Here is a 65,626-nt window from a genome sequence, read left to right as displayed (position 1 = left end):
ATTCCTAAAATAACCATAAAAATTCAAAACTTCTTGTCCAAAGTAATTCTGTTGAGCTCCTTTGAGTCAAACACTTTGCTAAAATTTTCTGTTGTCCTTGCAGTGTTTTTAGTGTTACAGTAGCTGTCTGCTGGACAATCAAACAGTCGCAATCCCAGTCAGCACCACCTATGTTTGCACAGGTTGAGTCACAAGACACAACGCACAGTGTACACAAACACACGCACACACAAATTTATATTGTTAAGAAAGAGGAGCTGCTTCGGTATTTTATGTTGTCTGACTATACTGTAAGATTAGGAAACATTTATGCAGTTATCACACAGAGTCTCCAACCTGCCTGAACCGTGACATGGACTGGAAAATAAGGAAATGAATCTGTGAACAGGAAAGGATTTAATACTTGATCTCCTGTGGCTGTAGTCCTTCCCTACATCTGGCAGGTTTCATTGGAGGAACAAGGTCTGAACCTCGACTGCTGAGCGCCTTGGATCTGTCAAGTCGAAGGGATCCATCTGCAGCGGAGACGAGTTTGTCAGTAACGTCACTGTGCAGTTGACGTATACAGTTCAATCAAACCTTATTACTTTTCATTTTCGGCAGACGCCAAAGTGGAATTCCTTCCATGCCTCATTGTTGACCCCAGGGCACTGATTGAGTCACAGTCCATCCCGATGATGAAAACACTAAAATGTGGTATTTTCCAAGTGGAAGATGTGATTCTAATCCAATAGGGTTTTTATCAGATTTGATGAATGTCTCCTCTCAGGGTCCACTCTGTTCTGTGTGTACTGAAGAAATCCAGTGTTTGTTCACAGATTTGATTCTGTAAACGGGAAACAAAGTGGCACCAAAGAACACGCCTCGCTGAACGTTCATGTTTGTGCACAGAACAGGGGGGAAAGTTGAGCATGCAGGGCGGTAAATCTGGCACATGCTAACTAAAAGTCAGGTCAGTCAGCTTGACCAGCCATATTGGTCAGTAAGACTGACTGCTACCAGTAACCAGTAACCAGTAACCAGTAACCCGGTACTACCTGTTCATGTTTGGGCAGCTGGCAACTAAACCGGCTCAACCTACCTGTTTGTTTCCAAACAGTGTAGGTGGGTGGGTAGACACCCTGTAGAACCAAGAATAATATCTGCAGAAGGCGGACGAACTCCTAATGAGTCAACGGCCATCTACCAAACTGCAACTCTCCAGTGCCTCCGTTGTCCTGACTTATGTCTTACCACAGAATCAAGGTTCTGGAGCAGCCAAGTGGCCTTGAATCGTGCGCTCGAGTCCGTAACCCTTTAGCACACACTGTCCCGTGAATAAAGTTTGGTCATATGCCTTCGGATAACCGGTAGGTAACCAACACGCCACTGAAAAGTACAAGCCAGATGAAAGGCTGCTGAGGCCCTCAATCTAGGACAGCTTCCTGGGTAGATGCCTGAACAGCACTTACACGGACCACCATGCTCATGTCAAGCGGGAGTGTTGATGCTAACTAAAAACTCCATCTTTAAAAGTCCACAAACATTTTACAAAGCTAAGCAAACGGAGGATCATTAAAGTACCTCTAAAGACAACCTGCTACTAGATCAGAAGTAAAAGAGGAAATATCAAAGCACTGGGGTCAAAAATGAGGCTGGATTCTTTGTTTGATCACAAAGTCTGCATTAAATTAAACCCAGCAGCACAGTAAACAACAAACGCACCTAAACCAACCGCCTTCCCTTGTTTCATGGAGGCCAGGATGATCTCCGAGCCGTGGATCTTGTCCTGGTGTCTGAGGGACTTGGCCTCGTAAAACCACTCCCCCGTCATGTACTTGAGGTTGGTGTCCGTCTGCGGGTCGCTGTGAAGTATTTTCTCCAGCTTCCTGTCGGGACAAACACAAAAGAGACATGTGCGAACGATCAAGTCAAGAGGTTTTTCCTTGTACAGTCATTTATAGCTCTTTTGTTCACCACGTTAATCCAAGCTGAGTGGCACGTCTCGGTGAATGGCTGCAGACACACAAAAAGAACAAAAGCAAGACAATGCTCGCTTTAGGGTGAATGGAGAATCTGACACCGTTTTAATTCAGTTTAAGCAGCGCTAATCTCCAAATATGAGATGAAACACAAAGCCAGGGGCAGACAAAGGAAAGATAAACCACCTGAAGGAAATGGAGGTAGTTTTGTTTAAGGTTTAGGTTATTTCTACTTGTTGCACAACATTTTTGTTGCTACAAGTTTTGCATTTACTTGCACCACAAACGCACTGCTTCCACATCAGCTGCACGCGATTGATCTGAGCGAAGGAATTCGGAAAAAACATTCTCATCAAGTCGAAATTAAATCAAAGAGGAGAACAAAATAATTCCACTCCAGCTCATCTTCCCTTTGGACGGAGAAACACGGCGGTCATGTGAAGAAAGGGTAGCACATTATTACAGGCTGTTGGCTTAATCCTTTTACACTGGGCTGCTGGAGACACAGCGAGCATTCAGCCTCCCGCTGATGAAAAAGTCAGCCGGCCAGTTCCATTAAACTCACAATGAAAGGTCATTGTTTCACGGCCTTTTTTGACTTTTGAAAGTCATTTTTACAAACATGACATATTTAGGTTATTTGTCGGTTTTCACACGTTGCTGCGAGGTTGTCCTTTTACTCCAGGACATGGGAGAGGTCAGAGCTTCTTGTTTGTCTTCACAATCCCTGAACATACACAGTGAGGAATGTCTGACCCTCCCAGAGGTGCAACAACGAGCCGGGACAGAACAGATATTTAATTTAAGTTGCAAGATTTAACATTTTTCTTTAATTCCAGACTGAAAGGAGTCGTACCAGGAGTCACTGCCAAATTAAAATATTTGTCCATCAGGCTCGTCACAGCTGACGTGTCTCTCATCACTGAGGCCTTTGAGGGGTTTCTATTCTCGTCCATCAGACCAGCATGATCCTCTCCCATGTGTGGACTTCAACTCGGCTGTAATCTAATTGCTCATCTCACATTGAGGTTTCTCAGCGGCGGAGGCAGCGTCTGTATCTGGCAAAGCTGTTATTGCGTTATTCTATTATGGGCAGACGAGTATTATTTGGACCGTCCCACAAAGAACTCCTCTCAGAAGGAACTTGGGAGCGCTTATTGAATCGATAAAATGACATTAGCGACATGACATTAACTTAAATGTTTCAGCTCATGTAAAATAACTCGAGTAGGAAAGAGCAGAAGAGGACAGAAAACAATCGCTTAAGGTTGTCTGAATGTGATTTAAAAAAAAAAAAAAAACATTATATATATGATCAAAACTTGAGTTTTTCTACCTTATTCTCTCCTCCTCGGCCTTCTTCAGCTCAGCGTCCCTCCTCAGCACCGTCATTATCTTCCCCTGTTCCTCCTCCGTCAGGTGGCTCAGGTCGATCATGGTTCCTCCTCCTGCTTCTTCTCTCAGGTGTAGAAACGCTCAACGAACGATGGGGCTGCTCGCTGTCGGACAAATCACACAAAGTAAAAGTTTTCCGTCAGAGTTCCTCCATGTTACAGCTGCACAACAAAGAGAAGCAAAATAACCTTTTTAGGAAAATTTGGAAACTCCATCTCCAAAGACAGGACAATCAGCCACTAACGTACTGTGTGAGTTGACATAAATGACCAGCATGCAACTCTTCAAACAGTGCACTCTACTTACTTCCATTAAGGTTTGTGGTAAAGAGCAACGAATGCACCTCTTAGATCAATTTAAACCAGAAACATCTGTAGTACTTGACCCCATTAAAAATAATTCTAGCAAGTAAGTTAATTGCAAAGTGAGAATTATTGTTTCTGTATTTATTCTGCACACTGATGGAAAGTACTTTGCTGAAGCACTGGGCTACATTTCGCCGCATTACTTGACGATTTTAGTTACTTTGCAGAAGATTTACATCACAAAACAAGTGATAAAATGTATAAAATCCACTTTATTATCGATCAAACCTGTGGTTTTCTGCTGTTTTATGGTTTGAGACGCCTCACACTCCCCCAAAAAGTGTCCTTAATCCCACAGTTCATAACAGCTACATTTCTCCTGATAGTTCATACACAATAGTTAAGACTGGAGAAAATGTTAAATTGAAAAGAATACCCTTTTGTGTCATTTTTTTCTTCTTTGCAACTTTATCAGTTGTCTCCCAATTCAACAGCAACAGACCTTTCATGTGATCCCAAGGAGGGGCCCTGCCCTCATGTTGGAAACCACTGGCCACCCTGAACCAACTGCAACAGTAAAACGATACTGACACAACGATCTACAAAGTCACATCTGATAAAAAATCAGTCACAGGAGGCATGTTCCTGTTGTTAGTCATGCTTCTGCACTTCAAATAGGCTTTTAAATGACAGACTTTTAGTTGTAAAAAGTATTTTCAGATGGGTATTTCTGCTTTAATGAAGGACCTGAGTACCTTCACCACCACTGATTCAGCACTTTGAAGCATTTAAATACATCTTGTATTCCTTTTCTGCAAGTTTATTTCGGGAAGAAGCTGTTCACACCACAAGTAAACTACAAAAAAAAAGTTGCTTTTGCCTGACAGTAAACTGACACAAGATCTGATACTGTGTTCTGTGCAGCTGCTGATTGTTCAGAGATAAAAGTGTGAAAGCTTCAGGGTGCAACAGTTGTTTTTTTTCTTCTGTTTAGCAAACTACATTTAATTTAACTGAAGATTGTAGAGTTGGCTTTAAACGAGGCAAATCTTCCTTTCAATCATAAGATCAGGAGTGACAGAAGTTTACCTGCTCTTAGGAGTCCTTCCTTCCTTCTCACCTCAAACCCAACAACAATAACACAACTTGCCTTTACCTACTTCTAGTATTTGCCTACCTTACTGTGCGCCTGCAGGCCTGTCACAAACCGCTCCTGCAACTCCCATCTCGCCGTGGTGGTGAAAAACCCCTCAAAAAACACAGAGAGTGTGTGGCTCCTCCGCAGGTCTGCTGGATGCGCTGGAGTGCCCGGACAGGAGCGCTGCAGAGGGGGCGGATCGGTGCGTAAAGATGGGGAGGATCTGATGCGGAGAGAGGCAGGATGAAGAGGCAACACTTCAGGTTGTTGTTCTTTTATCGGTCTGCTGTTCCCATCGTTTCATTTCAGATGTTTAATGAGGAATTCGAGGTTTCACTTTTTACCTCACTGATGAAAATTTCAGGGAAGGGCGTTGATCCATTTGTGCTGTAATGGCAGGAAGCGCCCAGCAGGTGTCCCCAGTTCACACAGGTTGATGTGATGTTTGACAAAAGGGTGTGAGCTTCCCCACAGGAAGGTATTTCATTTTATTTCCATCTGTTCTGCACTTTTACATTTTTTTTTAAATGTACAGGCAATACACATCCCCTCTGTGACCTTGATGCGACTCTGCTTCCATTTCACATCCATGGTTTCCACACCTGATTCCCTCCTGATTTCATGCTCAGAAAGAGAAGAAATAAAAACCAAAAAAAAAAGGTGGAAAACAGAAGCTGCAAAACATCCTTCCTGGGATGTTCTGCTGACCTACTTGTAAAGTCCAGGTGGAATACTTCCCGCTTTCTGAATTCTTGTTTTGGGGATACGTGAATAATCCATGAATTATGCTGATGATTTTGTAGCTTGTGACTGATACGAACGAGGCCTATGTGAGAACATCAGAGGAAAAGTAAACCGAATCGTGTCTAGTTTGCAGGCTGGAATGCCAATAAATGGAACAAAGTGGGCAGCTGTCCTGCAGCCCTGTTCCTCACAGGCCCTCAAAAACCTTTAACAAAATGGTTTGTGGGAATTTAATTATAACTTTCTTTGGGAAAGGCTGACGCTGTTGCACTGGGTCCCTGATCTTAAAGAGTCTTCCTTGAAAACATTCCAAGTGTCAGACATTTTAAGACTCACTGTGCTTCATCTGTTTGGTTTACAAGGTGCAAAAGTGCCCCAGCAAACCAGGATCCATGTATATTTCTGGATAAGCGGCAGGGGGAAACTGGAGATGAATTTGGGGTCTAGATACATAAAATGTCAACAAATATCTCTTATGTTGATAGCATTTAATAGAATTTAGTAATTATCTGTTATGTCAAGAGCTGCTATATGTTGTTAGGCTTTGAAAAATCTTAACTAGCACTAATCTAAACCGTACTAAAAACAACTAAAATGACTGAATTTAGATGTTCCTGTACTCGTGTAAATGGACTCTAGTGTGCTCAGTTAAACTTACATTGAAGTCCCACTCTGGTCATTGATAAAAGTCATCTGTGTATCAAAGGCTGTATTTAGGGGGTTTTCTCAATAAAAATAGTCCCTTTATGCCTTAAATATAACTCTACACCATTCTCTTATTCTTGAATGTGCAGCTCTCACTCCATTTGCTGCAGTTCAAGCACACCAGCTCACCCAGAAGTGGTGCAATACGACTCTGAACAACACAATAGCAAGCTGTAGTATGGAAGAAACTCAGCTGTACATGTAGAACCAACCAGACACTGAAAGACCTCACCCTATAAAGGAGTTGGAAGAAAGGAATTGGTTCCTTTGGTTTGTTACATACTAACCTGACTCACCAGATGTTGACTACAGGTATAAACCCATCAGTGGTGTTGAAACAAACAAGTTTTCTGAAAGATATGGATCGTGCAACCAGGTGTGAATTAGCCATTTTGATAACAGTGCTCACCTTCCTGTGTGCAGAAGTACAACAAAAACAATTTCCCCCGTAACTATTTTGAGGGGGCACCATCACTGCATCCTGGGTTTAGCTCCACCCAAGATGACTATCACTTTAAACCAATCACAAACAAGCCAGTGTTTGTTTTTCACCTGCAGCAAAATGAGAAGTGCAGTCAGGTCTCATTATCTGAAACTTGTTGCGTATGAAACACCACCTGTCTAAATCTATGTTTTGGAGCCATCTGTAGCCGACTGTTGATTCTGCATCTGCCTGCATATAAAAAGACAAAAACAAAACACTATGCTGACAAAGTAAAAACTTGATTTTCACCAGATGGGCTCTTTAACGTTCACCTTGACAAAACATAAACAAACAGTAGTTTTGTGGAAGCTGCTCTTTATTTGTAAAAGAAAGAAAAGACTTCAGTCATTGTCTGCTACACGTTCTAATTACATAAAGAAAATATCTGCGGAGACAAACGCAGAGAATATCCTGAATCAAACTTAGGTAGAGTCAAATTTGATTGAATTGCTTTCATATTTCATACATCTTTCACTTTTGCACTCAAAGAACAGTCAGTTTTTATATACACAGAGCACCGATCAACAGTGCTCCTCCGCTCCACCCTGGTCCTCGGGATCTTTTATACAATTAATTTACATCAAATCAGTGACCCTTCGCCGCCCCTACCCCCCCAAACAACATCGGCAACCAGCAAGCAGACCACCCACCCCCCCCACTCCCTCTCGCTGAGGAACTGTAGTGTGGAAAGATGTGTGCAACATGAAGACAACTCTTTCACATTCAGAGTAAAGGCAGCCTTGATTACAGTCAGTGAGTCAATGGCATGCCAAGCTTAAAGCAAATGGAGCCCACCACCCAGTGCGACGCTTCAGATTCGTGGATGAAGTGTTTTTCAACTAGTCAGGAAACTGATCCATTGCAAAATAAAACCCTAGGCACAGAATCGACTATATACTGTTAACTGACTCGTACTCTAACCCCCTGCACTTTAAGCGCAATGGAGATCGTGAAATCTTTCATCTAGTAAAAAATTTTCTTAACACAAAACTCGGAGAATATTTAGTGCTCTATCATTCCGCTTAATAGGTGTAATTTATATAATAGCTATTTTTTTTCTTGTTTTTTTTTTTTACTCTACCTCTTAATGATAGTCTGAGATCCTTGTTTAATGCTGAAGCACTCCCACAGGTGTTCAAAGTACTGTAGATTTTACATTATTTTTTTTTTTCCCCCAATCTTAAACCAATAATCATAAATAAATACAAACAACACACAAGGAATGTCTACTGTAAACACGGTAAAAAAGACAAAAACTAAACAGGTGTAAACGTCATTAGCATCACTACTTAGTGACAGTTAAATAACTGCAGGGAATGGATGACTGACGATCGGATCAAGAAAGGGAAGGACCGCTCTCCTTCTTCCTCCGCCCCCTCCCCGCTGAACATCAAGCCTTTTACATCCAACCACAGTATCTCCAAATACATAACATTAAAGTTTCTCAGCACCCAAACTATCTTTACAGATTACACTGTAAAACGGATAAGGAATCCTCTTAAGGGGGGGTTAGACAGCAGCATCACTCGACGTCTCGGACAAGTTACAGAATAATGGGTGTGAGCTATCGCCAAACGTCATTTGGACATGGTTACCATGGTTTCGGACAGTCGTTGCACCGCTGTGTTCTTGACATGTCTGTATTTGGGGGATGTGTGAATGTTTCTCTGAAGAGCTGGACTGCAACGAGGACAAAGTTTTGCTGCTAAGTGCTTCATCTTCCGAGAGACACTTCCTTCAAATTACATGAACTGCATCTGCAAGAAAGGCGACGGACAACGTCAGAGAACAGCTGTAACGTGCATGGAAATACTGGAAATCAATCAAGTTTAGTGGCGGTTCGCTAAACTTTCCCCCGATGCAGCGTAATGTCCAATGGCAGCAGCCACAACTAGGCACAGCTTTTGACTTTGTTTTGAAGTGCTGTTATCTTCTTAGGGTTTTAAACACCAAAACAGAAGTGCACAAGTAAGGGAGTGGGTAAAGCAGTGTGTTAGATAGTTAAATTGTTAATTGGTGGGGTTACAGGTTAAACAAAATGAATAATAAAAAAAGCCTCATTTAACCCTCTGTACCACAAACCCAAGTAACAAGTATGCTGTCTTTACAAAATCACCCAAATTACACCATTTATCAGCACCAAAAACTGTAGAGTTGTAACATTTTTAGTGGCCAAATTGAGCATCTGTGACATGATGTACAGTCACAACATGTAACCAAATCTAAGCTTTATATTTCTTCACAAGTAATAATTTGCTCTAACCAGATTCTGTAACGGAACAAAAAAAATAGAAGATTTGCGACTCAGTGAGACTTATGGGCTGAACTACAGGCTGTGTGGAAACAAATGTAAATAGTAAAACATCTATGGTATGTAGAGTTACCGTTATCCTCAGTATTGGTAACACCTGTCGGCACTTTATGTGTTTTTAGTTTGTGCAAAATAAGTAATCAAAGAAATCCAACTTTGGTGTTTTTGTTTTAGTGATTTATGGCATCATATGTATGTTATACTGCAAAAAATACACTTTGAGTTCATTCTACTTCTAGCCATAGACATGCTGTTTTCAGATGCAGGACTTTATGTTGCATTAAAAAATCAGCAAAAAATGCCCAGAAAGTGCTTACAGTCCAGAGGGTTAAGACAAATGTAGGCTAACATCAATGGATAAATCCTGTTTTATCGGATCTTAGAAACCCCAGCAGGTCGTTGGTTAGTTCTCACCCCAAGTGTCTCTGACCTTGTAGCGTCAAATTAAAAATATATATTTGAAAAGGTCAACAAGCATGTGAGCTTAGTAGTGAGAATGAAACGACAGTCTAACAAGCTCAGCACTGCAAAACAAGAGCAATGCGGCTTCTTATTTTTTGTCTTCTCCATAGATCATCATGGGATGAAGATCTTTTTTTCTTTTTTTTCCCTGAAAACATTATTCAGGTTTTTTCCAACTCTTGGATCTAACGCTGGCTTAATTAGGTAGCTAAAGGCAGTTACAAATGAGCAGTTTACAAAGTAAAATTGAAGCATTGAATTTTTAAAATGAACTTGCCGGCAATTGTGCCTGCAAACTGCATTTAATAAAAACTTGGGGGGAGAGTTTAGCGAAGAGGCAGTTCGATTAACAAATGGCAACAAAATTCAGAGAAAGCAGGTTTGAGCAATATGTGATGGCAGCAGAGGAACAAAGGGTCAGAATGATTCTGGCTAAATCTGCCACAACAAGCAAGAAATCCAAGCAACAAAGGTCATTCAAAGCAAAGTAAGTGACATTAACACATGTAGCATCTAATTAGATGGCGAAGACATCAAGTATGCAAAGGTAAAAACAAAAAGAAGAAACAAACGGGCATTAGCACTGGACATGCAATGCATGCAGGTGCATCCGCAAGCAAAGAGCATGATGTACCTAAAGAGATGCTCTACAAGAAATCCTTGAGAGAGAGGTGTGCAAACGGGTCCTGTCCAGGGGCTCGGAGAGGACTCTGGCTGGAAGGACTAGAGGCTGCAGAGGGCTATTTCAGGAAGAAATACAGGAAGTAGGAGGACCAGAGGAGAAGTCAGAGTCAGTACAGAGACTGAAGGAGGGATGAGATTAGTTTGGAGAAGCTGTGATGTATGAAAGACGGGTTAATAGAAAGGAGTTGTTCGGAACAGGGAGTCAGAACAAGGGAGATGATTCACAGTTTTGTCCCTTTCAGCTCCGGAGAGTGAAGGGCTCATTGTTGAAACTGTCATCATCTTCGGCAGTATTCACACCGACAACAAAGCTTACACAGTGACTAACTATGGTACACGTCACAGCACAATGGATACACCTATTTACTCAACCTGATAACTGTGCAAATAGATACCGACTTCATTGTGCATCACCTCGGTGCAGTAGTCAGGACTGATGTGCACCCACCTGAGCACTAGACACAGAGCCAAAGGGGTTGGGTGGCCTCATGACAGGCTGGGAGTACATCATGGTGGGTGGATTCATCATCCCCATAGAGCCCATCTGTGGAGGCTGCAGCACAGAGATCAGACAAGTTGCTTTATTTGCTTTACAGATGTAAGAACACTGTTGACAAAACGAGTTCCAATTTGAGAATTTGTTAAATCTATCCGCAGCTGATATTACATTCATTTAATATATCGATTCTATAACTTCAAATGCTGTTTCTGATGTCAAAGAATTAATTGTGAAGCTTAGAAGACACCATTTATGTCAGAAAAAGCAATCTTTTTCAACTACATTTCAGCAGCACATGATTATAAAGTTAATTTGACATGAGGGTATGACCAGATACATAATTAAACATGAAATCTGCTTCTCTTTTGTCATTTCAATAAAACAGACAAAATTAAATGTCTTTTTTGAATCTGAAAAAAAAAAAGAAGAATAAAAACAACCTTGTGCCTGCCGGTAAAATATTAATATTTATGAGCCGAATGCGCTTTAAATATAAACTATTGAGAATTCTCCAGCCTTTATTTTATTTATAAAACTTGAGAGAATATTCATACTGGCAAAAACATTGACTCACTTGACCCAGTTAAAGCGCATTTAATTAGTTCTCTAAACGATGCGAAGCAGGTAAAAAAAACACAAAAGCATTTATCTAACATGAACATCCAGGGTGTGAAATCACAATTCATTTTCTTGACTTCAAAGGCAGATGAGCAGCGAGCGGAAGCTGCACAGACGCAACACGTTACACAGCAGCATCCTCACTTACCATGCCGTATCCCATCATGCCTGTGGGTGTGGTGGCGGGGAAGGCCATGATTGACGGTGGCTGAAGAGACAAGAGCGCTGTCAGTAAGGATTAGCAACACGGTAACGAAGCAGCGTAACATTACGTAACGGCTACACGCGTAGCGAGCCGAGATCAGGGCGTCACGTCCGGTCTAGCCTCCTTTTTTTAAAAACATTTTTGCATCTCCTATAGCTGACTGCAAGCTCTCACTCTGGCTCCTGTAGTTTACTTTGCATGTTATAATTACACACTGAGACCTTTGTAATTTTCGTTATTCTTCCATATTTTCTGCCTGAAATTAGAGCTCTAGGAGTGCATTCAAGAAATGCTGAATCCATAATATGATATCCCTATCTAAAAGGTACAACCCATGTGGCATACTGTTGAAAAAGCCTCTGTTTCAAGGCTGTATCTTCAGTTATGAGCTGTATTATATATGTCAGAGAGGCATTTTAAATGAGGTTCAATGATTTCTGGAACCCAACTCGGTAGTTGTGGTTCCATGTCAGCGCTCTAGTGAAATAAAGAAGAGGATGCAGCAGAGGCACATATCACGAGCACTACAGTGACTACAGTGAAAGGCCTGTGTGTGTCACCATGGAAACGGGGTTCCAGGTCGTGGTCGGCGCCGCCTTGGGCTGCCAGTTGGTGCCGCCGGTCATCCTCTTCTCCCCCGGCTGGCTCCAGTGGATGTCACTGTGGATTAAGACAGTCGATGTTAGCGCCGGCTCCTGACTGCCCCCAGAAAGCACAGAGCTGCGACGAGCCGCCACTTACTTTTTCATGGTGCCGTTTCCGATGCCGAGGTCTGTAACAAGGGAAATTTCGAGGAGCAGCTGTTAGTCCGCTAATGTTTGGTCATTTTGTGCCCTAATGAACATGTGCTTTAATTAGCGAGGCAGAAAGCAAAGCATCACACTCACTGCCGACAAGGTTGGCCAGGGAGGAGTCAAGGTCATCTGACACCAGCTTCTCTGGCTGCTGATTGGATGGCTGGTTGGAGCCGGCAAGAGTTGGTTTCAGGATGCCTCCAGTGATATCTGACAAGACAAACAAGATCAACCTTTTATAAGTCACGGAGGACTATATGTTTTGCCAATAAACCAAACGCATGACTGTGCTTTCTGTTATTATAATTTATATTTTTCCTACTCTTCCTCCACTAACCTACTCTTCTAATGTCACTATGCTGATGCTTTATTTCCATTATTAGAAAAGAGACGACAGGAAATGAGGGCAGGGACACATGGAGGAGTGACATGTAATAAAGGGCCACCGCCAGATGCCATCTGGGGGACGTTGCAGTTCACGGTCGGCACCTCGTAATAACTGTAAATGCACATCAGTGCTCAGTCTTCTGTTGCAATCTCTCATAATGAAATACACTGCAGTTACACCACACAAAAAATAAAAAAAACATCAGACCTCACATGTCTACTGGTCTCACATTCATCTTTTGAGACTTATTTTTCATAAAATGAGAAATGGAAAGTGTCAAGTGGGGTGACATCATTAAACTGCTTAACAGGTTCTCTATTTTGAGAGTTCCTTTCACAAAGTATTGACTGCTACCAAAACAAGAATTGAAATCAGCTTTCTTGATATTTTTATTATCTTGCCACTTCTATCCAAAGTGCATTCAGACTAAAGAAGAATAAGAGCTGGAGGTCATCAGTGGAGGAACAACTGAATGCATGTTCAGAGAGCGACTGCACAAATGAAAAATGTCATCTTTTAACTTAATGTGACAAACCTGTTAGCAAACACTTGTTTTACATAGAATTCTAGCATCACCACAGCAATGTCATCATGAATTTGTAGCTGTGGTCTCCGGGCAAATATTCACTCTCGTTTAACTCTGCTTTGGTCAACTCCTGTAAAAAATTAACTGGTTCTAAATGCAAAAGGTTAATAGTTGTGTTTACCATCTAGTAATTAATCTAGTGTCATTGCTGTTCGGGGCATTTTAGGCGGCTTGTGTTGGCATTTGGAGGATTTTTATGTAAAGCTGCTGCCTGTTTTGAGAGAAATTACACTATGAGGGAAGTGACAATGAATTAAAACAACGTTAAGACTTTGAGTAAAGCTTCAGATTGAAGTGTTGAGTCATTTCATGCATTTTTATTATATAAAATGATTATTGTAGCTGCGTCAAAGAAATTGCTAGTACAAGGTTATATGGCAGATGTTTTTGTTTTCAATACTACAAGTCCATTAATGTTTTTCTTTTATATAGCTATGATTTGAGGTCCATTGTCTATCAGCTTTGTCTTCCTCTGTCTTGCGCTCAAAGCGTCACCGTGAGGTAATGGTTTAATAACTGCTGAGCATCAATACTAACGTGCAGACTATATTTTTCCACGATGACTCACATCATATATTTCTGTCCAGCACCTGGAACTCATCACATAGATGCGTATGCTTTTTGTATGTTTTTTGCTGCTTGCAGATACTGAGTGATAAAAATAGCCCAGAAAAGACAACAGTGTGTTCTTGCAGTGGCAACCTGTGAAACAGGGCCAAGTGCTGCAGATGTTTCAGCTGCATCTGACATCAGGAACAGACACAGCTCTCTGAAACAGACTACATGATTTGATGTCCGTCTAACATCATGATTTTTTCTGTTATTTCTTGAATCGACTGAAGCTGGTGTTGAACTGTTGTAGATTTTGTCAAGAATCACAACATAATGGAAAAACGATATCAGCGGACCATACCTGCAATGTCTTTCAACATACTATGAATATCTTACTTCTGTGTAAGCTTCTGTGTACACAGAGCTTGCAATGCAGCCAAAAAGTCCCTCAGCTTTTATCATATGACCGTTGGCTGCAGCTGAATCCAATTGCTTCATGGCTGCACCAAGGAGTGCAGGATTTTTTAAAATGTATTTATTTAAAAGAATCTGAACAGAGGAAACTGTTCATTTTTTTTTTTTTTTTTTTTTTAAGAGGTCCATAGAGCTCTCCTCTCTCTGGACATAACTAAATCAGGAGGCCCATATTGTTTAGAACCTTTTTTTTTTTTTTTTTTTAAATTTAGCTGTTATTTTTATAAAATGCCATGATATTAAAGCTTAGATTTGACTAATTTCCCCAAACAAATAGCATTTCACAGATGAGCAGGACTGTCAGAAATCTCAAAGTCTGACAAGTCTCTCCATTTTTAAAGTTTCTGGTTCTGATAAATGGTATAATTTTGGCAATTTTGTAAGACAACATGCCTCTAAAACCCATCAACGGCTTTTGGGGTTCAGAGGTTTAAAAGAAGGGCTTTGAGCAAGGCTGAGCTTCGATTCATTATCTGCAAATGACAATTGAGCATGTCTACCTCACTCAAATACAGAAACTTTTTAAGACAGGTATTGCATTAGAAAGTACAAGTCTCACCATCAGAATTGAGGCTGCTGCTGCCTGAGGCTTTGGCTCCGAAAACTGACTCAAAGTCCACCTGGAGTCCACCTCCTGACTGTTGTGGAGGGGCCTGTGGCGTTGAGTATCCTTCAGAAAGAGACGTAAAAGAAGACAGCTGCAGTCACAGAGCTACATGAGGTGAGATTACTCTGAAAGCTGTTCACTGCTTGGACTAAAGGTTTCTGCGCTGGCCCGTGTAACTACAGTGTCTATGTTTAATTACAAGACACTTGTTGCAGAGAGCAGACTTCCTCCACAGAGCAGGAAACTAGCAGGAATCCACAGCTGAATGTGCTGGAGAGAGCCTTCAGTACTCTACCTCTGAATAGACCTGCTACAGTAGAGGGCTCAGTGGGGAAGGGAGCCTGATGTGGGAGGTGCTGGGCAATGGACACTGGACCACAGAAGGAGTCTGACACGCCACAGGAAGCAGGACGAAGAAGAAGAAGAAGAAAAAGAAGAAGAAGAAGAAGAAGAGAGAGAAAGAGGAAGAAAGAAAGCAAAAAGGAAAAGGCATTTCAAGGCCAGGCCGAAGAGACAGGTGGAAAAATGACAGAAATACAGGCAGGAAGAAGACAGCTAACATGTGCAACAATTTTAAAGTTGTTACAATTTTGTTGTTTTCTTTATATATATATATATAGTTTAAGTAAAATGTAGGAGAATAAAACACTGCAAAACAGTATCGTAGCAACCCAGAGAGAGGGATTAAAGGAAGAGTTTGACACTTTAGGAAATAATAGCTCTTTTTTTTTTGGCTGAAAGTTAGATCAGATCCATGACAGTCTCAGGTCGGTACGGTAAACACGAGGCTTCAGCAAACAGATGGTTAGCGCAGCGTAGCATAAAGACCCACTAGGTCTCTATTATTTTAGTCAACAAACTCCGACTGTAAGCGTTTTTATGACAGAGAAGCAACATTACTGCTTTATTTGGCTACAAGATATTGACCGCTAACAGGACGTCCCTCTAATAAATATCAGTCTTGTGTCATTCCACTTCAAGTAATCAACAACATTTCTGCTTGACCACATCTGATTTGAATTGTATTTTCAAAGCATATAATAAAAACATTTCTAAAGACACTTGTGAAATTTTAGCTCGATATTTCAAATACATTTTTTTTTTTAAATTAAAAATTGACCATTTTCAGGAGGTTTTACTTGCACATTCATATTTGAGGCTATGTTTCAATGACCATATCTTAGGAACTATTTAAAAAACACGCTTGAAATTTGTTCTGTTAGTTGTCATCATGCAATTGATTGAGACAATACAATATTGGACAAATAGATCAAATAGTGTCTGATAATGGGTGAGTTGGACTTTGCAATAAAACTGAAGCCGTTCCTAAGAAATATTATTTTCTTAGTTATATTTGTGACCGGGGCTGCAAGGTGGAGCTGTTGGTTAGCACTGCTGCCTCGCAGCAAGAAGGTCGCCGGTTCACGTCCTGGTGAGGACACCTGGGATCTTTCTGCATGGAGTTTGCATGTTCTCCCCGTGCAGTGTGGGTTCTCTCTGGGTTCTCCAGCTTCCTCCCACAAGGTCCAAAAACATGTTGAGGTTAATTGGTTAATTTAATTTGTCCATAAGTGTGAATGTGAGTGTGCTTGGTTGTCTGTCTCTAAGTGTAGCCCTGTGATAGACTGGTGACCTGTCTAAGGTTGTCCCTTGCCTTCACCCTGAGTCGGCTGGGATAGACTCAAACCCCCTCCTCAAAAAAAAAAAAAGTTTCAAGGAAAATTTGCTAATTTACAGAAAGATATACGAGTGGTACTAATTTTAAGGCGCAAAAATGAATGTATATGTCTTAACATGTCAAACTTTTCCTTTAATACTCATTCATGTCCACATTTCTACCATAAATATCAAAATAATGGCTCTGGGGGATTTGCACAGGATCCTATGTTTGCCAGGAAACATAGGCTGAGATGGTGAGCCATCATAGTACCTGAGATGGAGTGTTCTATCCGCACTGTGCGTTTGTAATTGGTTGAAACGGATGAGTTTGTGTCAATAAAGGGATTGTAACGATCTGGAGAATCAAAAATAGTGTTGGTAAAAGGAGAACAGGTTTCAACTTAAAGCTCTATGGCATCTTTGCACTACAATGCAACACCAACTGTTCATTAAAAGAGGATGAGCTGTAAAGCAAATGCGCGCATGTTCTCTATAGTGGGACTTAGAGGGTCCTGGTTAAAACATAGGAGGAATTAAGAGGCTAAAAAGACAACATAATCTAAGCTTGGCATGAACAGCAATGACAAGAGAAGATATTTTAGACATTTGCACAGACAGAGAAATCGACATTCAAACTACAGCAGCACAGTAAACATGCGTTCTATTCATGCTCTTAGGTAACTACAGACAAATGAACAATAGTCGACAAGACTTCTGAGGAGGAACAAAATGAGTCGTTACCACCAAACATTTCATGACCAGATGTCCTAGAGGAAAAGCTAACACCGTCTGAAGACACGACAGGTAAGTGAGTGGCATCGACAACGAGTTTTGAGAGGAAAGGGTTAAGGTTTGGCATGGAATCATCTCCAGCTTCAGCAGAGGTGAAAGGATCTACGCAGGCAGAGGAAAGAGAGACAGAGAAAAGAAGGAAAAAAAAAAGAAAAGAAAAGAAAAAAAGACAGAAGAGAGTGGAGAGGAAGAGGTGGGCGTCAGAGTCAGACAACAACAAGAGAAGGAGAGCATGCAGAACATGTCACCAAAGTCCAGAAACACGGATGTGGGTTGGAGGCGGCTCTTTACCTGCCCACGCTGTCGCCACTGGAAGCCCTGTGGAGCCTGATTGCATGGAGGGCTGGAAAGTTGACTGCAGGTCAAAGAGGTCGCTTTCCATCTTCACAGCACTGCAGACAGAAAACCATAAAAATCAAGCCCTTTAAAAGCCCAATCTATCCTGTGCTAACAGTGGAGACACAAACCAAAAAGACAAAAAGGTTCCAGGTCTGGAAACCTTTCGATTATGGTTCTGATCCTGGTCTCTTCTGAAGCTAACATGCAAAAGAGCTGCATTAGTCTAGAAAATATGACACAGTTAACAAAGAAACATGTTGAAAGTGGAGGTCTTTGCCCTTTTTTATGGACTATACAGTCGTTGGAAAAGAACTGAATGAACTCGCAAAAAAATCGGATTTCACAAAAAAATCCGAATTGAGCATTAAGTCCTGCAGTCTGAATATAGCCAATCTGTCGGATTGTTTAAGTGAGATAATATGCTGCTATCCTTATTTGTGACATTTTTGTCATGTTGGAATCGGAATCCAAGGCTGTTGGTATGGTACGGCTATTTTCCATGGGTTCCGTTCGTTTTTCCTAAAAACCTGTCAGATAGCAACATTTTCAGATTGTTAAGGGTCGGATTACCAAGTCAGGACTGTATTTCTATTTATTTGGTTGAGTTTTTGCATGCACTGCTACATAAATGCTTAAATGATTGTGCAGATCAAGTTTGTGCTTCCAAAACGAAAACAGACTTTTAAATTTGTACCGAAATTCAACCTATTCCAAATTAGATGTTCTCTTTATCAATTAGCCGATTTATCCATAGTCACATAACCTCTCAATTATCAACCAACAATAAAAATCAATTGTCCACTGTTTTTGTAATGATTCTAGTAATTTTCCAAGGAGAAGTCTCTGTTTCCAGCTTGTCAATGTAAAGATTTACTGCATTGTCTGTCACATATCTGGGTTGCAGACTTCTGCTCCAACAGAGCGAACAATGGCAATACATCACACTGGGCAGTAGGTGTTTGTCACTATTTTCTGACATTTTAAAATCTAATGAAGCTCAAAAAGCTTCCAAAAACACCAAAGATGTGAGGCAGAATTTTTGGAGAAGCATGCGGGTGGTGCAAGAAACATATTGAATATTTATACAGAGAGAAATGACACACTGCTCGCATTTACTTTTTCACACAGTGTGAATATCACATATCTTCAGGACTGCTTTTTTTTTACGGTTTCTGTACATCTGTGAAGACATTTTTCATTATTAAGTGTGTAAAATGTCGGGATAAAGTAAGAAGTGCCCATCATTCTTTCCCTAAGCTAAAGATGATGTCTTTACATTTACTGTTTTGAAGGATCACCAGCCTGAAAACCAAAAACATTTAATTTAGTAACATAGATAGTCGTTAATAGTCGATACTCATTAATTAACCCTTCGAACCTTAAACCCACAGGCAGGGTTTGAAAGCCATGTTATTTTTAAAAACAACAAAGAAAAGTCAAAATTCTACAATTTATCAGAGGCAGAAACTGTAAAAACAGAAAGAATTGTCGTATTTTCAACTTTCCAATGGTCCTTGAACTACTCATCTGGGACATGCTGTTTAGACTGAAAGCTAAAACAAGTGTACGCTCAAAAACACGATATAACATCAAAATTCCACATGTCTCATTTTAAAAACTGTTCAAAATAAAGCATGTGGACTAACTAGAATATGTAAAAACTAAAAATTCTGCACATGAACGTGAAGCAATGACTGACTCAGCAGTGACCAACATTGACATGACAAAAATTCAAGGACTTTTTGGTTGAACAGCTGATCTGCTTGTGGTTCAGAGGGTTCATCAGCTAGCTGTCCTACCTCTAAATAGTTTCAGTAAAGTGCCACTGCAGAATATACCAACAGCGTTGATTAAGACAATTTTTAACCTTACAGCTGCCTAACCGGCTAACTGGCCATTAGAGGACAAAAAAAACAGTCCCCAGATAGAGTAAGAAACGCGATAGAAAAGAAGAAGGTTAAGATGCCTCATGCTTCAATACTTCTTCTGCCTTGTTAAAACTACTCAGCAGATACAGTGTAGATCTTAGCAGTACCCATTAGAGCAGCTGGGTGTAGAGAAGAGGTCGATGGCTGGTGCTGTGCTGATAGTGCCCCCTGTGGTGGAGATTGGTGATGTATCAGTTGTGGCGAAAGACGGCCTTTTCGAGAGCTCTTTAAGCCTTTGTTCCTGAATGAGTGAGGAAGTCCAGGTCAGTCACAACCGAGACACTACAATTATGTTTAGTGAATGCACATAATGTGTAAATTTCACATGGCACGCTAACCTTAAGAGCTTTGAGTCGGGCCTGTTCCTCTTCGAGAGCCGCCTGCTTCTCTCGCTCGTCCACTTTAGTGAAAGACATCCCCGTGCTGGCCAGTGATGACACCGCATTGGACAGAGTGCTGGCCCTGCAGGAAAACACAAATTCACACCAGATGGAGCCCAGACAAGTCAGTGTTACTGAGCTAATACGCACGGTAAGGCAGCGTCTGAGATTCAAGGAATTCAGAAACAGTGATGGATTAATGTACCTGCTGGCAGCAGTGGAGTCTTTGACCTTCTTGCCCTCTAAAGAAGCCAAGTGTTGCTCCAGAGCTTCCAGAAGGCTACTGGGAGCCTGTCGTGACAGAAAACACACAGTCAGCTACTGCCTGAGACCCAGAAAATGTAGATTGTATGGACATCAAGACCATAGAGGACAGTGGTGGGCAACCAAGATGGAGCAGAAAGCATTACACTGTAGGAAAAAAAGTAAATAAATAAAAAAAAAAGTGTAGACTGCCAATTTAGGTCTTTGATTCACAGGTTTCCACCAACTTTGGGGTTATTAGTTACCCACCACTGATCAATGACTGCATTCCAGCCAAAAAGCTACTTTGGATGAGAGTTACATCTGTGTGGGATGACGTACTGCACCACAGCACTTTCAACAACCCGGCCGTTGTTGAATTGGCCATGTCTAAGCACAACAGGGCAGCCATTTTACAGGAGATGAGCTACACTGGTTTACACCTCAATAACACCACCAAAGTAAACAGAATTTACCACAGCGAGTGTTTTTTCCTTCAACTGTTTTTCACCACGATGTGGGAGACAGAGTCAGAGCAGAGGCATGCAAAAAGACAACACTGAGGCAAGTCACAGACATAGAAAAAGAGTGAAATGATAGTACTTACACAAACTGTGAACTAAAGTGGAAAGATAAGGGGAAAATACAGAATATAAAGGTGGTGACAGTCAGAGGGAAATGCATTTTAGCTGCAGTTCTTCGGGGTAAATTATTTATGTAAAATTGGTCCCCACAGAGGAGCACAACCGCATGTGCAGTTTATTTTTAATTAGTTAACATCTAACTGTCACTGTGCAGATTTACTAAGTGGATTGCGACTACAGTGCAGACTTGACACCTTTATTTACTGTTGGAAGAACTAGAAGAAGAAAGAGGAAAGGCGAAGAAGAAAAAGGAGAAGGAGAAGAAGCAGAAGAGGAAGAAAAGGGACAAGAACAAGAAACAGGAGAAGAAGACCACCTCCTCTGGCAAAACATGCACTCGAGAAGGAAATCATGCAAAGTGTCCTGCTTTATAGAACATCTGTGTTGGGTGTACTATAATCTGGTTCGGACAAAGACAAGGCTGATGAAAAAAAGAGCAGTCAGAGCTGGAAATAGGAGAAAGAAAGCAAGGCAAGGCTTCCTAATAAGAGCAGAAATCTGGTGTTTTCAGATTGCTCTGAGGGGTCGGTGCTTACCTGTGAGAGGTCTGGAATATCGCCTCGATCAATGCCCACCTGCTGTTAGACGGAAAATCAAATTACAGTTGCAGAAAGGCACATCAGAATTCATAGCAGTAAAAAAAAAAATGTAGTTATTTACCTCTGCTACTTTGAGGAATTCTGATATCCGGGTCATCCGGGTGAGAAACTTCTTGTAAATGTCCAAGCCTTCTTTACACTGAGTCTTCTTCATGTCAAAGTATTTCTCTGTTTGGTTACAAAAGGCATTTGAGTGAATTTAATTGGAACTGGCAACCACAAAGCATCAGGACACAATTAAAGAAAGGCAAAGAGAAGGTTGAAAGTGGTTCTTAAAGGTCTTACCAAGCAGGTTGATAATGCCTTCATTATAAGCAGCAAAGAGCCTGATGGAGTCTTTGAAGAGGAGCATGAAGGCTGCATTGATGACTCCATTAGTCAGCTCGTTGGCATTGACCTGAGGGAAAGCAATCCGCCAAGGCATTTATCTTACGGCTTCTTCGCAGCGATTTGTTGACACACAAAAACAAAACGTCTGCGTATGTGAATTAAGATAATGCAGCAGCCTCGGTGGTGTCGCGCTCCAGACTCGCAGCTCTTTATTACGCGAGCTTGCAGAGCTACGGGAGGCTTCACCTTAAACTCACATTGAAATCGAGTAGGGCGTCCATCTGGTTCTGAATAATGGGGATAGTCTTGAGCAGCTTCTCTGTATTCATGGTCCTCATTACGCCGTCCACACTGCGTGGACACATGTGGAGTCGGAGCAGGAGAGGGCAGGGAGGAGAGAAAAGGCGAGAAACAGTGTGGCTTTTAGAAAAGACTGGCTGCTGCTTCTTTACGTGGATAGTACGACTGCAAATAACTATTATTTTTATGATCACTTAATCCGCCAAAAGCCTCTAAAATGTTAGAAAATATTGGAAAATTTTATATAATAAAATACAGCCCAAGGTGACAGTTTGAAGAACAAAGATATTCAGATTACGATCATGTGTGGCAAAGAAATCCTTATATTTGGGAAGCTGGAACAAGCAAATAGTGTGCTGCTTAAAGGATCATTTTCTGTATTGATTATCCGTGTTTTTCTTATAGTCAACAAATCCCAGGAAAAGACCAACAATGAACTGATCCTCCTAGTTTGACTCAGTTTATTCAACTGAGCCTCGCTGTTGTGTAAAAACACTGAGCCACAAAGCTGCACTTTTTTCATCGAAACAGCTCCGCAAAATTAAAAGTGAGCAAATAACCTCTGATTTGTTTGCTATAAATAAAATGCAGAACATTTCCGAAGTGATCATTTTAAAAATAAGAATTATGTTGAAGTAGTTGACAGTGAATCTTGTGCTGATCAACTGATTAATTCATCGTAGGGTCTGACCGATACATCCCTGGATAATTGGCCGTTTTGGCAAATCATAGATGTATCATAAATCAAGCGGTGTCTTTTCAGTACGTAAATAACTATTTTTTCGTAATAAATTGCTGGAAAATTCATAAACAATTTTCATTTTCCCTTATACAACAGAACTCTGGCCCATACATAAAAATAACAGCTGATATCAGAATTTCCCCTAAAATTAGTATTTGCATCAGCCCCAAAAATCCACTATTGGTCAGTTAGTTAATTGATTTGACATTTTAAATTCCAGTATTTGGGGTTTTGTTTCACAGGTGATACCCACAGGGCTGAAACGAGTCGATAATGAAAGCAAAAAGCAAATATTGGTAGTTTCCAGCTTCTCAAAATTCCAAACAATTAGATGCTTTCCTATTACTGAAGATTTTATCTCTTTGGATTTGGAAAAGATGGTAAAACAGTTGTTTATTTTCAGGATTTCTCTGAGCTGTGTAAAAATGTGATCACTATATTTCACTAGTTTCTAACTTATCACAGACTGTAAGATGAATTTTGAAAACACATGCCATAGTAATCGACAAACATAAAAAGTCTGTTAAAGATGCAAACATAAGCATTCCTTTTTCACATATGCAAAAAGGGAAAATTACCCATTTGCAGTTTGTATATTGCAGAACACAGAATCGGAATAGGAAATCTGTTAAACTTACCCACGTTTAACTTTTGTGAAATCAAAGGCAACCTGTCTGTATGAAACAGCTTTCTCGTTCAGGTATCGACTATACCTCCTGATAAACGTAGACATGTCATAGCCTAGAAGGCGAAACAGCAGGGAAATCATTAGCTTCTACGATTAATTTCTCCTTCTTTAATTGGTTCTACCTGCTACAAACAAAAAATTACCTTGTAACCCACTTTTGTCCAAAAAATTACTGAGGTTGAAAAGTGTATTCCTTGAAGCCAGGTACTGGACAAAACGCTGCATGAAGAGGGGGGAAAAAATGAACATAATTAATGCGAGGTTGCAACCAGTTTTGTCAGAGGGTCACGATGTAAATGTGATCTGCTGGAGCGTCTCACCTCGTTGCCATAGACCATGAGGTGGTGTGTGGTGATAAGTGACTTGAACACAACCACCCAGCTGGTGTTGGTGGTCCTCTCAAACAACGAGTCAGCCAGTTGGGGAATGTTCACGTTCATCTCGTTGGTGCAGTGGATCAAATCTAAAAATAAAGAGAGCGTTCATAAGATCACAAACTCATCACTAACATAATGCGGTGCATTTGTAATAAATACTGTCCAAAGCTGCAAAACAAGTCCACCAAAATGAAACGAGTCTCGCAGCTCTTTATTCCACAAACATTCAATATCAAACCTCCGAAAGCAGCACACGTAGAAGGGAGGTGGTGAGATTTGTCATAATATTCATATTATGATGAGAATATAGACAGAGCCAAAGTGTTATAATCATCAGAAAATGAATCACAAACTACAAAAAGTAACTGCATTGAGCTTTCCAAAGCTGTTTATTTGCTGGAATTCTCTCCATCTCTAGTTTGTCATAATTATGTTCAGGCTGTTCTGACATTTCTTAAAGCAAGTAGTTCAAGAACAAATATTGATATTTTGGGTTGTATTTGTCAGAACTTCTTGATGTACTGTAGCCTGGGTGCTGCATCGCCTTGTTTTTGATCAAATCAACCACCCAATTTAAATCAAATATTGTATGAAACCCAAATAATCTCATCACATTGTGGATATTCAGGTGCTCAGTCAAAAAAAATGTGATATTTGATTGTGTTAATACCACCAGACGGTCTGACTGAAGACTTCTGAGTGTCTGACAGAGCGTGCAGATTTGTCTGATGTATTTTCTATGCCAGCAAACATTTTAAACTTCATTTAGAAACCAGTTTTCCTCTGTAAAGGCAAATTTGCTCACAGATAATCCAGTGTATGATTATGACTGTCAGGCGGGCCTTATGCTGCGCCGCTGAGCAGACGAACACCTGCTGCTGTCTACTGTGAAAAAGTAGAAATTGACCACAGATGCGCAAACTAATTTTTGGACATCTGAGCCAAAAACAGTCTCCGACAGCGACTCGGATACTTATGTTCCTCTGCAGCAGCTCACATGGTCATCTGTGAGTGGCATCAACAAGCCCCAAAAATGAACACGTAGACCAATTACTGCACTGAAAAGGACGGTTTTTCAAAGAGGTGTTCGGTCTGGACAAAACTGAAGATGTTGGAGGGAAAATAGCACAAAAATAGACCTGAAAGATGTGCAAGACCAGCACCTTCAGTGCTCAACCAACCAGACACCATCAGCTTAGTGGAAAACACCAATAATCTGAGCCCGAAACAATTAAGTTGATTATTTAGTTTTGCTAGTAGATCGACAGGATGTGTATGGTAACAATTTGCTGCTTTCAGCTTCTTAAATGTAAGAATTTGCTGCTTTCTCTGCTTAATATCATTGCAAACTAAAGGTTTTGAACTATTGGTATTAAAAAAAAAAAAAGCCCCAACACCGATAAATGTTCTCATCTTATTTAGTCATTTTACAGTTCTAGCTCTCATAGTCTGATTCCAGGGATGTAATCCTGTAGAGAATACATACAGCAGTCTAAAAATGTATTCTAAGAAATACTAGTCCTAGAAGGCATGCTGAAAGTACATCATGTGTGATTTGAATTTCAGCTCCTCGTGCATTTCGAAGAACATGATCTCAGTGTAATTAACACTCTATCAACTTCAGGTCATTTATACATATTTTATAGTTTAAACAGCTAATCACTCCAATAAATTACAGAGTCATTGATAAAAATAGCTAATAGCAACCCTGCACTATAAACCTGAGTTATAACAATGCAGTTATTCAATTCAAAATCCTCTAAAACACTTGAGTAAAATGGGGCAACATTTTGCTAAAAAAGGGATGTTTTCTACATAAAATTTGCATAACAAATAGTAAATCGCATCTGGTTGTGCCAGCGCAATCAGGGATTGTGGCAGCAGAGGCTGAAACCGATATTGTTCATCATAATTGGTAATGCCAACAAAGACGCCCGTCTCGCAGACCAACATAAAGAGCAGGGCATTAAGACGTTAACCATACATGTTCTGTCCTACTTCCCCTGGTCATATGTTAGTCCTGCATCTGTTGAACGATGTTAGTCGGAGCAGCCGGGCCCATCAGTGTTAATGACCCTGTCATTCACAGCAGTGATCAGACTGACGGGGTAATTGGGCCTCCCTTTCTGTCCTATATTTGACTTTTCAAAAGGCGGGGGACTCTAAGTAGGACAGGATAACCTTCCAGAGAAGCAGCAGCAGTAGCAGTTAGCATGGGTGGCTGAACTGCCCAGAGAAGACGACGACGGAGAGGAGTCGGGAGGAGGAGGAATATGGGGGAGGAGGATGCACTGACAGCACTGTCATGTTAGAATCAGCCTGCTAAATATCCACAGTGGCTGACATTAACGATTTCCAAATGAGTTAATTCTCAAGACGCAAATGTATTCATGTCACAATCATGACAATGTGTGAAGCTAAAGTGAAAATAAATCCCCATTAAGTCTGTGTTACATGGCTGAAATCTGTGCATATAACAATCAATCAGTGCAGGATGTCAGTGAGAATATGTTGGAGATGTGCTTATATTCATTAGTATATTTTATTTGCATAATATTCTGATATTGATTTTTCATGCTTTAGTATAATTACAGTGTGAAAATCAGGCCCCTACTAGAGTAAGTTGATATGCAATAGTATTTTTCTAACGTTAATTTATTCCCCAGCAGCACTAATCACATGCAGAGTTTGAAACCCTCAGCACTGTTTTGGTACTGAGCCAAAATGTGTCCACCACACTAATCCGAGGTGTAAAAAGCTACTGGGCTGCTCTTTAACGTTCTTAAAGGCATTTCACCTCTAATCCAAGAAGCTTCTTCAGTCCATCACACCAACTATCAAAACACTGTCATTAATCAAAAGCTGATACCAGGTCCTTTCTCTGTTTAGTCAAAATGTTTGAGCGGTTTTAGGCGAAACACCTAGAAAGACTGCTTGTACGTAAAGGGTCTTGAAGAACTTTGATAAACGTACAAAATGTGAACAAGTGTCTTTCTCAAAGTAATGCGGCCAAGAAGAAATACATCAATAACTAATCCACCTAATTCATCACGAAAAAATTAAACAGCAGCTACTCTGATGATCTGTTAATCATCCAAGTAAAGCTCTTGTCTGGTTCTGCTTCATGAACGTTTGTTCTCTTTATTTGTTTTAATGTGACAGTCCCATCACGCTGGGACATTAAAAGAGATTTGTCACCAATATCAGAAGTTTTTGTTAGACCTAATGATTAATCCTTCAGTCGAGGAATTGCTAAGATTATTCAAAAATTACTGGAAAAAATCATTAGTTAAGGCCGATATATGATTATGAGTCAGCCCCAAACCTAAAGGTGGGCATCAAACCTCCATATGTATTTGACTGCAATGTGGCTCTATTACTATGTACCAAACATGATCACTAAAAGTTCCTGATTTCAATCAAAGTCCTGCCAATTTTTGAATATGTTCTCGTATATCTACATTTGCCTGAACGATGTTTGACATTTGGGAACTTTACTTACTCTTGTTACACACAAAAAAAAAAAAAAATCTGTAAAACAACAAGTTTACACATTAAGGTAGTAAAATAAATTGCTGTTATCATCTCGGAGTGAAACCTCGGTCACTAGGCCAGAGTTTTAGAGGTGTGGTCCAGCCTTTAAAGTGCAAAGTTTAGTCTGATCATCTAATGAGTTACCAACAATTAGGATAACTGAAGAAATGCAAAACATTGACTGGCTGCATCTTCTAAAGTGCAAAAACATAATGCCTTTCAGTGTCTAGAATATTTAGCTAAACGAACCACCCCTGCAGGTGAAGACATCAGATTTCTGTAACGCTGATTTCATAAAATATTAGGACGTCATTAGCCCCAAAACACTAAACAAACTGTTATTGGACTCTTATAATAAATCTGGATCTTCATAAAGCTAATTTCTTCATCAAACTTTTGCCAACTTCACAAAACGTTCTTGTACATCTGCATTTGCCTGGAGGATAGTTGACATTTTGGAACAGCGCTTCCTGTAGTTACAAAAAAATATTTCTTACAAAAGAGGCAATAAAATTAAGTTTTGTTATCATACAAGAGTCCAACCTTGAACCAGAGCTTTAGAGGTGCGGTACAGCCTGAAAGGTGCAAAGTCTAGCCACGTATTCAGATTTGTTAGCAACAATTTTGATAGCTGAAATGTAACTCATTTACTGATTGAAGCCTCTCAAATATGACAATGTAATACTTTCCTGTGTCTAAACTATTCAATAAAACTAGCCATGACTGCAGGTGAAGACATCTGACTTATATAAAGTTGCTTCCATAAAGTATGAGGACGTGTCTGTGGCCTAAAACACTAAACGCACTCTTACTGACCTCTGATAATGAAGCTGGATCTTCATAAAGCCAATTTCTTTCCTGACATGATGCATTTAGGATATGTGAAACTTTCGAATTACTCTGGATTTTCAATGCTTTATTTCAAATTCTTGGTATTTTCTCACATTTTAGACAACAATGGGGATTATTTGATAGCGGTGAATGAGTTGCTGGTTGTTTAACTCCTAACAACTCACAATAGGTATTAAAAGGCAGCACACTTGTCCTGATGGTTGGAAGTATACGAGGTAACTGCCTCTCTTGTGTCAGAATCGAGATTAACATCTAGAAAGAATAAGCAGACAAAAGGAATCCATGTAAGAGTCTACTGAGCTCATCCTGGCTGCCAAACCAAACCGTCCAGCCTCGCTCATGTGTCAACATATAACAAGAGGACACCGTGCTATTATCTACGCACATCCAGGCTGTCTGCTGTTAGAGTGTGTGTGTGAGTGTGTGTGTGAGTGTATGAGTGTGTGTGTGTGTGTGTGTGCAATGGGACACGTCAGTCACGCTGGATTGCTGGCTGCGTTGGGATGAGCTAACGGAGTGTCACTCTGCCAACTTTCACTCATCTCACCTCAGGGGAGTCAGTCGCCTGAGCTGCACAACAGGTGTGGAACCCGCAGCCTTAAACGGCAAGCCAAAAATACTCACCACAAGTGTAGAGAACCAATCCACACAACACTGCGCTGGCCTTTGCAGCCTGAAACATTACATACAGGTTTTTCTTTTTGTTCCTCAGAGTGTGACTGAACTATTAGGATGATGCAGGGGCCTTCATAAAACCACTTTCATTACTGCCTGTGTGCATTTGTAAGTGCAGATCGATATGCAGAAAATCTACAGACTGGCAGTGACTCCTCTGACTGTGAGGGAAATCAGACATGGATTTAAGTCTTTATGCTTACATCAAGACACATATGTGGCTTGTCTGTTTCATCTCCCCCAAAGTGTGAGGAGGGGAAGCCTCTGCTTTGTGTCACCTCACACAAACTGTGATTTTTGCCCTTAAGAGTGTCACCTCATCAGGAAACAGCAGCTATCGCATTACTCAATCACTTCAGTACAAATGGGAAATCCTGTAAATGTTCAACCAGGGCCTGTGAGAGCAAAGGCCCACTTCCTCACTGATTTTTAAAACACAGATTTGTTGCTATGTGGGCTAAACATTCAAGCTACACGAGAAAGACAAAACCAGACAGCTAGACAGGCTAGTTTGACAGCAGCTAATGACAAAAAAATGAATAAAATGACTGTTAATAGCATTACTAAAAGCTAACCCATCCTTAAAACCTTCTTAATAACGCACGGCACTATGACAACAAGGCCTGTCCTCAATGTTAAAACAATATAATCTCCCTGACATGCTAACGTGTTAGCATGTAGCCTCCTTTAGCTAAAGGCTTTGTGGCCTCCACCATCGCCATAACTCAGCGGCGTTTCATTGAAGCCTGGCGGTGATTTAAACTTGAATGCTGTGTTTATTTCAAATAAAAAAGATACTCACAATCCAGGTGTTTCTTTTTCGGGCCCATTATTTCGTGTGTGGTGGCCTTGCATACTGTTTTCGACACGGCGGATCCCGTTACACTGTGCTGGGCTGCCGTTATCCGGTCCGTAATGCTCTGCCCCGACATCTTCGCTCAGTCACTCACTCAGCCCCAACAAAAGACTTTAAAAATGTAAAGGCTCGACCGGTTCTCGGTGTGAGCTTTAATTTTTCAAAAATGAAACTAAACCTCCACCTCCTCCGCAACCTCACCGGACCCCCCTGTTCCCAGCCTGGAGGAAATAAAAAAATCAAAACTAGGCTATGGCAGCCGCGCACCGGGGGAGGGCGGAATAAAGAGAAGCGTTATCTGACAACAACAACAATCAGGAGAAACAACGTCAGATCGCTTCTTTCTTGTCCGGATTCATTCAAATTTCACGGACGCCGTGACTGCACGGTCCACTCGCTGACTCATCCGACCCGGGTCTCTGTCTCGCTCTCATCCCGATGTGGCACACCGGATCCCTGCCTGCCTCCGCCGCTCCGCCAGTCGTCGCCGCCGCCGCCGCCGCCGCTCCTCCTCCTCTTCTTCTTCTTCCACCGCCTCCTCCTCCTGCCGCTGCCGCCGCTGCTCGGCTTTAAAGCGCTATGAAAGAGAAAAAGACCACCGTGGAGGGGAAATGGCGGGCCTGCTTTGCTCTGCTCGGTACTGCTCGGCTCGGCTCTCCGCTGCTCGGCTCTCCGGGAGGACAAAAAAGGCCGACACGCCGCCCTGCAGACCCTGAGTCAGATTTTGCGCCGCTGTTGTCCCCTGAGGTCCGCTGTGGCGCAGGTGCACAAAGACTGACCGCAGACCAGCTGGAAAAACACACAAATGCTCAATCACGGAAGGCCTGGAGGAGACATGAAGCCTGTATTGATTGAACGGTGGACACAGTGATGAGAGCAGTGCTGCAGGCCCGTAGCACTCTGAAGGAATGACACACAACACTGGGATTACAGAGTATTGTCCACATTTGACAGCATCCAAAACTGATAGCAAGCACACACACACACACACACACACACACTTGTTTGCTTGCTATCAAATTTGGATGCTATACAATTTGGAAAGTATAATTTTGCTTTTTTTTTTTTACTGTGATTTTTACGGTAAATCACCATAATATTTCTTTTTTAATTTTATTTTTATTTATTTATTTATTTTATTTTATTTTATTTTTTACCTTATTAGGGTCCGACCACACCAGTGTAAGGACCCTATTGGAACCCTTGTGATTATTATGAGGGTCCGAGCACTACAGTGTTTAGGACCCTATTGGAACTGCTATGTCATTATTTCTTCCCTCACAAAGAAACGCATTTTTCAGGTCCTAAACGTTCTCGAAAACTAATAAAATTTTGCACACACATCAGCCCCTGCGAAAAATTTTAGAATTAGGGGGAAATACACACCAAAATAGAAAAATGGCTCCACAGCGCCACCTAGAAAATTTCAACATAGTCCCATCAGAAGCATGTTTGACCCAGACCTACGCCATTTGGTAGGTATATGGAGGAGGTCAGGACGAACAAAAAAGTCAGTGACAGCAATACTCTAAACCCAACAGGAAGTCTGCCATTTTGGATTGTTCATTTGTCCAATCTGCGCTAACTCCTCCTAGGGGGTAAGTCACAGAGCGCTGAAACGTGGATAGCATGTAGAATATGCCTTGAAGGTAAAATGATATCAAAATCATCTGCAAAGGTCAAAGGGTGTGGCCATGGCGGCCCTCTGTTTTTTGATCCTTCACTGTGAAGGAGGAAGTACTGTGTAACTACCCTATACATGCTGCAATCTGCCTCAAACTTTACATATTTGATCAGACTGTTGTCCTGATCACATCCATATAAATCTGATCAATTATTATTAAGGTCCGAGCACCCAAAGGGTGCGAAGACCTATTGGAATGCTAGAGATTATTAGGGCACACCAGTGCAAGGACCCTATTGTAACCCTTGGGTTTATTATTAGGGTCCGAGCACCCAAAGGATGCGAAGACCCTATTGGAACTGCTGGGGTTTTTATTATTATTATTCATGACAAAGAGATGCGTTTTTGAGGCCCTAAATATACTCGAATATATCTCGGATATATATGCACATATATATCCAGAACTTTACATACACTGTATAAAAAGACATAAAACCTTTTTTTTCTCACTGTCTGACATTAAATCAGATAAAACTTTTCCTGTTTTAGGTCAGTTAGGATTACCAAAATTATTTAGATTTGCTAAATGCCAGAATAATGTGAGAGCGATTTATTTATTTTTATTACTTTCTTCATAGTCAGAAGTTTACATACACTAAGATTGCTGTGCCTTCAAACTATTTTGGAAAGCCCAGATGATGATGTAATGGCTTTGGAAGCTTTTGATTGGTTAATTGACAACATGTGAGTTAATTGGAGGCACACCTGTAGATGTATTTTAAGGCACACCTCAAACACACTGCTTCCTTTTGTAAGAACATGAAAAATCAAAAGAAATCAGCCAAGATATCAGGAAGAGAATTGTGGACCTCCACTCGTCTGGTTCATCCTTGGGTACATTTTGCAGATGCCTGAAGGTTCCACGTTCGTCTGTTCAAACAATCCTACACAAGTATAAACACCAAGGGAATGTCCATCCATCATACCGCTCAGGAAGGAGACGGGTTCTATGTCTTTTTATGCATGTATGTAAACTTCTAGTTTCCACCGTATATTATACAGAGAGGTTTTTCAAAGCTGGCAAAGGTGAAAATTAAAACATGTAAAAGATATACAAAATAAAAAGAACAAACTACAGCAAAATAAAATTAAAATAAATACATTAAAATAAATTAATCAAAAAGAAAGGAAATGATAACGACGTGTAAAAGACAAAGTGTAAAATACAAATAAATAAATGAATAAAAGTGCAAATTAAAAGTACTGGCTGTTCAGACCAGACTTTATAAATAAAATGGTATAATTAAAAGCAATGCCAAAAGAACTGCCTTTAGCTGACTTTTGAAAATGGCTATACTGGCGCAAATCTAAGAGCTAGTGGGAGCTGCTTCCAGCAGCATAGTGACTAAACAACATTTCACCGTGTCTGGCCTGAACTCTGGACGCCACAAACTGACCAGTCCCTGCAGATCTTAAAAAAACGTCCAGACTCATAGTCGGCAAACATATCTCTGATTTATTTTGGGCTCAGACCTTTCAGAGACTTACAGACAATAAGTAGGGCCTTGAATTCAATTCTATTTTTAACTGGAGGCCAGTGCAGGGACCTAAGAATCTGAGTAACGTATTCTCTCTTCTTGGTGTTCGTCAGCACTCTAGCAGCAGCATTGTGAATGAGTTGTAAACTGGAAGTATGATGGCACAAAGTTTTTCATTTGACCGTCTTCTTAAGAATGAGGATTTGGCTACAGCTTTGATGGCTGCTGAAATTTAGATCCTCATTAATGATAACACTGAGATTCTGGGTGTTAGTTTTTAGTGATGTGGACTCCAGACATGCACTGAGCCCCACTCTTCCTTATGGCAAATTATTTCACTCTTGTCTTAGTATTTAGATTGCTGTGTCCAATCGGTTACTTCCTCAAGACAAAGACAAAGCAAGTCTATATGACCATAGTCATTTGGCGAGCTTGTTAGATAGACCTAAGTGTCATCTGCATAAAAATGACAAGAAGCCCTAAAGTTTTGGAAAATTTGAGAAAGGAGAAGCCTGTGCAGATTAAATATATATGTAATCTAAATGAGTCATGAGGTGTCTGTCCAGTACAAAATGCCTGTAAATCAATAATTTGACTTATTTACGAGCTTGTTGAAGAAGTTGTTCATTCAATCTGCTGTGACAATATCACAGAAAATTAGCCAAACATTTTTAATAGAAAGGTTCTGAACCACCTAAAACAATCTGTACTCTCTTGGTGATACTGCTCAGTAACATTTTATTCTGATGATGAAGAAAAGGTTTTGACACAAACAGGTGAATGGGCTTTAATTACCTGCTGTGCACCGTCGTGTACGGGAGCCTGTAAGTCTTTCCAAAATGTGTAAAAGCTGAGAGATGTCAGGGTTTTGCAAAGTGTGGCATTTTGACAAGTACTTTCTTTTCACATTCTGGCCACAGTTACCTTAGACTGACTAATAAAACAGATATGGTAAGGATATATGGTAAAGGTCGTGTTTCTTGTAGCCAAAGCTTTCAGTTTAGAGCGTAAAAGCAAATACTCACCATGACAGAGCGAAACTGCACCTAAGTCAGTGTTGCATTTACTGATGGGTGTTTTTCCTTGGATGTTTGACATGGACCTGCAGAATTCTGCATACAGGCCCTTTATGGGATGTAGTGTAATGACTAATGGATGCCAAACTTCAGTGCCACAGAGGGCGATCGGTCAGATGATGCTGTCAAAAATTTTAATTGGTATGTCTAATTTGTAAAAATCCGTCCATCATCTATATACCGCTTAATCCTCACTAGGGTCGTAGAGGGGCTGGAGTCTATTCCAGCTGACTTAGGGTGAAGGCAGGGGACACCCTGGACAGGTCACCAGTCTATCACAGGGCTACACTTAGAGACAGACAACCAAGCACACTCACATTCACACCTACGGACAATTTAGAATCACCAATTAACCTCAACATGTTTTTGGACTTGTGGGAGGAAGCCGGAGAACCTGGAGAGAACCCACGCTGCACGGGGAGAACATGCAAACTCCACACAGAAAGATCCCAGTGCCCCCACCAGGACGTGAACCTTCTTGCTGCGAGGCAACAGTACTAACCAACTGCACCACCTTGCAGCCCATTTGTAAAAATAAAAAATAAAAAAAAATCTTCTAATTGCATTAAATGTGCTACATGTTTGTTTGTTTGAGTGCATTCACTGCCAGACCAAAGTTACCCGAGGCACAGATGCCCAAAAATGATTTAAAATGGAGACTGAACTCAGTGAATGCAGCTAAATGTGGGGGAAAAAAGTAAATAAATAAACTTTCTTTTTTTATTTACTAAAAATGCATATGTGCAGTATATTGAGACTTCTCATGAATATGTAATTATTTTTATAGGTGAAAATCAAGGAGAAGTCATGACTGTGTGTTGTGTGTGACATTTTTGCACTGTGACATGAGGTTATTGTTCATACTGGGACAAACATTTTGGATCTGTACGTGAGGGTCAGAGGTCAAACCTCCTTCCACTGTTTGTTTCTGCAAAATCCAAATCTGTAAGGATCGGTGGCCACTATTTTACACTCCTGAATACACACCTTAAGAGATCAGAAACCATCATATCTTATCTTAGGCTTGTACTTTGAACCCATTAACCTGATTTTCTTTACTACCAGTTTTCTTGCCCTTGGTGGGGAAGTTTGATCTGGTGGGCGATGGGGGTTGGAAGGATGGGTCAGCTAGTAGCCATTTTAATACAACAGGGGATAGATTTATAGAGGTGTGAGAAAATATGTCATTTCAGTATTACCTTGTTATATTGTTGTGATGTTTTTTTTTTCCCTTTTATGTTATTGATGTCAAGGTGGAACCCTGATTTTAACAGCACAGGTATGTTTACCCTTCCCACTGTCCCGGCAGCCTCAGAGGGCAGCTGGCTGATGTAAGCTGATGCAGCTCTGGTGGGTCTTCCAGGTTTTAAAAGCTGCCTCATACACTGTCTCCTCCTTATGCAGCTCCACAGCAGTCATCACACACGTTCACGCTCTGCTTGCATTATGCTGACTTGTTGCTTTGTGTTACATCTAGTCTCATTAAGCGTTATTTGTTTTAAGGAAGTCTCTTGTGTGGACTCCCTCCTTGTCACTTTCTTTGGGCCAGTTTGTGCAAGCAGCGTTTTCTCCCCCTACGCAGCCTAATTTAACTTTAAACAGATGTGACTTTTTTTTTTGTAAACCAGATATTTTATGTTTATTGGCTTGTTTCCTTGTCATCTCACCATATTCTTCTTTCTCTTGCAACTATTTGCAGAAATGAACCTGGCAGAAAGGAGACAAGAAACAAACCAAAACAGAAAGCAGCACAGAGGTGCGTATAAAATCAAGTTAATAACAGGGTTGCATTACGACATTTTGTTTGCTTCATGGGCTTTAGACAGTTTAATACACCTTTCAAACTGCTTCTCCACTGTGCTGTAGAAAGTGGTTCCTTGCTGTTCCACAGTTCGCTTCTACTTTGTGCATTTCTGCATGTATAAATGTCAACATCATCAGGGATCGCTCTCAGTTCTGTAGTCTTGGGGCTCATTAAGACTTCAGTCCAGATGCTCCTCATCTTGAGACACAACACGTAGACATGCAAATAATGTTAATGCCACTTCATTCAAAAAAATCTTTTGATGAATTTCAGTTGGTGATATTTCCTGATATTTGCACTACCAATGAATTTCTTTCCATTTTCTGGGTGTTCTCCAAGCTCAGACACTATCAGTTTGTGCATTGTTGTAATTTATTTGATTATCCTGGGTTGCAATTAATGTATAGCAAAATGTATAATTACCATAAAAATGTAGCAGGGACCAAAACTCTGCTGTTCATTATTTTTTATATTGAAGCCAAAATGGAAAAATATGAATAAGTGAACAGATGTCATGTTGACAGATACAGCCAGTTAAAGGTTTCACATACGTCAATGCCACAAACACAAACAATAAATACACACTCTGTGACTGAAGATTCAGAAGAAAGAAATACCAATATTTAAAAATAAATAAGCACAAAGAACGCCCTCATCCATAGTATAATACAACCATGCAGAGAGTCAGTTTTACACTAATATTATTTTTACAGAATCCAAATGATCCAAAGGGGACTTCAAGAAAACATGGATTTTACTGTGTCAATAAACCAGACACTTTAAATAATATTCCAAATGCTTTCCCTTAAAGCAGCTACTTGATAGATGCTCGTAGGACGAATGTTGACGTTAAAATTCACCCTGAGATTCGCCAAAAGTGATTCATTGGAGCCGTAAATGGAACTTGACTTTTTATCTGCATAAGGATATAAACAAGTGGATGTCTGATTTTTAATTAGGTTAGGTTCTGAGGGTGTACTCAGACTTGTTGGTGTCTATAAAATATACATAGACCACACAACCCACAGGAGACGTAAAGACAAGATGGATTTAACTGTTTTGGTCTGAGGTATTATACATCCTGAGTGTGCGCCACATCAGCAGACAGAACATGTCTGAAATTCTGATTTTGTTCTTACAAATGGCCTTCGTTAACTCTTTCTTTCTCATCATGTCATGTGGATTAATCCTCTTTCTATTGCTCTAAACATAATGATTTGCTTGTTCTCACTTTAAAAGAAAATAGTTTGGAAGAGTACAACACAAATACAGGGTTTCTCACAGATTATTATTTTTTATGGTATTTTTTATTGTAATTATTTTTATGTCAGGACAGAAATTGTTTTAAATAAGTAAGTAAGTAAGTAAGTAAATAAATAAATAAATAAATATTCATCTTTAATTCTGCATTAAGTAATTTTTTCTTTTAAAAAAAAGTCCATAAATGCAAAATAACAGTAAGAAATGAAAACAAGCCAGAACTGCAAGAAAAAGTACAACAAAAATGTGATGCTGATTGAATGTAAAGTGCCTTCACAAGTAATCTGATTTGATCTGATTTGTCGATTTATTATTCACTAAAAAATATGTATTATTTATTTTACAATACCATGAGGGGAAATGAAAAAATAAATAAATAAAAAAGAAACCCAAAGCCTTAAATAATGTCTGGAAACAAGTACGTTTACCGTATTAGTGCTTACCCACTACTTGTTTCACATCCTACTGTTCCCCATATGCTTTCAATCTTTTCTTTATATACATCTTAAGAAGCCCCAAGAACATCAGGCTGCATTTATAGCAAACTTAAGCAAATAAAACTCATTTATGGGGGGCTGCAGCTGCATGCAGTGGGACACAGAGACCACAGGGGGGCAGCACAGCGCCACACTTATCTCCGAACATGAAGCCTACCTGCAGGATCTGCCAACAACTCAAATCATCACATATTGGTTAACTGAAAGTGAATGCCAGTTTTTGACTTATGAACTCCATCAATAAGTCGAATGTGAAGTTAATCCCGATCAGTTTCACTACAACATTACAGGCTTTATTGCTACTAATTTACGCAAAACTTAATTTTAAATCCTCACTGCCATTATATTTACTCCAGTCTTAGTTAGCTAGTCTATTATTTTCAAAGAGAAACACATCCAATATTTGCCTTTTTCTTCCATTATATAAAACTGCTGATTTGTTATTTGTCTCCACAAACAAAAGGAACCAGCCTTCAACCGATATCTGATTTTCAAGCCTCTCGTTCGGGATGTGAATGTGGGATACATGAATGAAAAAAACAAAAACATCTACAGTTTCTTGAGTGATATCCTTGACAAGGTCACGTCATTGAGAAGCAGTGCTCCTCACACATTGTTCTCTAAATATAGGGCTAGGCTTCATACATAAACAATAAGTCGTCCTGTTGTTTTCCCACCTCACCGGGGAATTTTCACCATTTCAGCCCAACAAAAGAAACAGAAGCTTCTGCAAACACATAATAACCTTTAAAAAAATCTAATAAAATACACAACTATTGCATTTATTTTCATTGTCAGGAGGAATCACCTTGAGAAAAAAAACTGTTTTCTTTTAATCATTTGCATTAGTGGAGCATTATAAAATAAGATTTTATTATATTTGCTACTTTTACCTCTTTTGTCTGTACTACAAGTCATCTGTAGAGACAATTTTTTTCCCAACCCAAATACATTATAAATTTGCCCTTCTGCTGTGGCGAGAGAAAAAAAAAAAAAAAAAAAAGGTTTCTGGCTTTTACAAACATTACTCACTGAGGATCAAATCGCAGCAGGGCCTTTGATGATGGCTCCGCTTTCCTGCCTGTGTTAAAACTGGAGCGTCAGATTACAGCCGCACTCTCACGGGTTTTGTGCTGCAGCCCCAGATTGTGTGATTTCGACGTCTGTTTGTTGAGTCTGGATGTTTCAGGTTGATCAGATAGAGACGCCTCTATCAGGCAGATCTAAGTTTGGCGGTTGGTCCTGAGCCATTAAAAGTCTCTGAGCACAACGACCTGCAGGAAGCATTCACAAAGCTCAGGAGGGCTGCACACCGACTCAAGGATAAAGAAAGTTTTCTGCAGATAAAAAAGTAGCAAATGTGGGCGAGCATAATGTGAAATAAAACAACTGCGCGAGCATTTTTATGCCAAGGTATAATAAAAGACATCATCAAGACACACAACACGCTGAGCATTGTTTTGACTGTATAGGTACATGTTTTTCACAGACCCGTGAGTGTGTGATTTCCAGTCTAACCTTACATCTTAAAGAAAGTCATGTTACTGAGACACAAGCGTAGAAATAGAGCACATGGCTATACATTGGTTAAATAGGTCATGTGCTGGGTGGGAGTTGTAAAAGAAGCAGCAGGGTAATAGGTTCACCATATGTATTCATTTCTTGTGTACGCAGCCACCCGATCTGGTTTGCTCTCAATGGCGCTTGTCCGCTTGTAAGCACTTCATATTTGATTTCAGCCCTACCTCATCCGAGAGGCAGGTGAGCGGGCCGTGAATAGCAAACACCTGCAGCCAGCTGTGCTTTTCAGGGCTGTGGCGGGGGCCGGCAGGTGCCTGCACGGCTCCCGGTCCGGATGTGAGCGCGACACGTGAGGCCACGGGCGAGGATGAGTCTGAACCGAGTGACGCACGGGACATGTGTTTAGAGGAGGGCATCGCTATCACTGGTGGCAAAGAGTTTTACAGTCCGGGCACATACCGTTCCCATTTTCTCACACTAAGACATACACACTGAATGTATAAAACATTAGGCGTACTTTTATCCTGACAGGCTGCAATGGTATGAATCCACTTCACAACGCTGATACAAAAATGGGTGACAAGGTAAAGAAAAGGAAAAAAAACAAAGTGTCACAGTGAGGTGTTTGGCCACCAGAACAGCTTCGGCTCTCCCTGGTGTTGATTCTCCAAGTCTCTGGAACTGTACAGGATGGATAAACAGCATTTTTTAGAAAGATTTTCCCTCATTTTTTGTTTTGATGGTGGTGGTGGAGACTGATGTCTAACATGTCAGTCCAAAAATAAATAAATAGTGACTGCAAACTTCATAATATATGATTTATATCATTTCCTTTAAACTATTTCCTTTATGCCCAACGGATGGGACATTGTTATCCTGGAAGAGACCACAATCAGGATAGAAAAGTTTCTTCATAAGATAATCACTAATACTCCTTTTCCACCAAACCGGTTCCAGTTCTAGTTCTGTGCTAGTGCCTCACTTAGCAGCACTTCTTTGTGTTTCCACCACCTAAGCACCGGCTCCAGGCTCTCAAAACTGGTGCTTAGCAGGCACCAACTTTTTGCTGGGCCAGAGCTAAGCACCGAGTATGTCAGGGCCTGGGGTTATCGTGACCACCGAGACCGATGAATGAATGGGACACACAAGCGGTGATTTGTGTCATTTTTTGCCAGGACGTCTCTGGTCTGATCACAAATGTGTTGGAGTGAGTCCACGGACACACAGAAGTTTTGCACAAACTGTTGCACCCTGAAAGTACAACTGTGTCCCACCAGCAGCACCACAATGGTGGAAAACAGTAGTTTTATTACTTAGGTGTACTGTGGCATTGACACTCAGAAATGCGGTCTTCTCATGAAAAACAGAATGCACCTACATGCGCTGTTTATTCCACTCATAGAAAAGACCGCAAGAGAAAAAAATGACTCGTTTCAACTTGGACAAATCTGACATTAAAATGCCCTGGCTTACTCTTTTTAAACTCATTTTTGGTCCCACACCAGTCTGAGCACCGCGACACCAGCAGCAGCTACCAGAGCCTGCTGTGTGGGGTGTTCGGGGAACATCAGTAAATTATAAAGTCTATCGATAAGAAAATGTGCAGCAAGTCATATGTTTTGCCTGTGACAAGGTAGGAAGTGCGAACAAATGAGAAAGTTGGTCACACAGGTAAAAAAGTCAGTCTGGAGTCCTGTGTGGACTTCCGTGTGGCGTGAGTGTTGTTCAGTAAACGGCTACGTATGCAGTGATGTATGGCATGGCTCTAACTTGGCTCCGCGTCGATGGAAAAGCAAACGGCTCTTAGGAGGTGCCAGGTTGGAACCAACTAAGCACTGGCCCTAGCACCAGCACGGAAATAGCACCTGGTTCTTCTTGGTGGAAAAGGGGTAATAACTTTGGGTTGATTTGTGGTGACTCTTCTCTCTAAGGGGACAAGTAGGTTTCACAAACAAGGAGTATGACACAGAGTTTTGGTGCAGAACACTGGATGCTGACAAGTGGAATATTTTTAAAGGATGATCAGTGACAAGCGACTGTTGTCATTGGTCTGCTGCTTTAAATAGGATTAGTATTATCCCCTTGCATATTTCAAGATGTTTACATTACATATGATATGACCTTGCACATTTTCAGGGGATTCATTTGCATATTCCTGCACACTGAAAGTAAAATTTGACTTCTAACACTGCTTATTTGTCTTCTAACACTTACTACCTACTGACTGGCTGCACTTTTTTAATCTATATGTTGCTGTTAAATTCCTCGTGGGTGAAAACCTACTTGGCAATGAAAACCTTTCTGATTGTGAGTGTTACAAGTCAAATAAACGACAAGTGTCGCAAATCTGTGGGTTTATGAGTGATCAAAAGTTGTAGAAATGTTTACAGTGTGCAGAATTGTGCAAATTATTTACCTGGGAATGTGCAAAATTCAACAGTATACGGTGTAAACATGTGCATACGGATAATAATAATCCGATTTAAAAAGCTGTGCGTTGGTGTAACACATTGAGTCAGTGTCACTGGGGGAGGCAGTGTCACTGGGGGGTCCCTGGTCTTGTTGATGCCCCTCAAAAGCTTAACTGTCACCCGTCTGTTTATTGGTTTTACTTCTCAAATGTAATCAGATTCAAATAGTTTTTCTTTTATCCACTTTGTTTTGTTGACATAAATATATAAATATATATATATTTCTAAATGTCTGTCTTCTGGTAATCCCTCCCTTTACAAGAAACTGTGTTTGTTCACTTAATGAAGATGAAGAAATACAGAAATGAACATAAGGCACAGTCATTACACCAAGCAAAAAACAAAAATCATGTTTTGTGTGATATACGGGCTACGTGGGCAGAAATGCTATGAGCATGCTGCTTGCCAGAAGTACGGCCAGTGTCTAATTTGATTTATCTGGACTTTGTAAGGAGTAGCGCAGCATACAAATCACTGTCAGCAACAATCATACATACAAGGCGTATGATAATCCACAGCGTCCGACCTTGTTGTATAGATTCTGCAATGTAATGTGCCCTTTTCTGCAGCTTTTTTCTATACCTGTCATCAGTTTGAAAAGTTCGTACGCAATTCTTAGAATAAAACAACGTCAACGATGTGCTTAAACCCTTAAAATTCACCAGAAAATTACACATTTAGAAGTTGTTTCAATAAAAACAATCCCTTGCTCACTTAATATATCTTAGATGCAACTCTACACGGTTGATTTCTTCAAAATAGGAACATCTTCCTGCCTCTCTCCACCCACCGTTGTGCAGCTCGAGCACACCAGCTCACCCCTGACCTGCTGAAACACTGTGCTACACAATGGCACTTTCTAATATTGGAGTAAGATTCTGAAGAAGAATAAAGATACAGAAAGTAGACAGGAGGCTTGTTACGTATGAAACGCCAGAGACAGTCATCAGTCTCTGCGTTTAGAATACACCACATAATCATGTTAGTGAGCTAAAAAAACAACAACTTGATTTTCACTGTAGGAGTTCTGCGAAATGCTTTAAAACGGCCTGCATAGGGATTAACCTTCTCGATGGTCCTCCAAAACTGAGCTGTGCACACTCCCAACCTCTCCTCCCTGCACATACACATTACCTCAATACCACCTGAAGGTGCATCTAATGCACCATCTGTTTGCTCAGCAAACAGAAATGCACAAAGACAAAAGGGCACAAAAGCATTTAACACGAAACATCTGAAAACAGGCAGTTAAACTATTTCTTCAGAGATATTTTGTCTCTATTTTAAAGGAAAGACGTCAACTGAAAAGATAATAAATAATGTGAAAAATAGAAAATAAGTTGTTGGTCATACTGTCGAGCAAACAGCTACAAATGACACTTTTATTGATTAAAATTACAAATCAAATGAGTGAGAAATTGAATTTCTTTTTTTTTTTTTTAGAAATCCCTCCTTGGTGCTTTGCTCATAACAGTTATTATTTTCTAACAGCAGGTTTCGAGAAGCAAAAAACAGATACAAAGGAAATGCCTGCTAGTGGTTTATAATTTACTTATTATTGACCAATTCTGTGAAAAGACAAAAAGCAAGCACGGACTGGTCCTGCTGCAAAGTATGGCCTGATGAATGATACAGTAAGGAGCTCAATGTTTTGTCCAAAAATGAATTAAAAGGCATCAGAGAGCCACACCTTTGCACATTACAGTTCATTACCTTTGCATTCATTACCGTGAATGTGGGCAGTTCCTCATGCAGCATCCTGCTGCTGGAAATACTCACTAAAGCTCTACATGTGTGTTAATCCATGACTGGAAATAGTCCCAAACAAATACACAATTTACTGCTGTATTGTTTCTGGTCCTTTTTTTTTTTTGTCTTTTTTGTTGCCTGTTTGTAAAGATTGCAGAAGGATCCAGTGGTCCAAGTTGCAAAGACAGTAGTATAAATAATGATAATAGTAAACTCAGAAAACACCAGTGAATGTAATGTCAGTTTTGTCCTTCTGGAAATCATTGACAGTAAGAAACGTTTGCTCGAAAGCTCCAAAACCGCTCTTCACGCCTCTTTAACTTTGTATAGATCGGTTGAAAGGTCAAACAGCTTAAAATCTGCAGAAGAGGAATTGGTTCTTTGTCCTGCTACATGTTCAACATATTAATACAACTCTTGTTTTGTTAGCCGGACTGCGGTGAAAAAAATCAAAGGTGAGTGGGTTATCTGGAGGCAGAGTAACAAAGAGTAAAACACACTCAAAATTCCACTTTTACCCTCGGCAACGCTGCAAAAACCACCGGGCTGTAGCTGTGTACACCGCTGAATGCCTTTACTCTAAGTGATGCCTTGCGCATCACAATTACCCACACACAGCCCTGCATCAGACCGTGAGTCGACTTTTATGTTCATGTGAATGTGGGCCGCAGCAGCAGCCGATGACAGCTTAATTCCCGAGCCGGGCCCCCCCTGCTGAGGCCCACCGTTTGTGTGATCTGACAGACGGAGATCAGACCGAGGAGAGATGAGTGGGAACCCTCCGAGTACGCTCAGGTTTCTTGGCGCTGTGAAAAGATTTGTCCAGTCCATTCAGATCTGACGGAGTTTCCCATGTTCTGCGCCGCACCGGGTTTTTGTTGAAGTATCTTTCTCATCTGCCAGCAAACAAGAGATGCACATAAGGCTGACGTTGTGTTTGTAGTTTAGGTCCTCGATGCCGCCAAAAAACTGCACGCCACAGTGTTGAACTTTTCTCTCGTCACAAACCATAGTGGGGGAGGGGGGTGGGGAGGAAGAGAGGTTCCAGCCAATTACTTTGGAAAAGGCAGGAGACAGGTAAACAGGTGTAGAGAGAGGGGAGCAGGGGTGAAATGAGCTGGAAAGAGGGGTGACCTCAGTTTAAAAGGGGTTGGGTAATGGAGGTATCGGGCCAAGACGAGCGGCTGATGTAAAAGGGGAGCAGGATAAGAAGAACCAGGGGTCTTGGGGAAAGAAGGCTGAGCTACTTTGATAGAGGTCAGAGCTGTCGAGGAAACGGGGAGAGTGCTGTTTTTGCACATCTAATTTTGAGACAAGTGCTGGGGTTTTTCTTAGAAGACATACCTGTGGAATGCGGTTGGATGAAATGTTGACCTTGTGAAGATGACAGCGGGCAAACCTCTCTCAGGTGCTGAAATGACACGAATGTGCTTCATCTTCCTGCTGATGAGTAACGCCGCCTCGGTCTACACGCAGTTTAATGGATACAACTGTGACACCAACTACCACAGCAGGTTTCCCGGTGAGAACGCTGAACGGCAGGTTTTCTCTTTGCAATCCGTGCGATCCTCCAGAGCATCGACGAGACTTTAAACCAATGTTTTATAACTCAAACTATCAGATCAGCTTTTGTTGAAGTGGCTACACCTTTAGAGGACTTATCAGTGAGATAATAGGGAGCGTTATTACTTTTGATGTTTAAATATATTTCTGGAATATTTCTTTCACTGCCATCTTCTATCTGAATAATAGAGATATTGTGTCCTTAACTTAAGAATTATCTTTTTTTTGTAACGGTGATCACATTATTAGACTTAAGCCGATTAACTTTTGATGACTTTTTGAATTGCAAAAATTAAAAAAAAAAAATAAAGAAATAAATAAATGATCAGGAAATGTATTTCTGACAGCATTTAGAGAGCTTAAAATCTTTCCTGAGAATGCTTTGAGCAAAAAAAAAAAAAAAACAAGAAAAGAAGAAGAGCTACCTGAATAGATAAGTAAAATAATAAGAATTAATTTAAATCTATCTGTGGTTTTGATATAGAGATGAGGCAAAATAACACTTCATAAATGAGGACAGATTTTAAAGCAACCACATCATCTGCTATTATCTAGAAAATAACAAATGATATTATGATGATTTGTTTTTGTACAGATTGATTTTTTTATTTTTATTTCTTTAATAGATGCTGCTGTAATTCGGCCTGTTTGGACCTCTGTTAGTTGTTTCATATTGATTTTTTAAAATTCATAAAAGTTTTAACTGCTTGACCTCCTTCACAGACGACTAAAATTGACAACTTCGGCCTCTTATGAATCATCTTTGCTGCACTGTTTGTGATCAAGTTAGTATAGATTTAAATCTTTTTTTTTTTCCCTCTGCACAGAGTTTTGTAGTTGTTTTTTTAAAGCATGGTACTGATGACACAAGTTTCAGAGATACTTTACGCCTGAGATATTAAGGCAGCAGCATTCAAGCACCAGAGGTCTGTTTAACCAAAACTGCAAGCCACAAGCCACGATTCGCGACTTGTTCCCCCCAAACAAACACCAGGACTCACAAATGTCCTTGCAGTTGTCAAGTTGAGGAATCAGGTAACAAGTGAAGTAGTAAAGTTAAAACTGTACTGTTAACCTCTCTTTGTGCACCACCTCCTGTCTGGTCCCCCAGGTGAGCGGGACATCAGTGTTTACTGCGGGGTCCAAACCATCACCTTGAAGATCAACTTCTGCCCGGTGCTCTTCTCCGGCTACACTGATGCAGATCTGGCCCTGAACGGCCGTCACAGCGAAGCTCAGTGTCGCGGCTTCATCAACAACAACACCTTCCCCACGGCGGTCCTGTTCAGCATCAGTCTCAGCACCCTGGAGGCCTGCGGGAACAGTCTGGTGGTAAAGAACACAAGAACACCGTGTTAATATAATCAATAACCAACTTCAGCATGTTGTGTATCGACTTGGGAGAAAACAAAGTGAATGGCTGAGATGTTTCTCTCTGCAGGTCAGCACAGCCTACGGGGCCAATGCCTATGGGAACATGTCTCTGGTACAAATTGGGAATGTCTCAGGCTATATCGATACCCCTGACCCGCCGACTATAATCAGCTACCTGCCTGGCTTGTTGTATAAATTCAGCTGCAGCTACCCACTGGAGTACCTGGTCAATAACTCACAGCTGGCATCGTACGTAGCAGCTAAAAAATCCTTCAATGTCCAAAAGAGAGCTTGACCTTTCAAGAGTTACGCAGAGGATTTGATATTAGGATTTATTCATTTAATTAGGAGCTTTATTTATTGTTTTCCAAAACTGTGGTGACAATTAGACGGCTGGTTAGGAAGCCTGAGTGCGTTTGTGTCTCATTGTATTTGGAGAAGCATTTATTTGCATATTTTTTTTAATGACTCACATGCTAATTCACATGCCTACCTGTCTCTCTGTCAAGTAAATAAATACAATTACTGGAGTTTTTTTTTCATTACGCTAAATTAAAACCTCTGCTTTCAGCGTGCGGTTTATTAAGCACACACCTACAGAGGACGGAAAAAAAAAAAGCACTAAAACAAATACAAATGTGTCTCTTCACAGCTCCTCTGCTGCTGTTTCCGTCAAGGACAGCAACGGCACGTTTGTGAGCACGCTCAGTATGATCCTGTACAATGTGAGTAAACAGCTGTGTGATTACATGCAGTCATTTCCATTTCAAATGATGTATTTTTGTCAATCAAAATTAATTTTTAAAATATTTGAATCATGTTTGCTTTTGTTTAATTATCCATCCATCCATTATCTATACTCATTATCTTAATTCTCACTAGGGTTGCGGGGGGGGCTGGAGCCTATGTTTAATTATTAATATATTATTATTATTATTATTATTTCCAACAAATTTCATGAAAAGACCTAAGCTAACCATGGCATATTTTTCAAAGAACAATGTTTTCTAATGCTTAATTTTAACTGGATCCCATACAAACCATCCCAGTGCTGTAAAAAATCACAAGAGAATGTATGTGTATTAATCCGCCAATGAAAATAGTCCCCCAACAAAGTTTTACTTCTGCTTGAATAATATTTTCTAAAAATCTAGAGTGTCCAGCTATTTGTAGATATTCTTTAGCCCCTTTATGAGGATGATAATGTATATTTATGACCTGATATTAAAAGCTTTGTGGTTCCAGTATGTAAAAATGGATTGGGATCCAATTAATACACTGTTGGCCTTTTCATTGAACCAGTTGCTAATAGCACAAGTATAGAATATTATGATTAAAACATGCATTACATCCACACTGAACCCATCCATTAATTTCAAGTTACTAATTTCTTGTTTGGAGTGAAAAATCAATGCATTCTGTTTCACTTTTCCTCATCACTTTGACTTTTCTCTGCACAGGATTCAACGTACAATCAGCCTCTGTCTATCCCGATGGCAGGCCTGGCTCTGAAAACCAGAGTATTTGCCGCTGTGAAAGCCACAAATTTAGACAAACGGTACCGGATGACATCTTATTATTCGCTACTGAATATTGATTTTATCCTAATTTTCACATTTCATAAATGTTGCTCACGCAGCAGACATTTTTACAATTGTAATAGCCACATCACCGAAGCAGAGATGATATTTCAGATATGGTACCCCACAGCATCTTTTCCCACCATCATTTTTTACAGCTTTAGTCCTATTTTCTCATCTTTGTCTACATTCATTATACCATTATGTTATTATTTTACGTGAAGGCGCCAGTCTGCAGCGAAGAAAGCCCAATCTGTGCTTTCCCATGTGCAGTTAGATCTCTATCCTCCATCCCATCTCACAGTTTTGTCTCTTTTGCAGGTGGAACATCTTGATGGACTACTGTTACACAACCCCCTCAGGGAATCCTAATGATGAACTCCGCTATGACCTTTTCTTTGGGTAATCTTGCTTTTTCTTTTTCTTCAAGATGATGACTTGATAAACCACAAAAGGGAGCCATTACCTATTCAGGCTCTTCCCACGGCTTATCCCAATGAATGCTACTTATTTCTTCCCAAAGAGTGCTTAAGAATAAATCTAGACATCAAATTTGTCATTTTGACTCTCTGCATATACGTCTATATATAACGTCTCTGTGCTGTTTTGACGCAGCTGCTATAAAGACCCCCAGACGACGGTTTTCGAGAATGGAAAGAGTCAGATGGGGAGGTTTTCGTTCGAGGTTTTCCGTTTCGTCAAACACAGACACCAGAAGATGTCGACTGTCTTTTTGCACTGCGTCACCAAGCTTTGCCGGGCAGACGACTGCATCATGCTAATGCCTGTAAGAGCTGCAAGATCTGAGTTTGGCGACTCCCCCGTGTGTCTCCTGACCTCAATGATATCTGAAAGCTGATGATGTGATTGGCAGATTTGCGGGCGACGACGCAAGCGGGATGGAGAGGAGAGCCTTGAATCCCCACCGGCGGCATCCGGGAACGCCGTGATCACTGCCGGTCCAATCATCACCAGAAGTGGTATGAACAAAAAACTGACTCTTAAAGTTTGGCATTTTGGGAGACGTGCTGATTTCTTTGCTTGCTGAGACTGGAAACACAGTCCAAAGGTAAAAGGAGTACGACTAGAACACCTTTAAAGCTTGGTTTTTAGGATGTTACATCTTGATTGCTGAATAGAAAAACGAAGTATAAAATCTTGTCTGTGAAGATTCTCAGTCATCCAGGTCATTGTTATTCTGGAAGATTAAGACTTGCTTGAGTTCCTTGAACACGTTTCACCTCTCATCCAAGAGGCTTCATCAGTTCTGACTGACTAGTTGGGAGATCCAGATACTTATATCTAATGGCTCCTTAGGATGTACGTATCTGGATCTCGTAACTAGTCAGTCAGAACTGATGAAGCCTCTTGGATGAGAGGTGAAACTTCTTCAATGAACTCAAGCAAGTCCAGTTGCTACGATTAATCTACCAGAAGAAGTATAAAATTGTCATATTGTGGCTTGAATAAGTGTCTGTGAAAATCTGTAAAAATGACACTTGTTTTTCAGACGAAACACCGGTCAACAACTCCCAACTAGGTAAGCCCCCTTACGCAATGTTACGAAACACAAACAGGCTTCAAAATATCCCCTGTGACTAAATCCAAGAGATCAGTGCAAAGACAACAGATACCCATGGAAATCGATTATTTCAGTCAACAACGACAAATAGGTTACACTTCTCCTTCTTTACAGAAGAATTCACAAACTCAGGTCATGTTAAACCCGCGTCAAAGACCTCGTCTGTTTTGAGTTTCTGCTTTTGTTCAACCTTTTCCGTCCTCCAGCATCTGGTGACCGCTCCCAGCCCATGAACCCGGTGACCAGCGCCCTGATCTCAGGTGTGGTCATCCTGGGCGGAGTCAGCGTCGGCTTCTTCCTGCTATCGCTCCACCTCCTGCAGAAGTCCCGCCTCCCAGCAGCTGCAGCCTCAGGTGTTTGGAACCCGAGTTTTAAATGAATAAACATCTGCATACTATAACATCGTTGTGTAATATTTGCAAAATATGTCACACAGACCAGTTTTCTGTGCTTTCCAAAGGTTTAAACTTGTGTTTTGTTTTAGTTGTTATATATTTATTGCCTTCAGTACCTCAACATCTATTTTTTTTGTCAGAAATTGTGCCTAGAAAAGCCTTACATACTGCTGTGTTTAATGAGAATTACTTTTTAAACTAATTTTGTCTTCTTATTTTTTCCCTGTGGCTGTGGGCTCATTTTTAAAAAGAGGGGAAAAAAATAAACTATTCTTCTAAAAGAGAAGCACAGCTGTTTTTTCTTTTTTTTTTTGTTTAACTCCCTAAAGATTATAACTTTGTAGCCTTGTTGAAAACAACAAATCACCATCATGCTGTGTTTTGAAATAATAAAAAAAATATGGAATTATTGTTTTGTGCTGGAAGTCAGTTTCAAATTATTAGTTGCATTGTCAAGTTGAAAAAATATATTTGGGATACATTATGTTGCCTATGCAATTTCTTTCTTTTTGTATCTGTGAAACTTGCATTTACACTTTAATAAGAAAACTTTCCCATTTTGGAGAAAACTTTCATCCTGATGCTGAGACCCAGACGAGAAGAATGTTATGCTCTCAGCAGATTCTTACCAAGAATTTATCATAAAGGTTCGAAACAGGGATCTTGGCATTGTCTAATCGTAACAAAATCTGCCAAAAGAGTATTTCTAAAGCTCAATGTTTAGCATGATATCGTTATTTTGTTTAACCTGTGCATAATCTTAAGTGTTTAAACAAGAAGTTGTGGTTTTCATGGGTTTATAGCTTCAGTTATTGAGCTTTAGAGGTGCTGAAAGGTGAATTTTGTCTCCTTTGGACAGTTTTCAGTTTTTATCTCTTGTCTTAGTTATAGTACATAAACAGAGAGTGGTATTGATCATCTCATCTAACTGTGTAATTCTTCCTTTAAATATAAATTGGTTTTAAAAAGCAATCATGGCCAGCTGATTAGATTCTTTAGACAGAGATCACAACTTAATATGCAAAAGCACACGCAAAAGTAAAATTCAGCCTATTTCACTTGTGTTAAGCAACTGTAATACTCAACATGTATGTCTGTACATATGGACAATCTGGGTGCGGTAAATCTTTTACCACATTTGTGACCAAGCGTAATAAATGATTCTTCAAATATGCTTGAGTTCATTTCCTTCGTGACTGTGATCAGTAAAGTTTACTTCTTTAATATTGGCGTATCTGTGAAAGTTTTCCAAATGTCATAGCCTCGTGGGTGTCCAATCTTCAGGAAAATGAACAAAATACCAGGCACTGCCAGAGCTCATTTGATGACTGCCAGAATTAATCTTTCAATTTTTTGCCGTATTGATTTTCTTTTCCGATGACCTATATAAATGTCTGTTAGCGGCAGCTGCGTCTCACGTGTTGCACTCCGAGGCTGTTTTTGTGACCTGCACGGCTCTGCCGCATTCACTGCTCTTTATCACTCTAATCCCTCATTTCAACAGCCATTTTGTGATTTATTCAGCATCTACAATGTCCACAGATAACTGAAATGAGAGGAATGAATGCTATCATCTCCCCTCTCAGTTTACCATCAGCGGTAATTGATTAAACCCTCCTCCCAAAATGGAAATGAGGCTGAGAGTTGGCTTTGAATGTTGAAGCCAAGTTCAGGTGAGTCAAGCCCAGAGAAAATGTATTTTGTAAAGACCCGCGGAATATAAACGAGTGCGTACGTGAGTGAGATGACAGAAGGACTCTAAGCATGTTTCAGCGCACACGTCATGACGATGATATTGTGTCCCGCATTTGAAAGTGTGGTTTCATACGTCTGACAAAAGATTAACAGAGACGCCCATCCTCCAATTTGACCCCGATCAGAGCTTTCTCTTCCCAGGTGGCTCACTTGACAAGATCGGGTTTCCAGCTGTCCGTCACCTGTTTTCTATCTCAGTTAAACCTCAACTTTTACAGCTATTTAAATGATGCTTCAAATATGTGTGGATTTCTACTTAATCACGAGTACAAACCCAAATATTCTAATGTAAATCTTTTACTTCATGACATTCATAAGCCTTAAACATGATACATGTTGGTTACAATGTCAGCATGTTTGTTGAGAATAACATTTTTTTTTTAAATTATGACCATTAAAAGCAACCATACAAATGACCCTTTGTTAAACTAAGAAGCATCCAGGTCACAATAACACCTAAGAAGACAACAGGTCTTCTTAGGTCCTTCCTCCATTGTGTGTGAGGTCCCAGGTCAACAGAAACTATCATATGCCTACTTTATTATGTTTCGTATTAGTAGGTAAAGGGGGCTGCATTTCACACACAGCCTCACAAAGCCTGATCGACATTGTGTAAATTTGTAACTTTAAAGGGGACTGAGTTGGGTTTCATCATTTGCCTCCAGGAAAGGTCTACAGTACCTCAGCCACAAAAAGTGAATTGTTCCTGCAAACTGAGGCAGCCCCACCAAAGTAGCTGTGACCCCTTTTTCATCCAATCCTCAAACGCTTCTGTGTTTTCTCAACACACATGTTTACCATATATAAAACAGCCCAGAGCCTTCTGATCCTAAAGCAGCAAAGAGACTGAGGAGGTAAGATCCCGGCTAAGATAACAGCAAGGTTCCCATCACTGACAGTTCTGGATTAAACATCTAATATTTGGACCTGTTTGAGTTTAAAATCACCTCAGCGGACTTACAGATGTTTCTGCAGTGTGCTGGATATTTTAGGATTTGCTGTGTTTGACGAGTGTTGTGTTTGCCTCAGCTTCTTCACAGAGGGCAGAGTGGTGAGATGGCTTTAATCTTCCTCCTCATCCTGACGTTCCTGTGTATTGCGGGCCGAGAGGCCCTCGACCTATCTGACTGCGGAGCTTACGCTAGAAGACCTGGTAAGACGATGGTGACCTTTAATCTCACTTTTTTTTGTTTTGGACTGAAGGGGTCATATTGATTTTATTTCACATGTCGACCTTTAGTAAGGCCACTGATGCTGAGTTGTACTTCAGATGTTTAATCTACACACTTTCAAAGAGTGCTGACTGAGTTAATTAATGTTGATGGCTGATGGATTTCTGTCTATTTTGTCATTTTAAATGCATGTTTTAAATTATATTGAAGGCTGGGATAGGCTCCAGCCCACCCGTGACCCTAGTGAGGATTAAGCAGTGTATAGATAATGGATGGATGGATGGATGGATGGATGGATGGACAAAGCATCATTCCCTAGTGAGGATTAAGCAGTGTATAGATAATGGATGGATGGATGGATGGATGGATGGCTGTTCTTGTATATTTGTCCTTGTATGCTGCACATTTTAAAAATAATTCCCACAATTCCTTCATTCTTGCGTGTTGAACAATTGTTTAGACGAGAACAGCTTATTAAAGGAGATAGTGTCTGTGTCATCTTTCATCTTCAGAATTCACTGATATCGCAGTGATGTGCGGCACATCCTCAATCGACTTGGCTATTCAGATCTGCCCAGCTATCTACACCGGATACAACGAGAGTTTACTGATCCTGAACCACATATGGGGCAATGTGGACTGTCAGGGGACGCTGGATGCCTCGGTGGCTCCTCCTGTAGTGAGATTCAGCTTTCCCATCAGAGAAGGAAACGCCTGCGGAAGTACCTTCTTGGTGAGTGTTGCATCAATCAAGTGTCCTGATTTCAAGTCATGAGGGATGGTGACCACGGAGCGAGTTAACCTGTAGAGTCAGAGCAGATTTAGGAAACTAAAAAAGCTATGTGGGCACTGTTTTAGGGTCAGGCAGGAAGATGGGGAAAATGTGGAGCTCTATGGATGGAAATAAGTGAATTTCTCCCAGATACGCATGAGATGAATCAGTATTCTCTTGATTTAAAATAACAGGCACGCAGTCCAGACAGCCTCCTGTGTGGTGAGAATGAGAAAGTCGAGACTTGTTCCGCTTCCTTGATGTGATTTCATCACTGCTGCCTGCTGTGTGGGAGATGTTGGCCGGCATTTATTTTTAACCATTTGTTTTAAATAATCATGGTTACATTAAATAATTCCTCAGACCACGAGCGCACCGGGGACGGGAATATTCTCCGACTTCTCCAACATCCAGACGGTCAACGTGAGCGGGGTGGTTCGGTCCTCCGACCCAACCATCGGCACCATCACCTACAACGCAGAGCTCAAGTATTACTACTCATGTGCTTATCCACTCGAGTATCTCATCAACAACACCCAGGTGGATGTGTAAGTGTGTATTTATAATATGTGGGTTAAAAGTACACATTCGCCCTTCTCACGTTTCACGTGTGTGCAAAGTGTGATCTCATGTCTTTCTTCCTTGTAGGTCATCCTCTTCCATTGCTTTGAAGGACAACAATGGGAGCTTCATCAGTACTCTCAGCTTGACTTTATACCAGGTGCCACCTTAAACCTCTCTCACACAACATGCATACATTTCTTCCTGGCACCAATATGAACTCTAGGAGATTAATCGAACACTTTGGATCGTCTTCTCTCTCTTGTCCAGGATATAAACTACACCATGCCCCTCATCATGCCACCTCGGGGCATCGAACTGAGGAAAAATGTTTATGTGCAGGTGGTTGCATCCAATCTGACATCGCAGTAAGAACCGTTAACGTTATTTCACCTCTATAGCTTTTCTTCGTCTGCTTCAGACCTGGATCTGTATTTATCAGACTTAGAAGTACAGTTAATGGAGTACTGCACTTTAGTACAATCTTGAAATACTTGTACTTTACTTTAGTAAGCTATTTTTCTGCTACTTTACACTTCTACTCGTAGAACTTTTAACTCCTACCACTGTGTTTAGCTTACAGCCGTAGTTACTAGTCAAATTTCAGAGTGCATAGCATACATAAAAACATGTAAGGAGCTCATAAAATGTAACTCATTATTACAGATTGAGGGAGTCTTCACAAAAAACAGTGTCTAGTTGGGACCAAAATGTCTAAAATTGTTTTGTTTAAGTAGCTGTTTGATTATTAGGGATGTAAATGACAGATATAATAAAAAAAAAGCAGCAAAAAGTATATAAATGATTGCAGCAGAATTTAGTTTTTGAGCACCTGCACTTAACTATAAAGTGTGTGTAGAAGTTAAACTGCCCCCTTAAGCAGATACAGCATTAAATGTGCACGATGCTGCATTAATATCAGCAGCCTACTAATATAAAAATAGAAGTAAAATACAATACAATTTAAGCAACTACTTTTACTTTTGATACTTCGGGTGCAAATTGGTCATTCCACTTGCATATGTATGTTTACTCAAGTAAGATTTTAAAACTTAAATTTGTAATAGCGTATTTTTAAAAGGATCAGATTAAAAGCGCTCAGTTATAACACAATCAAAATCAGAGAGAAAGATTCTGCCTGCACCTGTCATATTAGTCATTCATGCAAAGACATGAACACATACATCTCTTTTGAAAATGTTCAGAATACATTTAAATCAGAATGAAAAAACATAATATTGGCTAAAGAAGAAAACCAAGCTGAAGCACAGGTAAATACTATAATAAGGTCAACTTAGTGTCTCACTTACAAGTGCAGATAGTGGAGAGAAACAAAATCAATTCTAGTTGTATGCCTGCTGCTTGCATGCCTGCACAAAATAATCGCAACTGTTTAAGTCAACTGATAAGCTGAAACTACTGTATTTAGAAACTGATATATATCATTCTTAAAACAATAGAATGTTTAGGCCAGGATCTTTTTAATTTATGCAAACTTTTAAATAAAATTATATTCCGCTGACACACCACATTGAGTTTGGGGAATTAGCTCTATAATCCAATCTATTTTAAATTACAAGTATTACCTCCGTAAAATTGTCCAGGCATGTTAAGATAGGTAAGGGGTGCTCAAATCCTGATCTTAGGGTGAAGAAAATGACATCATGCCCATTTCATTAAGTTACCTCAACTTGAATTTAATCTATTAATGCAGACATTTAAGTTTGAATTACACATAATATTAAGTTGATGCAATTACCAACATTATTGTGTCAACCTAACTGATCAAAACATTTGCAGCTAAAATTGTTGATGTAAATCCATGAGCCAGATTTAATAGTTTTCATTCACTGCCTCAATAGATGTGTTCTGTTTCTGTCCAGCAGCTATGTAGGATCTAATCCTAACTAACCTCCTCCCTGTGAAATGTAAGAAAGAAATATACTGAACTGAAAGCTTTCATTATAAGTTTGCAGGTTTCTTTATCCTTCTTTACAGTGTTTTCCAGCTGTGTAGTAACTAGAAGTCCTGGATGTTGGGAATGCATAGACAGCTACATGTATGGAAAGCTGAGCAAATGACTTAAATCTAACAAAAAAAGAAAAAGGAAGAAGAAAAGATGATTTCTGTCTTTCGTAGTCTCCAATCCCACGACTGAGTCTTGATAGATTTTAAATTTGAGGATTCCGCCTGTGACCTGGAGTCTCTGACTCGGTGCTGGGGACCTCATTGTTTCTCCACAGGTACTTTGTTCTTCTGGACCGGTGCTACGCCTCGGTGTCTCCGCATCCTTCCAACTCCACCTTCTTTAATCTTTTCGTCTCGTAAGTCACAAAAACACCCTGAAAACATCCTCTAAAGAAAAAAAAAGTGTGAGCTGTCTACTTCTTGTAACTTGTGAATTTCTTCTAGTCCATCAGGGCTCGATAATGAGTTCTGTCTCTGGGTCCAGCAGTCCAGCTTTAAATTTAAACCTTTACACATGCCTTCGGGTTTTTCTCTCTTCCATGCAATAAGCACACCGCAGCTTCTTAAATCCAAAGGGAGCCCTAGTCTTGATTTCGTCTTCCTTCCTTTCTATCATTAATACACTGCCTGTATGTATCCGTGTGATGTGCAATTGGGGCACTTGTGAGGTTCGCCTTTTATTGAAAGGTGCTCCATAGATCAGCTGACCACCATGCTGGAGAACGGGGATAGCCAGAAGGCTCGTTTCTACTTCCCAGTGTTCCGCTTCATCGAGCAGCAGAATGAGACCATCTCCACCTACTATCTGCACTGCATCACCCGACTCTGCGAGCAAAGCACCTGCAACACCTTCAAGGTAGGAGAGGCGCCACGTGCATTCCAAGCGCAAATCTCCAATTCAGGCCAGACCCTCAATGTCTCTCCATCTGGCCTCGTCCACAGCAATGCAACAGGAACAGGAGGAGCGTGGAGACCACTGTCGTCCAGGATAGCGTCACTAAGCCCTCTGTGCTCACAGTGGCTATAAAGGCCAAGACAGAAGATCGTAAGTATCCACCGTGTCTTTCTTTTGGTACAGACGTGTTGTTAAAGGAGTCAGACAAAAGACCAGTACACCATAATGATGGCTCCCAATAGATTTCAATCACTGTATCGAAGATAGAACTCCTTTTGACATTGCGAACACCACAGAGCAGGCTTTAAAGAAACTCAAACAAGTCCAGCTACCTTTGTTGTAGCCCTTCAGAGGGTTGTGAACCTCACGATTAAAAAAAATAATGTGACGTTTTGAGAAATGTTACTCACTTTCTTGACAAAAGTGTGATGCCACTCCCTTGTTTGTGTGGTAAATATTAAACTGGTTTGCTTAGCTTAGCATAAAAGCTCACAACAGAGGGCAGTCGTCAGTTTGATTATGTATAAAGAAAAAAATAAATCAACCACCAACATCTCTAAAGCTCACTAAATAACACAGTCGAACTCATTTGTGTACAAGTGGTTTGCAGCGACTTCCTGGAGTTTAGTTGCTGATAAGTTACTGACACTAGCCTAGAAAGCAATATTTTTTAACACCAATTCGTTCACAGATTTAACAAACAAGATGGTTAGAGGTTTTTGGGCTTAATTTTGTAACCTTGGACAAAGCCAGGCTCAATATTCAACCCAGTTTTTATGCTGAGCTAAGCTAACTGGCTCTACTTACATATTTACTATACAGACATGAGAGTGGTATCAAGACTTTTATCTAACTTAAGGCAAGATAGCAAACAAGCTACTGTGCTACTTTTCTTACAGGCAAATACATACATACTTATTGTATACCTCTAAAAAGAGAAAAGTAATGTAGAACACATTTTCCCTTCAGTCGGTTTTAATTTGTCAAATATGTCCTTTAACACATAGTAAAACTGCTGCACTGACTTCTGCTTTGACCCTCTTCCTCGCTGTAATTTAATTTGTCTCTCCACTATTTTGGCAAATATTATGTTTCATACCTCATAATGAAATATTGATGTTTCCTGTCTTTCTCGCAGCCATTCTCTCCAAAGAAGAGGGTAAGTATGAGATTTATTAACTTCACTGCCATGAGAGCAGCTATTCACAAAGTTTCCACTAATTAGATTCCTCCAGAAATGAAAAGCGTTTTCTTATCTGCACCAAGTCATAACGTCTTCTGTTGTCTGCTGGAATTAAGCATTTTCCCATAATGGTGTCACTCTCATTTGTGCACAGCGCTGTCTGGTGGCCGGTCTGCTGGCAAGGGCGCCTCTGTCGGCCTGGGGATTGCCGTGGCCATCCTCATTGTGATAGGGGTGGCAGCCATTTTGGTGGCGACGACTTTTTATCTAAAACTGAAGCGGCTAAGCTAGCAGCGGCTAGTAAAGGGTCGGGAACTGAGGTCAGCGCAGGCTAAATGGCAGTGATGAGTTTGACTGGGTGACATTGACATTGGGGTGGAGGTGCATAATGTATGTATGTAGGACTCTGCTGTACTGAATCAAAGTATTGATCGGAACACTTAATGTTTCTTTCCAATCCTTCACAGACTATTACAAGTTATGGGAGGTGACGTCTGAATAATTTACCTATCATGATGGTCTGCATTTTAAGGAAAGAAAGAGAGAAATGAATTTCAGTTGTCATTTTAAAGGAATAGTTCGACATTTTGGGAATCATGTGTATTTGTTGATCCCATGTGGAACATAAGAATGTAATTTTTTTTTTTGTGCAAAATGTTACTTAGTGAACGTTAAAGGTGCTGCTATGCAAACTACCTGTTTCCCCCTTTTCTCAGCCTTTATGCTAAGCTAAGCTAACTAGCTACATGTATAGCGTTAATTCTCTGCAAGAATAAACATATTTCCCACAATGTCAAACTGTTCCATTAAACTACAGCTGACATCAAGGCAAAAAAGAAAACTGTGGCAATACATTTACATTTTTGTCAATAGATTTTCGCTCAGGGTGTAAATATTCTTTGATTTAAGTACTCAGACTTCTTGTTTATTTGACATTTAAATAACAGTCTGCATCTGAATCGTGAACATGAGTAACATAGACAGTGGATTGTAACCATTTCTCATCTGCGTGTGATGGTTATGGAAGCCAGAGCTGACGTGTTGCATGTTATATGTAGAAAAAACGCATGTGTAATTAAATTAAATTCTAGATGCAAAACCAATGTGACATTTACCCTGCATTCTGTTGATCACATAGACAAGATGCAACAATGCCAAGTGAATTAGTGGGAAAATGTAGTAATTTATTTGCAGAATTTGCTCGTTTGAATGTTGTTTTCAAGCTTGCATATGACCAGGGGAGTTTACTTAGTATAAGTAATAAGTAATTTTGTAATATATATACTGTGGTGACTGCTGCTGTGTGTATTTGTGGCATTTATTCTTTCATGTCAAGCATGCATTACTATTAAAGCTTGCAGGATGTGAAACAAGAGGTTGTGTCTTCCACCAGCAGACACTCACCTGCAGTCAAACGTATACTCTGCATGCTGTGAACCGCAGTCCTGTGCTGGAGTGCAGCTTACAGTCCACATCAAAACAATTCTTTGACACACAGAAAAAAAAAGAAAAGATGTTGGTTATCTGCAGCTCCAGGAAATGAAAAAGGATCCATGAAGTGGAGTAAAAAAACTGACACACACACACACACACACTGATGTGCTGTTTTATAACTAGAGGAATGTAGATCGTACAAAAGTGGAGCTTTTCAATATGAATATCCGTATTTCAAATTCATGCTTTCAGGAGTTTCCTTAGGTTTGAGGTTTGATGTGCTTTGCTTTGGAAGCACAGAAGATAAAAGGCAGTTTGTGTGGAGGTTTGTGGGCTGATGTTTTTGTAATGATCCTCCACTAGAGGGTGTCTAATCACCATTTTTTTTCCTAAATTTTTTTTTTGTTTGGAGGGCTTGTGCTACAGTTTACCTGTTCACAGCAGGGGCATCAATTAATACATTTTGTTTGGAGTTTTACACCCAGAAATAGTACCTAAAGTATTAAGATATAGATTTCTAAAGCTTGAATTCAGTTTGTTTTATTGCTCTGAAATTGCCACAAGCCTACCTCTCATTAAAGCTAAGTTAGGCAAAGGACCGAAGGCCTGTTTTTCCGGTTTATCTCTTCACGAGAAGGTAAGATCAATGATTTTCTGAGTAACCCAGTAAAAAGTGACACGTCTTCTCCTGTAAACCATGAAAAGAACAAGCAAAGCAATCAGGTGACTTGACAAACGATCTAATTACAAGTTCCTATATTGTTAAGTAGGCCATGACAAACACCACGACAAGACGACCCACTTTGAAACATGAGGGGGATAAATCAGCTGAGCCGGACGGTAGTGCTCCATTAGGACCTCGGTAACTGTATGTTCAGGATAAATCCTCCTTTATGAGCTCCCTGTAATTTAATTAAACCAACAGGGATAAACGTGTGCTCTGTCGCTCTCTAATGGTGTGGACATTAACCTTTGGATCCAGCTGCTTTGCCCTCTAAAATGTTAATAGCCGTGGGGGAACTGGAGTGAAGAGCGGCTAAAAAATCTGTATTGCACTTGCCTATGTTGCTCCTGACAGTGCATATTTTATTGCAGCTTATCCTTTTTTTTATTTTTTTAAGTCAAGTCATACATCTTTTTGAGCAGTATTTGCATTGCTGCCTTTAACGGCAACAGACATGAAATCTGTTTGAGAATTAAATTGTGCTCTTTTTTTTTTTGTATAGGCGTTTTGGCCGTTTTTGTCCTCAGCTGAAAGAATAATTGTCCTGTCATCTTCATTCTAATTAATATGCACATGAGTCTGTCTGTAGGCCATACATTAGGTTTAGTAGACAGCACAATCATGAAAAATTGATGGAGCAGCTGTAATTTAGGGCAGGCATATGATCATGAAGACTCTGAGAATATGATGACTTTGAATAAACAGTGTCAGAGTCGTGCTAATGGGCTGATGTGATGTGCTAATGTGGTTTTAAAAAAAAAGAAGAAGGAAAAAAAAAAATGCCAGGATGGGTTCAGGGCAGGTAAATGTGAAAAACTTTACAAAGGTAGGACCGGACTGCTGAGCAGGCGAAGTCACGCTGGAAGGTCCGGCTGTTCCATTAACCTTTTGTAATGAAACAGTGAAGCTGGGAAACTGGGCAAAATGTAATGTCATGTTCACGTCATATCAGAGGAAGCAGTACAATGAGAGAACGGGACAGCCTTTCTTTACCCAGTTCTGCATGTGTTTAACAGAATTATTCAACTTTTTTTTTGGAAGTGAACTTATTTAGTTTCTTGCTGTAAGTTGTGGCGGATAAGCAGATGGATACCATGCCTGTTAGGTGAACTCACGGCTAAGCTGGAGTTACTGGGACTGTCTAGCATCAAAATCCGCCTACCAGCACATCCAAAACTTATAAATTAATCACACATATTCCCTGTGGCTTTTTCCGGATACAGTCTGGTACAAAACCCCTCATAAAACCATAGCTTAGCCAGCTCTCTGACTAGGTTCAGGGCATCTCTAAACGGGGCTAGTTAAGCTAAGCTAACTCCTAGCTTCAGACAGTTAGGACAGCGGTGTCAATCTATCCCTCAGCAGCAAATCAAATAAATGCATTAGTGATGTTTAGAGACTTTTAATGGATAGGCAGCTTCGGATAGAGAATCTACATTTCTCCCTGTTTCTATTTCCATAATGCTATGCTAATAACTAACAGTCTGCTGACTTCAGCTTGGCAGTTAGCTTCTGCTAATGGACAACATTACAGTGGTGTCAGCGTTTTCGTCGAACTCATGGCAAGAAAGCAAATAAGTCAATTAGTGAGCATTTGAGAGTTATAGAGCAGAGCAGACTAGTTTTCTCCTCATTTCTATTTAGATTATGCTTCGCTTAAAGCTCACTGTCACCTCGCTTTAGCTTAACAGTTAGCTTCAGCTAGCAAACAGACACTGACATTGATGCTTTCATCTAATTCGAAGCACAAATAAGTTAGCATACATTATGGAAGAAAGCCAATAAGGTCATTTGTGTGGTTAAAGGATTTTATGGGAATTTGTCCTCATTTATTTTCCCATTATGCTACACTGATAGCTTTGTTTAGTGTCTTCAACTTAGCCTAAGCTTACAGATGAATATCCCAGCGATGTCAGTGTTTCCATCTAACTCAAAAAAGCAAATAATTACTGAGGTTTAGAGGTTTTCAGTGGAAGGTTTTATTACTATTATTATACGGCATACGCTTTAGACCAGAGTGGTCTAATTTTCTCCACTGTGCTATGCTAATGAGTGACTTTGGTAGTGTCCATTTTTATCTAATTAACAGCAAGAGAGCAAATTAGTGAGTTTTGGGGGTTTTTAGAGGCAAACTTTGTTGTCTTTGAACAGAGCAGACTAGTTTTTACTCATTTCCATTTAAATTATGCTACGCTTAAAGCTAACTCTCTCCTGGCTATAGCTTAGCAGTTAGCTTCAGCTCACACAGACAGCTTTCGTGTAATTCAAACGTTAGCAGAGTTAGTGTCAATCTGTCCTTATGCAAGAAAGCAAACAAGATAATTAGTGAATCTGAGTGAGTTTTCTCCATTTCTTTTATCCTTATGGTTTGCTAATAGCTTACGGTCTTGTGGCTTCAACTTAGCTATTAGCTTCAGCTAATGGATGGATAACCCAGTGATGTCAGTGTTTTCATTTGGCAAATAAGTTAATTAATGAGGTTTTAGAGGCTTTAGAGGCAGGCAGATTTTATTACCTTAATATGGAGTCAATGCTTTAGACCAGAGCAGTCTAATTTTCTCCCCCTTATATTTCCATTATGCTACACTTATTGCTAACCGTCTCCTGGAACAGCTTCAGCTAATTATAATATGAGAGTGGTGTCAAACTTTTATTCTCCCAGCAAGAAAGTGAATAATCCATCCCAGTTGTAATTACAGATAGAAAAGACTTTGCTGAAAACTCCCACTTTATGCTCAATGATATGCAATTGCCTGTAAACCAAGTAAACATGGATGTCTCAAATCAGCAAAAGTCTATTGTTTAGTGTAATTAAACCGAAATTTAAAGGGTAAATCTCCAGACACTGACTCAAAGTATATTTACAGATCTTGTGAAGTTCTTCTGCAGATGTGAAGAAAAGGTTGTATAAAGCCTTTCGGGGCTCGAGGGACCTGCCTGAAATCTGATAAACTGCCTCGAATAACTTGAGTCAGCATCAGTTGGGGTTGAAGACTACAAGTTTGAAAAAGAAATCTGGGGATGTGGAGGTAGAAAGTGGTGGGCTTACCAGACCTCGGCAGACCTCTCCTCATGTCTGCTTGCAGCTCCAGGCTACATCAACGTCTACCAGTGTAACATACATGAATCTGCTTGTGATTTCAACAAGGATTTGACAAGGTTTTCTCAGTCAGCAGCTGGTGTTTATGTGATACAATATGAATGCAGCATATGCCCGGGTGTCGATGCAGCATCAGAGCAGTGTATGTGGAGTATGTGAGTCAGTACTGGCCCAATTAGTGCTGGAAAGCCGGAGTGGACAAGGGTGAATGTAGGACACACTGTAGGGCCTTCAGGGACTGTTGTGGGATAAATTCAACAGCCATCTTTGCTGGTGCCCACTTGACCATGAATGTCTTACAAGCCAAGATTATCTCCAATCATTGATCAGTGGCAAAACGCAGGACCAAAAAAGACAAATCAAAAAAGCAGATGAAAAAAGTCGGAGCTGTCACCAGACAGTTTGATTGGCACCAAGCTTGAAGCGTAATATGTGATGTGTGAAAGCTTGAGCCTCTGATTAGCATTAATCTTCAGAAGTAAATCAGTTGCCGTGGAGATTCGTAGAAAGACTTATGACTGTAGAAAGTAAAAGTTGCCTGGTGTAATTTCAGGGATGAAGAATAAACTTACAACCAATCAGATTGCACTGAGTTCAGCTCAGTTAAATGCCAACAAAGAAATTAGTTGTGAGAACACATTCGAATAGGAGCAAGAGAAGAGTGAGTCCCTATTATTAAAATTAGCACCAAAATACATTTTCAGAATGTCTTTCAATCCGAGGATTTGACGAGCTCCTTGGCTCTAAATGAGTGTAATCAGGAACTCTGATTGCCAAAATGAGCCGAGAAATTTGGCAACAACAAAAAAAAAAAAAGAAAAAAAGGTCATGACACAAAGTGCTGATGATTGTTCATCTAAGCAACATATTTGGAATTTTTTCCAAATTTGATGTTTTAATATCCCTGATAGACATTTTCACAACTGTTTTCTTGTGGAACCAAACTGCCTCGTGTTCGTCTTCTCAATAGAAATGTTAGCCATAAAGAAAGTGATCTATACTATGAAATAAAACTACCTTCAAGGATTTCAAGGACACGTCTCTTGATATTTCATTTCAAGTATGAAAAATTGGAGTTTTTTTTCCTGACTCACCGTGATATGTCCATATACAGTAAACACAAAGCATCTGTGTTATTTTTTTTTTTATTTAAACATTTTCCATTTTCCAGCATTTTTGACCATTGAACAAACAAAAATGTCTATTTGCTTGAGGAAATGCAACTACAATTTACGTATGTGGTTTTGAAACTTCAGTTTTCTATTCTCGATTCTTATCATTTTCCCTTGGTGCTGGCTGAAATAAACCTCTTTGTAGGCCGTCAAAAGTTTGTCTGTGCAGAAAAACCCTGCTACTAAAAAACATTTCCTGTACATCTGTGACACGCTCCTTCATTATGATGGATAGCAGCAGTACAAGTTTACTTTGAGTTAACTCACAAACAACTTCCTGCTGCTATAAAGAGCAACTATTACCCAAAACGTGTATTAATCCGCAGCTAAAAAGAGTCCCTGACAAACATACTAATCACTCTGGTTTTAATAAGTTTTCTTAAAACCCACAGTGCCCAGGGTTTTTAGGAGACTATTTGGCTTTTTAAAGAAAATAAAAGTTCATATTTGTGACCCATGTTGAAAGATTTAATGTTTAGTGAAGACCAACTGGCTTGAAGTCAGAAAGTATTGGGTCTTTTCATGGGCTATAATATTTTTTTAAAAATAGCGAAAACCTTTAATATTTAATTGTGGATTCACTGTTTTTGGAAACCTGAGCAACAGCTCAATAAGCTGTAAAACACAACATAGACATCTTATGGCTGCATAACGGTGTGTCTGAGGTGCTTTAATACACATCTAGCAGATAGGGATTGACATTAGTATTCATCTGAAATGATATTTCTGGCCACCTGATGAATATTAACCATCTGTTAAGCTTATTTGGTCCTCAGCAACTCCTAAAGGAAATATCAAGGTATTAAGCTGCTAAAAGCTCCTCGATGTTTGCCAGTTAGATTCAAACTTTGCCTGCCGTTTCATGCTAAACAGGTAGTGTAATGTGTGTTTTTACAGCTTGTTTTCTGAAATAAATTGATGCATTCTGCAGTTGAAAACAGTCCTGATTATAGCGCTGACAGTAACCAAAGTAGTTTCAAGCCATAAAACCAAAATGATTAGTTAA

The 65,626-nt window shown here is 40.2% G+C and overlaps 4 protein-coding genes across 7 annotated transcripts; 2 read left to right on the top strand and 2 right to left on the bottom strand.

The window, feature by feature from the left end:
* Positions 1–434: 434 nt before the first annotated feature.
* On the bottom strand, positions 435–3,421 carry LOC103364415 (synaptotagmin-like protein 2; the record flags this gene model as incomplete). Its single annotated transcript, XM_008291532.1, has 3 exons — positions 3,298–3,421; positions 1,705–1,868; positions 435–515 (listed from the first exon to the last, which is right to left on the bottom strand). Coding segments are annotated over exons 1-3 (346 nt in total), but the record flags the coding sequence as incomplete, so codon positions are not given.
* A 3,609-nt stretch (positions 3,422–7,030) lies between these two features.
* Positions 7,031–30,348, bottom strand: LOC103364408 (phosphatidylinositol-binding clathrin assembly protein-like). Of its 4 annotated transcripts, XM_008291522.1 has the most exons (23): positions 29,797–30,348; positions 23,877–24,019; positions 23,700–23,775; positions 23,507–23,609; positions 22,084–22,177; positions 21,782–21,893; positions 21,558–21,664; positions 21,434–21,475; positions 20,216–20,301; positions 19,969–20,092; positions 19,738–19,871; positions 17,655–17,755; positions 17,313–17,465; positions 16,843–16,926; positions 15,208–15,300; positions 14,865–14,975; positions 12,399–12,515; positions 12,253–12,283; positions 12,072–12,171; positions 11,455–11,514; positions 10,638–10,742; positions 10,140–10,245; positions 7,031–8,489 (listed from the first exon to the last, which is right to left on the bottom strand). In XM_008291522.1, exons 1-22 carry the CDS (start codon positions 29,924–29,926, stop codon positions 10,153–10,155), a joined length of 2,199 nt encoding a protein of 732 aa, XP_008289744.1. In that variant the 5' UTR covers positions 29,927–30,348; the 3' UTR covers positions 7,031–8,489; positions 10,140–10,152. The 4 variants fall into 4 exon arrangements, with proteins under 4 accessions (XP_008289744.1, XP_008289745.1, XP_008289746.1 ...); XM_008291523.1 differs by lacking the exon at positions 10,140–10,245; XM_008291524.1 differs by lacking the exon at positions 16,843–16,926.
* A 14,458-nt stretch (positions 30,349–44,806) lies between these two features.
* On the top strand, positions 44,807–49,868 carry LOC103364414 (zona pellucida-like domain-containing protein 1). Its single transcript, XM_008291530.1, has 10 exons — positions 44,807–44,912; positions 46,065–46,285; positions 46,395–46,576; positions 46,980–47,052; positions 47,788–47,885; positions 48,229–48,309; positions 48,523–48,694; positions 48,782–48,887; positions 49,418–49,447; positions 49,696–49,868. Exons 1-10 carry the CDS (start codon positions 44,807–44,809, stop codon positions 49,866–49,868), a joined length of 1,242 nt encoding a protein of 413 aa, XP_008289752.1.
* Positions 49,869–52,695: 2,827 nt separating this feature from the next.
* On the top strand, positions 52,696–58,481 carry LOC103364413 (zona pellucida-like domain-containing protein 1). Its single transcript, XM_008291529.1, has 10 exons — positions 52,696–52,792; positions 53,324–53,544; positions 53,947–54,131; positions 54,232–54,304; positions 54,415–54,512; positions 56,388–56,468; positions 56,800–56,968; positions 57,055–57,157; positions 58,146–58,166; positions 58,345–58,481. Exons 1-10 carry the CDS (start codon positions 52,696–52,698, stop codon positions 58,479–58,481), a joined length of 1,185 nt encoding a protein of 394 aa, XP_008289751.1.
* The last annotated feature ends 7,145 nt before the right edge of the window (positions 58,482–65,626 follow it).

The sequence above is a fragment of the Stegastes partitus genome, unplaced genomic scaffold, assembly GCF_000690725.1.
Source record: "Stegastes partitus isolate 25-593 unplaced genomic scaffold, Stegastes_partitus-1.0.2 Scaffold747, whole genome shotgun sequence".
NCBI classification, from domain to species: Eukaryota; Metazoa; Chordata; class Actinopteri; family Pomacentridae; genus Stegastes; species Stegastes partitus.
Note: the sequence above shows the minus strand (reverse complement) of the source record. Positions and strands in the feature narration are given on the sequence as shown.

Coding starts and splice junctions, on each gene's coding strand:
- LOC103364413 (XM_008291529.1), top strand. CDS start 52,696: ATGGCTTTAATCTTCCTCCTCATCCTGACGTTCCTGTGTATTGCGGGC. Junction 54,305..54,414: donor TCAGCTTGACTTTATACCAG/GTGCCACCTTAA, acceptor TCTCTTGTCCAG/GATATAAACTACACCATGCC. Junction 57,158..58,145: donor AAAGGCCAAGACAGAAGATC/GTAAGTATCCAC, acceptor TCTTTCTCGCAG/CCATTCTCTCCAAAGAAGAG.
- LOC103364414 (XM_008291530.1), top strand. CDS start 44,807: ATGACACGAATGTGCTTCATCTTCCTGCTGATGAGTAACGCCGCCTCG. Junction 47,053..47,787: donor TCAGTATGATCCTGTACAAT/GTGAGTAAACAG, acceptor TTCTCTGCACAG/GATTCAACGTACAATCAGCC. Junction 48,310..48,522: donor CGCTATGACCTTTTCTTTGG/GTAATCTTGCTT, acceptor GTTTTGACGCAG/CTGCTATAAAGACCCCCAGA.
- LOC103364408 (XM_008291522.1), bottom strand. CDS start 29,926: ATGTCGGGGCAGAGCATTACGGACCGGATAACGGCAGCCCAGCACAGT. Junction 23,610..23,699: donor GGACAAAAGTGGGTTACAAG/GTAATTTTTTGT, acceptor TTCGCCTTCTAG/GCTATGACATGTCTACGTTT. Junction 21,665..21,781: donor AGGCATTATCAACCTGCTTG/GTAAGACCTTTA, acceptor GTAACCAAACAG/AGAAATACTTTGACATGAAG.